The sequence below is a fragment of the Salvelinus namaycush genome, unplaced genomic scaffold (genome assembly GCF_016432855.1).
Source record: "Salvelinus namaycush isolate Seneca unplaced genomic scaffold, SaNama_1.0 Scaffold527, whole genome shotgun sequence".
In the NCBI taxonomy this organism is placed as follows: Eukaryota; Metazoa; Chordata; class Actinopteri; order Salmoniformes; family Salmonidae; genus Salvelinus; species Salvelinus namaycush.
Genome location: NW_024061228.1, coordinates 97,173 through 168,590, shown reverse-complemented (window position 1 = coordinate 168,590; position 71,418 = coordinate 97,173). Strand labels below are relative to the sequence as shown.

The 71,418-nt window shown below is 45.3% G+C and overlaps 1 protein-coding gene across 1 annotated transcript; it reads right to left on the bottom strand.

The window, feature by feature from the left end:
* Positions 1–11,001: 11,001 nt before the first annotated feature.
* On the bottom strand, positions 11,002–38,858 carry LOC120041754 (regulator of G-protein signaling 6-like; the record flags this gene model as incomplete). The annotated part of the gene is made up of 11 exons (XM_038986617.1): positions 38,772–38,858; positions 30,894–30,990; positions 30,209–30,259; positions 29,587–29,693; positions 20,916–20,967; positions 18,031–18,095; positions 16,844–16,920; positions 15,380–15,461; positions 15,193–15,267; positions 14,897–14,995; positions 11,002–11,063 (listed from the first exon to the last, which is right to left on the bottom strand). Coding segments are annotated over exons 1-11 (854 nt in total), but the record flags the coding sequence as incomplete, so codon positions are not given.
* Between the last annotated feature and the right edge of the window lie 32,560 nt (positions 38,859–71,418).

Sequence of the window (71,418 nt, the reverse complement as noted above, 5' to 3'; positions counted from 1 at the left end):
CCATAAACCACTTCAGTCCTGCCCTCCAGCCTTGCCCCTAGAAACCATAAACCACTTCAGGTACTGCCCTCCAGCCTTGCTCCTAGAAACCATAAACCACCTTCAGTCCTGCCCTCCAGCCTTGCCCCTAGAAACCATAAACCACTTCAGTACTGCCCTCCAGCCTTGCCGACCTAGAAACCAATAAACCACTTCAGTCCTGCCCTCCAGCCTTGCTCCTAGAAACCATAAACCACTTCAGATCCTGCCCTCCAGCCTTGCCCCTAGAAACCATAAACCACTTCAGTCCTGCCCTCCAGCCTTGCCCCTAGAAACCATAAACCACTTCAGTCCTGCCCTCCAGCCTTGCTCCTAGAAACCATAAACCACTTCAGTCCTGCCCTCCAGCCTTTGCTCCTAGAAACCATAAACCACTTCAGTCCTGCCCTCCAGCCTTGCTCCTAGAACCATAAACCATCTTCAGTCCTGCCCCTCCAGCCTTGCTCCTAGAACCATAAACCACTTCAGTACTGCCCTCCAGCCTTGCTCCCTAGAAACATAAACCACTTCAGTCCTGCCCTACAGCCTTGCCCTAGAAACCATAAACCCTTCAGTACTGCCCTCCAGCCTTGCTCCTAGAAACCATAAACCCACTTCAGTCCTGCCCTCCAGCCTTGCCCCTAGAAACCATAAACCACTTCAGTCCCTGCCCTCCAGCCTTGCTCCTAGAAACCATAAACCACTTCAGTCCTGCCCTACAGCCTTGCCCCTAGAAACCATAAACCACTTCAGTCCTGCCCTCAGCCTTGCTCCTAGAAACCATAAACCACTTCAGTCCTGCCCTCCAGCCTTGCTCCTAGAAACCATAAACCACTTCAGTCCTGCCCTCCAGCCTTGCCTCCTAGAAACCATAAACCACTTCAGTCCTGCCCTCCAGCCTTGCTCCTAGAAACCATAAACCACTTCAGTCCTGCCCTCCAGCCTTGCCCCTAGAAACCATAAACCACTTCAGTCCTGCCCTCCAGCCTTGCTCCTAGAAACCATAAACCACTTCAGTCCTGCCTTCCAGCCTTGCCCCTAGAAACCATAAACCACTTCAGTACTGCCCTCCAGCCTTGCTCCTAGAAACCATAAACCACTTCAGTCCTGCCCTCCAGCCTTGCTCCTAGAAACCATAAACCACTTCAGTCCTGCCCTCCAGCCTTGCCCCTAGAAACCATAAACCACTTCAGTCCTGCCCTCCAGCCTTGCCCTAGAAACCATAAACCACTTCAGTCCTGCCCTCCAGCCTTGCTCCTAGAAAACCATAAACCACTTCAGTCCTGCCCTCCAGCCTTGCTCCTAGAAACCATAAACCACTTCAGTCCTGCCCTCCAGCCTTGCTCCTAGAAACCATAAACCACTTCAGTCCTGCCTTCCAGCCTTGCCCCTAGAAACCATAAACCACTTCAGTCCTGCCCTCCAGCCTTGCCCCTGGACCTAGAAACCATAAACCACTTCAGTACTGCCCTCCAGCCTTGCCCCTAGAAACCATAAACCACTTCAGTCCTGCCCTCCAGCCTTGCCCTGACCTAGAAACCATAAACCACTTCAGTACTGCCTTCCAGCCTTGCTCCTAGAAACCATAAACCACTTCAGTCCTGCCCTCCAGCCTTGCTCCTAGAAACCATAAACCACTTCAGTCCTGCCCTCCAGCCTTGCCCTGCCTAGAAACCATAAACCACTTCAGTACTGCCCTCCAGCCTTGCCCCTAGAAACCATAAACCACTTCAGTCCTGCCCTCCAGCCTTGCCCCTAGAAACCATAAACCACTTCAGTCCTGCCCTCCAGCCTTGCTCCCTAGAAACCATAAACCACTTCAGTACTACAATCCAGCCTTGCTCCTAGAAACCATAAACCACTTCAGTCCTGCCCTCCAGCCTTGCCCCTAGAAACCATAAACCACTTCAGTCCTGCCCTCCAGCCTTGCCCCTGGACCTAGAAACCATAAACCACTTCAGTACTGCCCTCCAGCCTTGCCCCTAGAAACCATAAACCACTTCAGTCCTGCCCTCAGCCTTGTCCCTGGACCTAGAAACCATAAACCACTTCAGTCCTGCCCTCCAGCCTTGCTCCTAGAAACCATAAACCACTTCAGTCCTGCCCTCCAGCCTTGCTCCTAGAAACCATAAACCACTTCAGTCCTGCCCTCCAGCCTTGCCCCTAGAAACCATAAACCACTTCAGTACTGCCCTCCAGCCTTGCCCCTAGAAACCATAAACCACTTCAGTCCTGCCCTCCAGCCTTGCCCCTAGAAACCATAAACCACTTCAGTCCTGCCCTACAGCCTTGCCCCTAGAAACCATAAACCACTTCAGTACTGCCCTCCAGCCTTGCTCCTAGAAACCATAAACCACTTCAGTCCTGCCCTCCAGCCTTGCCCCTAGAAACCATAAACCACTTCAGTCCTGCCCTCCAGCCTTGCCCCTAGAAACCATAAACCACTTCAGTCCTGCCCTACAGCCTTGCCCCTAGAAACCATAAACCACTTCAGTCCTGCCCTCCAGCCTTGCTCCTAGAAACCATAAACCACTTCAGTCCTGCCCTCCAGCCTTGCTCCTAGAAACCATAAACCACTTCAGTCCTGCCCTCCAGCCTTGCTCCTAGAAACCATAAACCACTTCAGTCCTGCCCTCCAGCCTTGCTCCTAGAAACCATAAACCACTTCAGTCCTGCCCTCCAGCCTTGCCCCTAGAAACCATAAACCACTTCAGTCCTGCCCTCCAGCCTTGCTCCTAGAAACCATAAACCACTTCAGTCCTGCCCTCCAGCCTTGCCCTAGAAACCATAAACCACTTCAGTACTGCCCTCCAGCCTTGCTCCTAGAAACCATAAACCACTTCAGTCCTGCCCTCCAGCCTTGCTCCTAGAAACCATAAACCACTTCAGTCCTGCCCTCCAGCCTTGCCCCTAGAAACCATAAACCACTTCAGTCCTGCCCTCCAGCCTTGCTCCTAGAAACCATAAACCACTTCAGTCCTGCCCTCCAGCCTTGCTCCTAGAAACCATAAACCACTTCAGTCCTGCCCTCCAGCCTTGCCCCTAGAAACCATAAACCACTTCAGTCCTGCCCTCCAGCCTTGCTCCTAGAAACCATAAACCACTTCAGTCCTGCCCTCCAGCCTTGCTCCTAGAAACCATAAACCACTTCAGTCCTGCCCTCCAGCCTTGCTCCTAGAAACCATAAACCACTTCAGTCCTGCCCTCCAGCCTTGCTCCTAGAAACCATAAACCACTTCAGTCCTGCCCTCCAGCCTTGCTCCTAGAAACCATAAACCACTTCAGTCCTGCCCTCCAGCCTTGCTCCTAGAAACCATAAACCACTTCAGTCCTGCCCTCCAGCCTTGCTCCTAGAAACCATAAACCACTTCAGTCCTGCCCTCCAGCCTTGCTCCTAGAAACCATAAACCACTTCAGTCCTGCCCTCCAGCCTTGCCCCTAGAAACCATAAACCACTTCAGTCCTGCCCTCCAGCCTTGCTCCTAGAAACCATAAACCACTTCAGTCCTGCCCTCCAGCCTTGCCCCTAGAAACCATAAACCACTTCAGTCCTGCCCTCCAGCCTTGCTCCTAGAAACCATAAACCACTTCAGTCCTGCCCTCCAGCCTTGCCCCTAGAAACCATAAACCACTTCAGTCCTGCCCTCCAGCCTTGCCCCTAGAAACCATAAACCACTTCAGTCCTGCCCTCCAGCCTTGCTCCTAGAAACCATAAACCACTTCAGTCCTGCCCTCCAGCCTTGCCCCTAGAAACCATAAACCACTTCAGTCCTGCCCTCCAGCCTTGCCCCTAGAAACCATAAACCACTTCAGTCCTGCCCTCCAGCCTTGCTCCTAGAAACCATAAACCACTTCAGTCCTGCCCTCCAGCCTTGCCCCTAGAAACCATAAACCACTTCAGTCCTGCCCTCCAGCCTTGCCCCTAGAAACCATAAACCACTTCAGTACTGCCCTCCAGCCTTGCTCCTAGAAACCATAAACCACTTCAGTCCTGCCCTCCAGCCTTGCTCCTAGAAACCATAAACCACTTCAGTCCTGCCCTCCAGCCTTGCCCCTAGAAACCATAAACCACTTCAGTCCTGCCCTCCAGCCTTGCCCCTAGAAACCATAAACCACTTCAGTACTGCCCTCCAGCCTTGCCCCTAGAAACCATAAACCACTTCAGTACTGCCCTCCAGCCTTGCCCCTAGAAACCATAAACCACTTCAGTACTGCCCTCCAGCCTTGCCCCTAGAAACCATAAACCACTTCAGTACTGCCCTCCAGCCTTGCTCCTAGAAACCATAAACCACTTCAGTCCTGCCCTCCAGCCTTGCTCCTAGAAACCATAAACCACTTCAGTCCTGCCCTCCAGCCTTGCTCCTAGAAACCATAAACCACTTCAGTCCTGCCCTCCAGCCTTGCTCCTAGAAACCATAAACCACTTCAGTCCTGCCCTCCAGCCTTGCCCCTAGAAACCATAAACCACTTCAGTCCTGCCCTCCAGCCTTGCTCCTAGAAACCATAAACCACTTCAGTACTACAATCCAGCCTTGCTCCTAGAAACCATAAACCACTTCAGTCCTGCCCTCCAGCCTTGCCCCTAGAAACCATAAACCACTTCAGTCCTGCCCTCCAGCCTTGCCCCTGGACCTAGAAACCATAAACCACTTCAGTACTGCCCTCCAGCCTTGCCCCTAGAAACCATAAACCACTTCAGTCCTGCCCTCCAGCCTTGCCCCTGGACCTAGAAACCATAAACCACTTCAGTACTGCCTTCCAGCCTTGCTCCTAGAAACCATAAACCACTTCAGTCCTGCCCTCCAGCCTTGCTCCTAGAAACCATAAACCACTTCAGTCCTGCCCTCCAGCCTTGCCCCTGGACCTAGAAACCATAAACCACTTCAGTACTGCCCTCCAGCCTTGCCCCTAGAAACCATAAACCACTTCAGTCCTGCCCTCCAGCCTTGCCCCTAGAAACCATAAACCACTTCAGTACTGCCCTCCAGCCTTGCCCCTAGAAACCATAAACCACTTCAGTCCTGCCCTCCAGCCTTGCTCCTAGAAACCATAAACCACTTCAGTACTACAATCCAGCCTTGCTCCTAGAAACCATAAACCACTTCAGTCCTGCCCTCCAGCCTTGCCCCTAGAAACCATAAACCACTTCAGTCCTGCCCTCCAGCCTTGCCCCTGGACCTAGAAACCATAAACCACTTCAGTACTGCCCTCCAGCCTTGCCCCTAGAAACCATAAACCACTTCAGTCCTGCCCTCCAGCCTTGCCCCTGGACCTAGAAACCATAAACCACTTCAGTACTGCCTTCCAGCCTTGCTCCTAGAAACCATAAACCACTTCAGTCCTGCCCTCCAGCCTTGCCCCTGGACCTAGAAACCATAAACCACTTCAGTACTGCCCTCCAGCCTTGCCCCTAGAAACCATAAACCACTTCAGTCCTGCCCTCCAGCCTTGCCCCTAGAAACCATAAACCACTTCAGTACTGCCCTCCAGCCTTGCTCCTAGAAACCATAAACCACTTCAGTCCTGCCCTCCAGCCTTGCCCCTAGAAACCATAAACCACTTCAGTCCTGCCCTCCAGCCTTGCCCCTAGAAACCATAAACCACTTCAGTCCTGCCCTACAGCCTTGCCCCTAGAAACCATAAACCACTTCAGTCCTGCCCTCCAGCCTTGCTCCTAGAAACCATAAACCACTTCAGTCCTGCCCTCCAGCCTTGCCCCTAGAAACCATAAACCACTTCAGTACTGCCTTCCAGCCTTGCTCCTAGAAACCATAAACCACTTCAGTCCTGCCCTCCAGCCTTGCCCCTAGAAACCATAAACCACTTCAGTACTGCCCTCCAGCCTTGCCCCTGGACCTAGAAACCATAAACCACTTCAGTACTGCCCTCCAGCCTTGCCCCTAGAAACCATAAACCACTTCAGTCCTGCCCTCCAGCCTTGCCCCTAGAAACCATAAACCACTTCAGTACTGCCCTCCAGCCTTGCCCCTAGAAACCATAAACCACTTCAGTCCTGCCCTCCAGCCTTGCTCCTAGAAACCATAAACCACTTCAGTACTACAATCCAGCCTTGCTCCTAGAAACCATAAACCACTTCAGTCCTGCCCTCCAGCCTTGCCCCTAGAAACCATAAACCACTTCAGTCCTGCCCTCCAGCCTTGCCCCTGGACCTAGAAACCATAAACCACTTCAGTACTGCCCTCCAGCCTTGCCCCTAGAAACCATAAACCACTTCAGTCCTGCCCTCCAGCCTTGCCCCTGGACCTAGAAACCATAAACCACTTCAGTACTGCCTTCCAGCCTTGCTCCTAGAAACCATAAACCACTTCAGTCCTGCCCTCCAGCCTTGCCCCTGGACCTAGAAACCATAAACCACTTCAGTACTGCCCTCCAGCCTTGCCCCTAGAAACCATAAACCACTTCAGTCCTGCCCTCCAGCCTTGCCCCTAGAAACCATAAACCACTTCAGTACTGCCCTCCAGCCTTGCTCCTAGAAACCATAAACCACTTCAGTCCTGCCCTCCAGCCTTGCCCCTAGAAACCATAAAGCACTTCAGTCCTGCCCTCCAGCCTTGCCCCTAGAAACCATAAACCACTTCAGTCCTGCCCTACAGCCTTGCCCCTAGAAACCATAAACCACTTCAGTCCTGCCCTCCAGCCTTGCTCCTAGAAACCATAAACCACTTCAGTCCTGCCCTCCAGCCTTGCCCCTAGAAACCATAAACCACTTCAGTACTGCCCTCCAGCCTTGCTCCTAGAAACCATAAACCACTTCAGTACTGCCCTCCAGCCTTGCCCCTAGAAACCATAAACCACTTCAGTCCTGCCCTCCAGCCTTGCCCCTAGAAACCATAAACCACTTCAGTCCTGCCCTCCAGCCTTGCCCCTAGAAACCATAAACCACTTCAGTACTGCCCTCCAGCCTTGCCCCTAGAAACCATAAACCACTTCAGTACTGCCCTCCAGCCTTGCTCCTAGAAACCATAAACCACTTCAGTCCTGCCCTCCAGCCTTGCTCCTAGAAACCATAAACCACTTCAGTACTGCAAGGTTATAAATAATGATTTTTAATTGAAATAATAATTGTGTCCTTCAAACTTTGCTTTGGTCAAAGAATCCTCAATTTGCTACAATTACAGCCTTGCAGACCTTTGGCATTCTAGTTGTCAATTTGTTGAGGTAATCTGAAGAGATTTCACCCCATGCTTCCTGAATTGGCTCCAATTAAGTGTCATCCACAGGGAATGGCATGGTGTTGCATAATGGAGTGATAGCCTTCCTTCTTCAAGATCCCTTTTACCCTGTACAAATCTCCCACTTTACCACCACCAAAGCACCCCCATACCATCAAATTGCCTCCACCAGGCTTGACAGATGGCGTCAAGCACTCCTCCAGCATCTTTTCATTTTTTCTGCATCTCACAAATGTTTTCTTTACGATCCGAACACCTCAAACTTAGATTCGTCTGTCCATAACACTTTTTTCCAATCTTCCTCTGTCCAGTGTCTGTGTTCTTTTGCCCATCTTAATCTTCTCTTTTTATTGGCCAGTCTGATATGGCTTTTTCTTTGCAACTCTGCCTCGAAGGCCAGCATCCTGGAGTTGCCTCTTCAATGTTGACGTTGAGACTGGTGTTTTGCGGGTACTATTTAAAGAAGCTGCCAGTTGAGGACTTGTGAGGCGTCTTTCTCAAACTAGACACTCTAATGTACTTGTCCTCTTGCTCAGTTGTGCACCGGGGCCTCCCACTCCTCTTTCTATTCTGGTTAGAGCCAGTTTGCTCTGTTCTGTGAAGGGAGTAGTACACAGCGTTGTACCAGATCTTCTGTTTCTTGGCAATTTCTCGCATGGAATAGCCTTCATTTCTCAGAACAAGAATACACTGACGAGTTTCAGAAGAAAGTTCTTTGTTTCTGGCCATTTTGAGCCTGTAATCGAACCCACAAATGCTGATGCTCAAGATACTCAACTAGTCTAAAGAAGGCCAGTTTTATTTATTGCTTCTTTAATCAGAACAACAGTTTTCAGCTGTGCTAACATAATTGCAAAATGGTTTTCTAATGATCAATTAGCTTTTAAAATTATAAACTTGGATTAGCTAACACAACGTGCCATTGGAACACAGGAGTGATGGATGCTGATAATGGGCCTCTGTACGCCTATGTAGATATTCCATAAAAAATCTGCCGTTTCCAGCTACAATAGTAATTTACAACATTAACGTTGTTATTTTAATGGACAAAAAATTTGTATTCTTTCAAAAACAAGGACATTTCTAAGTGACCCCAAACTTTTGAACGGTAGTGTAAATATGAATATTGAAAATTTAATATTTTAGATTTAGCAAATTTTTCAATATATTGTTAAACACAACATATTCTATGAGCATTTCAAAGTTCCAGAGTGGGACCTCTACTAGTTGAAAAGTTATGGCCCATTTTAAAGAGAGATATTGACATTGTAGGCAATGTAACCAATTACAGACCACATTTTACATCCTGCAAATCACCAGCATAGGGCAACCATTTTGAATCCATTTTCCCATTCACTCTGATGGTAATGTTTACAATTTAGATCATAACTCTAAAAGTTGCAGAGATCCTACTCTGGAACAATGATATGCCCCGTAGACTTTTGCCCTGTTGACACATCATTTTAGATTTTCAATCATCATGTTAATATTTTTCAATATTAATAAATTAACATAAGAAAATTGTTATTGTGATCAAAATACTACTCATATTACAGAGCAAGCTTAAAACTTCTTGTCAATATGGGGGCGCTGTTTTCACTTTGTAAAAATTCGTTCCCAAATTAAACTGCCTCATACTCAATTCTTGCTCGTACAATATGCATATTATTATTACTATTGGATAGAAAACACTCTCTAGTTTCTAAAACCGTTTGAATTATATCTGTGAGTAAAACAGAACTCAAGTTGGAGCAAACTTCCTGTCAGGAAGTGAGAAATCTGAAATCGGGCACTCTGTTCTAGGGTCAGTTTATTAATTTGCATGTATTCTATTGGTCGACATGCACTGCATACGCCTTCCCCTAGATGTCAGCAAGCAGTGAGAATTGTAATGGAGTTGCTAGGCAGATCTGAGGCCATATAAAGGGTCTTGGTACGTGGGGTGCACTCTTTTCAACGTTCGCCATGACGCGAGACAGACCTCAGGATGGCGTTCTGGAAAGCTCTCGTTATAGGCCTTAGATATATCCGGCTCTGATTTTATTCGATATAGGTGTTAAAAACGTCATAATGTAGTTATTTTAAACCGAGTCATATCATTTTATATCAGTATATTGCGATTTTCGGAATTTTCTTAGTGCTGCGTTATAGTGAGTTGGGCACGTCTTCGCCACATGGCTAATGTTTACTGCTAATTCCAAAGTTGAAGGCGACAATCTACAACCGAGCAACGATTCTTCTGGACAAAGGACAACTTGCCCAAGATTCTGATGGAAGCTCATCAAAAAGTAAGAACTATTTATGATGTTAATTCGTTGTTCTGTTGAAAAATGTAAAACTATTATTCCGTCATTAATTTCGGTGCGGTCTCGCTTTAACGCACGCTGTATGTCGTAGTAACGTTAATTTTAAAAATCTAACACAGCGATTGCATTAAGAACTAATGTATCTTTCATTTGCTGTCCAACCTGTATTTTTTAGTCAAGTTTAGGATTAGTTACTGATTAGATTAGGTGCCTCTCCCAAGATTTCTCCCGACATATTGTTGGCAGCTTGGCTACTTTTCTCATTGTATAACCACGATTTGTGCCGCTAAATATGCACATTTTCGAACAAACAATATATGTATTGTGTAATATGATGTTATAGGACTGTCATCTGATGAAGTTTTGAGAAGGTTAGTGAAAAATGTAATATCTTTTGCTGGTTTATTCGCTATCGCTAACGTGCATGAATCAATGCTGCTGTGTGGTTGGCTATTGTAGTAAGCTAATATAATGCTAAATTGTGTTTTCGCTGTAAAACACTTAAAGAATCTGAAATATTGGCTGGATTCACAAGATCTTTGTCTTTCATTTGCTGTACGCTGTGTATTTTTCATAAATGTTTTATGATGAGTATTTAGGTAATTCACGTTGGTCTCTGTAGTTATTCTAGTTGCTTTGGTGAGAGTTGTGATGGTGGCTGCAATGTAAAACTATGATTTATACCTGAAATATGCACATTTTTCGAACAAAACATATGCTATACAATAAATATGTTATCAGACTGTCATCTGATGAAGTTGTTTCTTGGTTAGTGACTATTTATATCTTTATTTGGTCGAATTTGTGATAGCTACCTATGCAGGAAAAAAATGGTGGGAAAAAAAAGTTGTGTCTTTTGCTATCGTGGTTAGCTAATAGAAATACATATTGTGTCTTCCCTGTAAAACATTTTAAAAATCAGAAATGATGGCTGGATTCACAAGATGTGTATCTTTCATTTGGTGTCTTGGACTTGTGATTTCATGATATTTAGATGCTAGTATTTACTTGTGGCGCTATGCTAGGCTATGCTAGTCAGCTTTTTTACTGATGAGGGTGCTCCCGGATCCGGGATGGTGACTCGTGAGAAGTTAATATGACACCAATTTATGCTTTGTAGCTTCTACAGATGAAACATTACGGAGTCTTAACGGAGGCCTGGAAAAGGCCAAAATGACACAAATATGCCAACTTTGATCAATTATTTCTCAATTAGGCTTTTAGATATAAATATATGTCAACAAATCCCTTCTCTAAAGGAACATTTTATGGATTAAATTTCGAGGAAAATCCCCCAAAATCTTTGTATTTTTTTTTTTGGTCCTCCATGGCTATGCTCTTATAGCGGTTCAGAAAAAGAAACGACTGGGGGGGGGGGGGGTTCTTCTATTCAGAGCTCTGGAATTCCACATGATAAAATATACACGTGTTGATTTATCAAGGTCAAAGTGCTTTATGAAAGGATATGCTTTGCTCATACCTACCTCTCAGCGACTTTAGAAACCTTTATACAGTGTCGGTCCAACTGGCTGTTAAGAAACACAATCTGAGGAGGAGAAGAGTCATCATTATTCATCGATTATGATTCAAACTGGTTTCTAATTTTTGCATTCGGAAAGTATTCAGACCTCTTGACAATTTTTTCATATTTTGTTACGTTACAGCCTATTTCTAAAATGGATTTAATACATTTTATTCCCTGATCAATCTACACACAAAGACATCACAATACCCCATAATGACAAAGCAAAAAATGTTTTTTAGATTTTTTTGCAAATGTATAAAAAAAATCTAAAAACTGAAATACCTTATTTGCATAAGTATTCAGGCCCTTTGCTATGAGACTCGAAATTGAGCTCAGGTGCTTTCGTTTTCCATTGACCATCCTTGAGATGTTTCTATAACTTAGAGTCCACCTGTGGTAAATGCAATTGATTGGACATGATTTGGAAAGGCACACACCTGTCTATATAAGGTCCCACAGTTGACAGTGCATGTCAGAGAAAAAACCAAGCCATGAGGTTGAAGGAATTGTCGTAGAGCTCCGAGACAGGATTGTGTCGAGGCACATATCTGGGGAAGGGTACCAAAACATTTCTGCAGCATTGAAAGTCCCCAAGAACATAGTGGCCCCCATCAATTTTAAATGGAAGAAGTTTGGAACCACAAAGACTCTTCCAAGAGGTGGCGGCCTGGAAAAACTGAGCAATCGGGGGAGAAGAGTCTTGGTCAGAGAGGTGACCAAGAACTCGATGGTCACTCTGAAAGAGCTCCAGAGTTCCTCTGTGGAGATGGGAGAACCTTCCAGAAGGACAACCATCTCTGCAGCACTCCACCAATCAGGCCTTTATGGTAAAGTGGCCAGAAGGAAACCATTCCTCAGTAAAAGGCACATGACAACCCACTTGGAGTTTGCCAAAAGGCACCTAAAGTCTCTCAGACCATGAGAAACAAGATTCTCTGGTCTGATGAAACCAAGATTGAACTCTTTGGCCTGAATGCCAAGCGTCACGTCTGGAGGAAACCTGGCACCATCCCTACTGTGAAGCGTGGCGGTGGCAGCATCATGCTGTGGGGATGTTTTTCAGCGGCAGGGACTGGGAGACTAGTCAGGGTTGAGGGAAAGATGAACGGAGCAAAGTACAAAAAGATCCTTGGTGAAAACCTGCTCCAGAGCACTCAGGACCTCAGACTGGGGCGAAGGTTCACCTTCCAACAGGACAACGACCCTAAGCACACAGCCAAGACAATGCAGGAGTGGCTTCAGAAAAAGTCTCTGAATGTCCTCTGAATCTAATAGAACAGCTAATAGAACATCTAATAAAACATCCAAAAGAACATTCAATAGAACATCCAACATCCAATAGAAAATCCAATAGAACCTCCAATTGAGCATCCAAAAGAACCCCCAATATAAAATCCAATATCCAATAGAACATCCAATAGAACATCCAACATCCAATAGAACATCCAAAAGAACATCCAATAGAACATATAGTATAACATCTAATATAACATCCAATAGAACATCTAATAGAACATCCAAAAGAACATCTAATAGAACATCCAATACAACATCCAATACAACATCCAATGCAACATCCAATAGAATATCCAATAGAACATCCAATAGAACATCCAACATCCAATAGAACATCTAACAGAACATCCAACATCTAACAGAACATCCAATAGAACATCCAACATCCAATAGAACATCCAATAGAACATCCAATAGAACATCCAACATCTAACAGAACATCCAATAGAACATCCCACATCCAATAGAACATCCAATAGAACATCCAACATCTAATAGAACATCCAATAGAACCTCCAATAGAGCATCTAATAGAACATACAACATCCAATAGAAAATCCAATAGAACATCCACCATCCAATAGAACATTCAACATCTAATAGAACATCCAATTCAACATCCAATAGAACATCCAATAGAACATATCCAACATAACATCCAATAGAACATCCAACATCTAATAGAACATCCAATAGAATATCCAACATCCAAAAGAACATCCAATAGAACCTCCAATAAAACATCCAATAGAACATCTAATATAACCTCCAATAGAACCTCCAATAGAGCATCTAATAGAACATCCAACATCTAATTGAACCTCGAATAGAACCTTCAATATAACATACAATATCAAATAGAACATCTAATAGAACATCCAATAGAACATCTAATAGAAAATCTAACATCCAAAAGAACATCCAATAGAACATCCAACATCCAATAAAACATCTAATAGAACAGCTAATAGAACATCTAATAAAACATCCAAAAGAACATCCAATAGAACATCCAACATCCAATAGAAAATCCAATAGAACCTCCAATTGAGCATCTAATAGAACATCCAAAAGAACCTCCAATATAAAATCCAATATCCAATAGAACATCCAATAGAACATCCAACATCCAATAGAAAATCAAATAGAACATCCAAAGAACCTCCCATATAACATCCAATATCCATTGGAACATCTAATAGAATATCCAATAGAACATCTAATAGAAAATCCAACATCCAAAAGAACATTCAATAGAACATTCAACATCCAATAAAACATGTTATAGAACATATAATAGAACATCAACATCCAATAGAACATGTAAGAGAACATCCAATAGAACACCTAAGAGAAAACCCAACATCCAATAGAACATCCAATAGAACATCCAGTAGAACATCTAATAGAACATCGAACATCCAATAGAACATCCAAAATAACCTCCAATAGAGCATCTAATAGAACATCCAAAAGAACATCTAATAGAACATCCAAAATAACCTCCAATAGAGCATCTAATAGAACATCCAAAAGAACATCTAATAGAACATCCAACATCCAATAGAACCTCCAATAGAACCTCCAATATCGAATGGAACATCTAATAGAACATCCAAAAGAACATCTAATAGAAAATCCAATATCCAATAAAACATCCAACATCCAATAAAACATCCAATAGAACATCTAATAGAAAATCCAACATCCAATAGAACATCTAATAGAAAATCCAATATCCAATAAAACATCCAACATCCAATAGAACATCCAATAGAACATCTAAGAGAAAATCCAACATCCGATAGAACATCCAATAGAACATCTAATAGAACATCGAACATCCAATAGAACATCCAAAATAACCTCCAATAGAGCATCTAATAGAACATCCAAAAGAACATCTAATAGAACATCCAACATCCAATAGAACATCTAATAGAATATCCAAAAGAACATCTAATAGAACATCCAACATCCAATAGAACATCTAATAGAATATCCAAAAGAACATCTAATAGAACATCCAATACAACATCCAATACAACATCCAATAGAACATCCAACATCTAATAGAACATCCAACATAACATCCAACATTCAATACAACATCCAATAGAACCTCCAATATAACATACACTATCCAATAGAACATCTAATAGAAAATCTAACATCCAAAAGAACATCCAATAGAACATCCAACGTCCAATAAAACATCTAATAGAACATCCAATAAAACATCCAATAGAACATCCAAAATAACCTCCAATCGAGCATCTAATAGAACATCTAATAGAACATCAACATCCAATAGAACATCCAATAGAACATCCAATAGAACATCCAATAGAACATCCAACATCTAATAGAACATCCAACATTCAATAGAACATCCAATAGAACATCCAATAGAACATCCAATAGAACATCTAATAGAACATCCAACATCTAATAGAACATCCAACATCTAATAGAACATCCAATAGAACATCCAACATCTAATAGAACATCCAACATCTAATAGAACATCCAACATCTAATAGAACACACAGAAGTACCTCTTTCTCCACGTCCTCTTTGGTGCCTTTCCTGGCTAGTTGTGAGGGTGTGTGTACCGGGCTCTGTGACTGACCCTCCTCTATCAGTCCATACACTGACTGGACAGGGGGAAGGAGATAGGAATAAAGGAGAAGACAGGAGAGAGAAGAATAAGCATGTTACTATCCCATTCCTCAATAATGGGTTTCCAAACGACGTTTTTTGTAAAGTTTTTGACTTTGTCTTGGGACCCACCCACAACACCAACCTATAGTTCTGTCCACAGTCTAGTGAATCTAGTCCTTCCTGTCCGTACCTTCTTGACTCTCTGTGGGTTCTTCATACGTCTGCATTTCCTGATGTCCATCTCTGTGGTGTTCACACAACCTGGCTGTAGATTATAGAGGACCAGCAGGCATAAGGAAAGATTTTCAAAATAGAAATTGAGTGTTATTGGGCAAGTCCAGGTACAGAAATATTTCAAAACGCACACACGCACATACCACAGGTCTATGGACATCCCAGAAAGCTCTTTCTTGACTGTCTAGAATCTTCCTCTCAATTCTATCCTTTTTCGTGTCGATCCTGGAGGAGGAGAGGAAGGGAGGGAGGAAGAGAGAGAGAGAGAGAGCGAGAGAGAGAGAGAAAGAAAGAAAGAGGGAGGGGAAGAGGGAGATGGAGAAAGAAAGAGAAAAGAAAGAAAGAAAGAAAGAAAGGAGGGAGAGAGAGATGAGGGAGGGAGGGAGAGAGATAATAGGGAGGGAGGGAGAGAGAGAAGAGGGAGGGAAGGAGAGAGAGAAGAGGGAGGGAAGGAGAGAGAGAATAGGGTGGGAGGGAGAGAGAGAATATGGAGGGAAGGAGAGAGAGAAGAGGGAGGGAAGGAGAGAGAGAAGAGGGAGGGAGGGAGAGAGAGAGAATAGGGACGGAGAGAGAGAATAGGGAAGGAGGGAGGGAGAGAGAGAAGAGGGAGGGAAGGAGAGAGAGAAGAGGGAGGGAGAGAAGAAGAGTGTTAGACATAGCCTAAGGGTGTTTAATTTCTAATAGAAAAACCTCTACACAAATACAATACACTTTGAAATGTATCAAAAAGAAAACACACACACACACACACACACACACACACACACACACACACACACACACACACACACACACACAGTCGTCGTATTAAGAAGAACAGAAGAATCTCCCGAAGTTGCGGCCTGACTCCCTGCCTCAGAGCAGAGCACAGCAAATGAATTTCCATCGGTGCCACTTTCCCCTTATATAACTGGCATTTACACAGAGCTGTACACTGACGCTCTCACACGCACGCACGCACGCACGCACGCACGCACGCACGCACGCACGCACGCACGCACGCACGCACGCACGCACGCACGCACGCACGCACGCACGCACGCACGCACGCACGCACGCACGCACGCACGCACGCACGCACGCACGCACGCACGCACGCACGCACGCACGCACGCACGCACGCACGCACACACACACACACACACACACACACACACACACACACACCCCGACGCTCGCTCAGCGCTCCACACTGCACCCTGTCTCTGTACCAATTGGCATCCTATTCCCTATATGGTGCACTACTTTTCACCAGTAATGCAGTGTAGGGTGTCATTTGAGACAAATTCCTGTCTCTCCTCCCATGATTCCTGATTCTTGTTGTTCCTAATTAAGGTGTTCACAATGGAGGGTGTAAAACGGCATCTGATAGTCAGAACAGGTTTTCATGACCAGTCAAATTAGGAGGGACGTCTGGCTCATAAAGAAGAGGCGGTTGAGTCACACACACACACATGCACGCACGCGCACACACACACACACACACACACACACACACACACACACACACACACACACACACACACACACACACACACACACACACACACACACACACACACACACACACACACACACACACACACACACACGACGACTTTACTTACTTGACCTGAGCCTCGGCCTGCATGAAGACAAACTCCCACTTCCTAGTGAAGGCTCTCTGTAGTCTGGCTAGGTTCTCCTGATTAATGGAGAGAAGGAGGGGGGAGGGAGGGAGTGGGGGAGGGAGGGGGAGGGGGAGGGGGAGGGAGGGAGTAGGGGAGAGAGGTGGTGGGGGAGGGAGGGAGGGAGGGAGTGGGGGAGAGAGGTGGTGGGGGAGGGAGGGAGGGAGGGAGTGGGGGAGAGAGGTGGTGGGGGAGGGAGGGAGGGAGTGGGGGAGGGAGGGAGGGGGGTGGATGGATGGATGGATGGATGGGAAGAGGGGGGAGGGAGGGAGTGGGGGAGGGAGGGAGGGGGGTGGATGGATGGATGGGAAGAGGGGGGAGGGAGGGAGTGGGGGAGAGAGGTGGTAGGGGGGAGAGAGAGCGGGAGGGGATAGGGAGAGGGAGGGAGGGAGAGAGAGAGAGGTGGTAGGGGAGGGAGGGAGGGAGGGATAGGGAGAGGGAGGGAGGGAGGAGAGAGGGAGGTGGGAGGGATAGGGAGAGGGAGGGAGGGAGAGAGAGGATGGGGGAGAGGGAGGGAGGGAGACAGTAGGGGGGAGAGGGATAAAGGGAGAAAGAGAGAGGTGGTAGGGGGAGAGGGATAAAGGGAGGGAGAGGATGGGGAGAGGGATAAAGGGAGGGAGAGGATGGGGGAGAGGGAGGGAGGGAGAGAGAGGATGGGGGAGAGGGAGGGAGGGAGACAGTAGGGGGGAGAGGGATAAAGGGAGAAAGAGAGAGGTGTTAGGGGGGAGAGGGATAAAGGGATGGAGAGGATGGGGGAGAGCGAGGGAGAGAGAGAGAGAGGGGTGGTAGGGAGGAGCGGGATAGAGGGAGAGAGAGGATGGGGGAGATCGAGGGAGAGAGAGAGAGAGAGAGAGAGAGAGAGAGAGAGAGAGAGAGAGAGAGAGGAAGATGAGCACCACCACCCACAGCCACCTAGCAGAGTGTCAAATTGCAAATCAACTGAACCTTGAGGTTTATGTTGGCTGGTTTCACTACGTGTATCAGCCAGGGCTTATTGAAATGGAGGAAAACACATTGTGTCGTGTTTCCAGTTACAGTCAGACAGTCATATTGTCTGATACTATAATCTATAGATACTAAAGTATTGCACTGTGTAGGATACAGCGTGCCATTTGGAAAGTACTCACCGCCTCGTAATCAGCCAGCTCCAAACGAGTCTTGTTCTGCATGGTCCTCTTGCACAGATAGATAGCTGGAGGAGATGGAAAGGGGGGGGGGGGGGGGGGGGGAGAGAGAGAGAGAGGGGTGAGGGACAGAGAAAGAGGGGAGAGAAAAAGAGAGGGGAGAGAGAGAAAGAGGGGTGAGGGACAGAGAAAGAGGGGAGAGAGAAAGAGAGGGGAGAGAGAAAGAGGAGAGAGAGGGGGTGAGGGACAGAGAAAGAGGGGAGAGAGAAAGAGAGGGGAGAGAGAGAAAGAGAAGAGAGAGTGAGAGAGAGAGCAAGAAAGAGAGGGCAGGAGAGAGAGAGACCTTAGACTGAGCCTTATTAGTGGTTCTGTAAATCCCTTCAATCCAACCATCCCTATCGCTCTCCCTCTCCATCCATCCCTCACAATCTCTCCCTCTCCACCCATCCCTCACTATCTCTCCCTCTCCATCCATCCCTCACTATCTCTCCCTCTCCATCCATCCCTCACAATCTCTCCCTCTCCACCCATCCCTCACTATCTCTCCCTCTCCACCCATCCCTCACTATCTCTCCCTCTCCATCCATCCCTCACTATCTCTCCCTCTCCACCCACCCATCCATCCCTCCATCACTATCTCTCCCTCTCCATCCATCCCTCACTATCTCTCCCTCTCCATACCTCCATCACTATCTCTCCCTCTCCATCCATCCCTCACTATCTCTCCCTCTCCATCCATCCCTCACTATCTCTCCCTCTCCACCCATCCCTCACTATCTCTCCCTCTCCATCCATCCCTCACTATCTCTTCCTCTCCACCCATCCATCCATCCATCACTCCCTCTCCATCCATCCATCACTATCCCTCCCTCTCCACCCATCCATCCCTCCATCATTATCTCTCCCTCTCCATCCATCCATCACTATCTCTCCCTCTCCATCCATCACTATCTCTCCCTCTCCATCCATCCATCACTATCTCTCCCTCTCCACCATCCCATCCCTTCCTCGCCAGCTACCTTCATCGCTCTTACCTTCTCTTCTCTCTCTCCCTCTCCCCACATCCATCCATCCCACTGTCCCCCCATCTCCCCTCATCTCCCATCCCTCCAACACCCCCCCCCCCCCCCCCCACTCTCTCCTCATCTCCCATCCCTCCAACACCCCCCATCTCCCATCCCTCCAACCCCCCCCCCCCACTCATCTCCCATCCCTCCAACACCCCCCCACATCTCCCATCCCTCCAACACCCCCCCACTCTCCCCCCATCTCCCATCCCTCCAACACCCCCCCATCTCCCATCCCTCCAACACCCCCCCCCCACTCATCTCCCATCCCTCCAACACCCCCCACTCTCCCCCCATCTCCCATCCCTCCAACACCCCCCCACTCATCTCCCATCCCCCAACACCCCCCCCCCATCTCCCATCCCTCCAACACCCCCCCCATCTCCCATCCCTCCAACACCCCCCCACTCATCTCCCATCCCTCCAACACCCCCCCACTCATATCCCATCCCTCCAACACCCCCCCCACTCATCTCCCATCCTTCCAACACCCCCCCCACTCATCTCCCATCCCTCCAACACCCCCCCCCCCACTCATCTCCCATCCCTCCAACACCCCCCCACTCATCTCCCATCCCCCCAACACCCCCCCATCTCCCATCCCTCCAACACCCCCCCCCACTCATCTCCCATCCCTCCAACACCCCCCCCATCTCCCATCCCTCCAACACCCCCCATCTCCCATCCCTCCAACACCCCCCCATCTCCCATCCCTCCAACACCCCCCCCCCCACACTCATCTCCCATCCCTCCAACACCCCCCCCCCCATCTCCCATCCCTCCAACACCCCCCCCCCCCCCCCCCCCCCCACACTCATCTCCCATCCCTCCAACACCCCCCTACTCATCTCTTACATTTCGAATGCTTAGCAGGACAGGAAAATGGTCTAATTCACACACTTATCAAGAGAACATCCCTGGTCATCCCTACTGCCTCTGATCTGGCAGACTCACTGAACACAAATGCTTCATTTGTGAATGATGTCTGACTGTTGAAGTGTGCCCCTGTGTAACGGATGTGAAATGGCTAGCTAGTTAGCGGGTACGCGCTAATAGCGTTTCTATCAGTTATGTCACTTGCTCTGAAACCTAGAAGTAGTGTTTCCCCTTGCTCTGCAAGGGCCGCGGCTTTTGTGGAGCGATGGGTAACGACGCTTCGTGGGCGACTGTTGTTGATGTGTGCAGAGGGTCCCTGGTTCGCGCCCGTGTTGGGGCGAGGGGACGGTTTAAAGTTATACTGTTACATTGATGCTGTTGACCCGGATCACTGGTTGCTGCGGAAAAGGAGGAGGTTGAAAGGGGGGTGAGTGTAACGGATGTGAAATGGCTAGCTAGTTAGCGGGTACGCGCTAATAGCGTTTCAATCAGTTACGTCACTTGCTCTGAAACCTAGAAGTAGTGTTTCCCCTTGCTCTGCAAGGGCCGCGGCTTTTGTGGAGCGATGGGTAACGACGCTTCGTGGGCGACTGTTGTTGATGTGTGCAGAAGGTCCCTGGTTCGCGCCCGTGTCGGGGCGAGGGGACGGTCTAAAGTTATACTGTTACACCTGGCTATCCATAAATGTTTTTAAAAAACAAGACGATTGTGCCGTCTGGGTCTCTTACTACAAGGAATTTGAAATCATTTATACTTTTAATTTTGATACTTAAGTATATTTTAGAGACTTTCCACTTTTACTTGAGTCATTTTCTTTTAGGGTATTTTTTCCCCACCACTACCTATAGTGAATGACTTACTATAGACATAGAATTTCCATCCGTCACAGAGCATTGATTTGAAAGGGGAATTTCTGTTCTAGTAATTCCATTTCTATGAACTTACCATAGTCTGTGTTCTCTGGCTCCCAACAGTTAGAAGGCCAGAAATATGGAGCCTGAGGAGTCAGAGGGATGGAGAACGGAGAGACGTTTGGACAGAGGAGTGAGGATGACGGGAGGAATAGTTAGGAGAGGAATAGAAAGAAGAGAGGTGTGCAGAGAAGCACGGGGACAATATTAGTCAATAACTTAACAGTAAAAAATCTGTCCATTTGTAAAGATATATAGTTGATTCAACAGAAAGATATATATACAGTAGACTGCTTTCCAAGAGACGTGTGTCATGCTGTGAAAACTTCAGACAGATAAAAAGGGGCTGGCATGAATTCATTTATTGCTATCATGTAATCTGCACAGCGAGTGGAGTAGGCAGGAGTTGAAATTGCATTTGGAGTGCATCCCAAATTGGCGCACTATTCCCTATGTAGTGCACTACTTTTGACCAGGGCCCATAGACCTCTGGTCAAATGTAGTGCACTACACAGTATAGGGAATAGATTGCCATTTAGAACATATTCAAGTGTTCTGTTTTCCCTCTGTGAAGGTCTCTGAGCCTTCTGGGAGTAACATTATATGGATTATATGGCACCTGATCCTAGATCAAATCAAATCACATTGTATTAGTCACATGCGCCGAATACAACAGGTGTCGACCTTACCGTGAAATGCTGAATACAACAGGTGTCGACCTTACCGTGAAATGCTGAATACAACAGGTGTCGACCTTACCGTGAAATGCTGAATACAACAGGTGTCGACCTTACCGTGAAATGCTGAATACAACAGGTGTCGACCTTACCGTGAAATGCTGAATACAACAGGTGTCGACCTTACCGTGAAATGCTGAATACAACAGGTGTCGACCTTACCGTGAAACGCCGAATACAACAGGTGTCGACCTTACCGTGAAATGCTGAATACAACAGGTGTCGACCTTACCGTGAAATGCTGAATACAACAGGTGTCGACCTTACAGTGAAATGCTGAATACAACAGGTGTCGACCTTACCGTGAAATGCTGAATACAACAGGTGTCGACCTTACCGTGAAATGCTGAATACAACAGGTGTCGACCTTACCGTGAAATGCTGAATACAACAGGTGTAAACCTTACCGTGAAATGCTGAATACAACAGGTGTAAACCTTACCGTGAAATGCTGAATACAACAGGTGTAAACCTTACCGTGAAATGCTGAATACAACAGGTGTAAACCTTACAGTGAAATGCTGAATACAACAGGTGTCGACCTTACCGTGAAATGCTGAATACAACAGGTGTAAACCTTACAGTGAAATGCTGAATACAACAGGTGTCGACCTTACCGTGAAATGCTGAATACAACAGGTGTAAACCTTACCGTGAAATGCTGAATACAACAGGTGTAAACCTTACCGTGAAATGCCGAATACAACAGGTGTAAACCTTACAGTGAAATGCTGAATACAACAGGTGTCGACCTTACCGTGAAATGCTGAATACAACAGGTGTAAACCTTACAGTGAAATGCTGAATACAACAGGTGTCGACCTTACCGTGAAATGCTGAATACAACAGGTGTAGTAGACCTTACCGTGAAATGCTGAATACAACAGGTGTAAACCTTACAGTGAAATGCTGAATACAACAGGTGTAAACCTTACAGTGAAATGCTGAATACAACAGGTGTAAACCTTACAGTGAAATGCTGAATACAACAGGTGTAAACCTTACAGTGAAATGCTGAATACAACAGGTGTCGACCTTACCGTGAAATGCTGAATACAACAGGTGTCGACCTTACCGTGAAATGCTGAATACAACAGGTGTCGACCTTACCGTGAAATGCTGAATACAACAGGTGTCGACCTTACCGTGAAATGCTGAATACAACAGGTGTCGACCTTACCGTGAAATGCTGAATACAACAGGTGTCGACCTTACCGTGAAATGCTGAATACAACAGGTGTCGACCTTACCGTGAAATGCTGAATACAACAGGTGTCGACCTTACCGTGAAATGCTGAATACAACAGGTGTCGACCTTACCGTGAAATGCTGAATACAACAGGTGTCGACCTTACCGTGAAATGCTGAATACAACAGGTGTAGACCTTACCGTGAAATGCTGAATACAACAGGTGTCGACCTTACCGTGAAATGCTGAATACAACAGGTGTCGACCTTACCGTGAAATGCTGAATACAACAGGTGTCGACCTTACCGTGAAATGCTGAATACAACAGGTGTCGACCTTACCGTGAAATGCTGAATACAACAGGTGTCGACCTTACCGTGAAATGCTGAATACAACAGGTGTCGACCTTACCGTGAAATGCTGAATACAACAGGTGTCGACCTTACCGTGAAATGCTGAATACAACAGGTGTCGACCTTACCGTGAAATGCTGAATACAACAGGTGTCGACCTTACCGTGAAATGCTGAATACAACAGGTGTCGACCTTACCGTGAAATGCTGAATACAACAGGTGTCGACCTTACCGTGAAATGCTGAATACAACAGGTGTCGACCTTACCGTGAAATGCTGAATACAACAGGTGTCGACCTTACCGTGAAATGCTGAATACAACAGGTGTCGACCTTACCGTGAAATGCTGAATACAACAGGTGTCGACCTTACCGTGAAATGCTGAATACAACAGGTGTCGACCTTACCGTGAAATGCTGAATACAACAGGTGTCGACCTTACCGTGAAATGCTGAATACAACAGGTGTAAACCTTACCGTGAAATGCTGAATACAACAGGTGTCGACCTTACCGTGAAATGCTGAATACAACAGGTGTCGACCTTACCGTGAAATGCTGAATACAACAGGTGTAAACCTTACCGTGAAATGCTGAATACAACAGGTGTCGACCTTACCGTGAAATGCTGAATACAACAGGTGTCGACCTTACCGTGAAATGCTGAATACAACAGGTGTCGACCTTACCGTGAAATGCTGAATACAACAGGTGTCGACCTTACCGTGAAATGCTGAATACAACAGGTGTAAACCTTACCGTGAAATGCTGAATACAACAGGTGTCGACCTTACCGTGAAATGCTGAATACAACAGGTGTCGACCTTACCGTGAAATGCTGAATACAACAGGTGTCGACCTTACCGTGAAATGCTGAATACAACAGGTGTCGACCTTACCGTGAAATGCTGAATACAACAGGTGTCGACCTTACCGTGAAATGCTGAATACAACAGGTGTCGACCTTACCGTGAAATGCTGAATACAACAGGTGTCGACCTTACCGTGAAATGCTGAATACAACAGGTGTCGACCTTACCGTGAAATGCTGAATACAACAGGTGTCGACCTTACCGTGAAATGCTGAATACAACAGGTGTCGACCTTACCGTGAAATGCTGAATACAACAGGTGTCGACCTTACCGTGAAATGCTGAATACAACAGGTGTCGACCTTACCGTGAAATGCTGAATACAACAGGTGTCGACCTTACCGTGAAATGCTGAATACAACAGGTGTCGACCTTACCGTGAAATGCTGAATACAACAGGTGTCGACCTCACCGTGAAATGCTGAATACAACAGGTGTCGACCTTACCGTGAAATGCTGAATACAACAGGTGTCGACCTTACCGTGAAATGCTGAATACAACAGCTGTAGACCTGCTGAATACAACAGGTGTCGACCTTACCGTGAAATGCTGAATACAACAGGTGTCGACCTTACCGTGAAATGCTGAATACAACAGCTGTAGACCTGCTGAATACAACAGGTGTCGACCTTACCGTGAAATGCTGAATACAACAGCTGTAGACCTGCTGAATACAACAGGTGTCGACCTTACCGTGAAATGCTGAATACAACAGGTGTCGACCTTACCGTGAAATGCTGAATACAACAGGTGTCGACCTTACCGTGAAATGCTGAATACAACAGGTGTCGACCTTACCGTGAAATGCTGAATACAACAGGTGTCGACCTTACCGTGAAATGCTGAATACAACAGGTGTCGACCTTACCGTGAAATGCTGAATACAACAGGTGTCGACCTTACCGTGAAATGCTGAATACAACAGGTGTCGACCTTACCGTGAAATGCTGAATACAACAGGTGTCGACCTTACCGTGAAATGCTGAATACAACAGGTGTCGACCTTACCGTGAAATGCTGAATACAACAGGTGTCGACCTTACCGTGAAATGCTGAATACAACAGGTGTCGACCTTACCGTGAAATGCTGAATACAACAGGTGTCGACCTTACCGTGAAATGCTGAATACAACAGGTGTCGACCTCACCGTGAAATGCTGAATACAACAGGTGTCGACCTTACCGTGAAATGCTGAATACAACAGGTGTCGACCTTACCGTGAAATGCTGAATACAACAGCTGTAGACCTGCTGAATACAACAGGTGTCGACCTTACCGTGAAATGCTGAATACAACAGGTGTCGACCTGCTGAATACAACAGGTGTCGACCTTACCGTGAAATGCTGAATACAACAGCTGTAGACCTGCTGAATACAACAGGTGTAGACCTTACCGTGAAATGCTTCCTGACAAGCCCTTAACCAACAATGCAAAAAAGAAAACAGAGTTAAGAAAATATTTACTAACTAAACCAAAGTAATATATATATATTTTTAAGTAACACAATAAAATAACAATAATGAGGCTATATACAGGGGGTACTGGTACCGAGTCAGTGTGCGGGGGTACAGGTTAGTCGAGGTAATTTGTACATGTAGGTGGGGGTAAGGTGACTATGTATAGATAATAAACAGCGAATAGCAGCAGTGTAAAAATAAAGGGGAGGGGGGGTCAAGGGAAATAGTCCGGGTGGCCATTTGATTCATTGTTCAGCAGTCTTATAGCTTGGTGTTAGAAGTTGTTAAGGAGCCTTTTGGACCTAGACTTGGTGCTCCGGTACCGCTTGCAGTGCGGTAGCAGAGAGAACAGTCTATGACTTGGGTGACTGTAGTCTGACAATTTTTTGGGCCTTCCTCTGACACTGCCTGGTATATAGTTCCTGGATGGCAGGAAACTTGGCCCCAGCGATGTACTGGGCTGTACGCACTACCCTCTGTAGCGCCTTATGGTCGGATGCCAAGCAGTTGCCATACCAGGAGGTGATGCAACCGGTCCGAATGTTCTGGGGACCCATGCCAAATCTTTTTAGTCTCCTGAGGAGGAAAGGCATTGTTGTGCACTCTTCACAACGTTCTTAGTGTGTTTGGACCATGATAGTTTGTTGGTGATGTGGATACCAAGGAACTTTAAACTCTCGACCCGCTCCACTACAGCCCTGTCGATGTGAATGAACCCCTGTACATGGCCCCGCTATTGTTATTTACTGCTGCTCCTTAATTATTTCACATCGTAAAACTGCATTGTTGGTTATGGGCTTGTAAGTAAGCATTTCACTGTAAGGTCTACACCTATTGTATTCGGCGCATGTGACTAATAAAGTTTGATTTGAATGGGAGAGTGTTCGGCCCTCCATTTCCTGTAGTCCATGATCATCTCCTTTATCTTGCTCATGTTGAGGGAGAGGTTGTTGTCCTGGCACCACACTGCCAGGTCTCTGACCTCCTCCCTATAGGCTGTCTCATTGTTGTCGGTGATCAGGCCTACCACCACTGTGGTGTCAGCAAACTTAATTATGGTGTTGGAGTTGTGTTTGGCCACACAGTCGTAAGTGAACAGGGAGTACAGCAGGGGACTAAGCACACACCCCTGAGGGGCCCCCGTGTTGAGGATCAGCGCGGCAGATGTGTTGTTGCCTACCCTTACCACCTGGGGGCGGCCCGTCAGGAAGTTCAGGATCCAGTTGCAGAGGGAGGTGTTTAGTCCCAGGGTCCTTAGCCTTGTGATGAGCTTTGAGGGCACTATGGTGTTGAACGCTGAGCTGTAGTCAATGAATAGAATTCTCACATAGGTGTTCCTTTTGTCCAGGTGGGAAAGGGCAGTGTGGAGTGCATTAGAGATAGCATCATCTGTGGATCTGTTGGGGCGGTATGCAAATTGGAGTGGGTCTTGGGTTTCTGGGATAACGGTGTTGATGTGAGCCATGACCAGCCTTTCAAAGCACTTCATGGCTACCGACGTGAGTGCTAATCATTTAGGCAGGTTACCTTCCCTTCCTTGGGCACAGGGACTATGGTGGTCTGCTTGAAACATGAAGGTATTACAGACTCAGTCAGGGAGAGGTTGAAAATGTCAGTGATGACACTTGCCAGTTGTCCGCGCATGCTTTGAGTACACGTCCTGGTAATCCATCTGGCCTTGTGAATGTTGACCTGTTTAAAGATCTTGCTCACATCGGCTATGGAGAGCATGATCACACAGTCGTCCGGAACAGCTGGTGCTCTCATACATGCTTAAGTGTTGCTTGCCTCGAAGCGAGCATAAAAGGCATTTAGCTCGTCTGGTAGGCTTGCGTTACTGGGCAGCTCGCGGATGGGTTTTCCTTTGTATCCATAATAATATGAAAGTCCTGCCACATCCGATGAGCGTCAGAGCCGGTGTAGTAGGATTTAGTCTTAGTCCTGTACTGACGCTTTGCCTGTTTGATGGTTCGTCTGAGGGCATAGCGGGATTTCTTATAAGCGTCCGGATTGGTGTCACGCTCCTTGAAAGCGACAGCTCTAGCCTTTAGCTCGGTGCGGATGTTGCCTGTAATCCGGTTGGGATATGTACGTACGGTCACTGTGGGGAAGACGTCGTCGATGCACTTATTGATGAAGCCGGTGACTGAGGTGGTATACTCCTCCATGCCATTGGATGAATCCAGTCTGTCTAGCAAAACAGTCTGTCTAGCAAAACATCTGACCACTTCCTTATTGAGCCGGTACTTCCTGCTTTAGTTTTTCGCTTGTAAGCAGGAATCAGGAGAATAGAATTATGGTCAGATTTTCCAAATGGAGGGTGAGGGAGAGCTTTGTATGCGTCTCTGTGTGTGGAGTAAAGGTGGTCTAGAGTTTTTTTTCCTCTGGTTGATCATGTGACATGCTGGTAGAAATTAAGTAAAATGGATTTAAGTTTTCCTGCATTAAGTTCCCCGGCCCCTAGTAGCGTCACTTCTGGATTAGCATTTTCTTATGGCCTTATCCAGTTGGTTGATGTCGGTCTTAGTGCCAGTGTCAGTTTGTGGTGGTAAATAGACAGCTACGAAAAATATAGATGAAAACTCTCTTGGTAGATAGTGTGGTCTACAGCTTATCATGAGGTACTCTACCTCAGGCGAGCAATACCTCGAGACTACCTTAATAGTTGTTATTGACAAATAGACACACACCGTTACCCCTCGTTTTACCAGAATTAGCTGCTCTGTCCTGCCGATGCACGGAAAACACAGCCAACTGTATATTATCCGTGTCGTCGTTCAGCCACGACTCAGTGAAACATAGGATTCAGATTTTTATGTGCCGTTGGTAGGATAATCTCAAATGGAGCTCATCCAGTTTATTCTCCAGTGATTGCACGTTGGCTGATAGAACAGATGGTAGAGGCGGGTTACCCACTCGCCAACGAATTCTCAGAAGGCACCCTGATCTGCGCCTCCTGTATTTCCGTCTTTTCTTCATGTGAATGACAGGGATTTGGGCCTTGTCTGGTAGAGACACTTTATCCTTCCTGTCAGACTCATTAAAGAAACATCTTTGTCCAGTTTGAGGTGAGTAATCGCTGTTCTGATATCCAGAAGCTCTTTTTGGTCATAAGAGATGGAAGCATCAACATTATAATCAAAGTAAGTTACAAACACTGTGAAAAAAACAAACAAAATAGCACAATTGGTAAAACGGCAGCCAGCCTCTCCGGCGCCCTCCTGAGAGGCTTTGTGTATACAGACCCCTAAATGTTCTCTCTTTGGGTTCAGTTGAGGTAAATATTTCACAGGATATTCCACCGTTCATTTTTAATGGGGTCATGGATCCTCTGTGTAGAAACAGAGGAAGTACCTTAGCGGATGTGGTATTGTGTGGTACGGTTCAGGGATCAGGGGAGTTTTGACTCGCTTCCAGGACTGAGCTGGAAAGTGTCTGATACTTATCATTCAGATTAACACAAGACAGCGCTTGTCCATGTCTGTCTTGCTCTCTCATTTTTTTTCTCTCATGAGGAAGAGAGTAGGAAGTGGCCTACACGTGCATGGGAGAACAACTGGTCACATTGGTGCAGTTTCACTCACTGGCAGTGCAGAGATGTATGAAATGTTGTGTTTTTAGCTGTTAACGGGAGAAGGTTCCTACACTTTTCCCACAACATAATGCAATGTTCTGGGAACATTCACAGAACCAAATGTAATCCCTCTTTGTCTCATTTTTGCTTCCTTATCAAATTAAATGTCTTTAGCCTATGGTGATGGTCACCTGGAAGCTGCCTTATATGGTCCTACTGCTCATCTGGAAGCTGCCTTATATGGTCCTACTGCTCACCTGGAAGCTGCCTTATGTGGTCCTACTGCTCACCTGGAAGCTGCCTTATGTGGTCTTACTGCTCACCTGGAAGCTGCCTTATGTGGTCCTACTGCTCACCTGGAAGCTGCCTTATGTGGTCCTACTGCTCACCTGGAAGCTGCCTTATGTGGTCCTACTGCTCACCTGGAAGCTGCCTTATATGGTCCTACTACTCACCTGGAAGCTGCCTTATATGGTCCTACTACTCACCTGGAAGCGGCCTTATATGGTCCTACTGCTCACCTGGAAGCGATAGAAGGTTCCGTCGTCTTTGAGTGACAGAACGTGATCAGAGATGGGGAAGAGATATCCCTGAGCAGCAATCAGACTCCCGATGTGTATGGCCTCAGCTACGTGGGGCAAGGTAAAGAATGGGACACAGTCAGCGATTTACTTACATGTAAACACCCGTGGTAGTAATAGTTTATAAAGGGTCTATCACGTCTTTACTGCCTGCTTATTAAGATGTTTCAGTATTTAAACACAAAGCTCATTATCTTCAACTATATCCATGTACAGTAACCAGGAAGAGACAATTACAAACATGCAATACATGTTCTATTAAGAGTTTATTTAACTAGGCAAGTCAGTGAAGAACAAATTCTTATTTACAATGACGGCCTACCCCGGCCAAACCCGGACGACGCTGGGCCAATTGTGCGCCGCCCTATATGGACTCCCAATCACGGCCGGATGTGATACAGCCTGGATTCGAACCAGGGACTGTAGTGACGCCTCTAGCACTGTGCCTTAGACCACTGCGCCACTCGGGAGCCCTAGCAGGGTCTATCACACATGTAATACATTCTTTAAACAAAACTTTAATTGCCATTGAATACAAAGCTTCAAAAAAGCATTTACCCACCTGGATCCTCAATGGCTAGGTTCTTCATCAGCCACTGCACTATGTCTGCACCTGGTAGAGACAAGAGACAGAGGACTGTTATGGAAGATGAACAACACACACACACACACACACGTAGGTGTAAGCTTTTCTTTACTTTGGCAGAGGTAGACCACAGAGCGAATAAACTGTAGTTACTATTTACTCAATATTAACCTCCCCCTGTAAAAAAAAAACCTTGAACTGTCTGCATCGGAAAATGCAATTGGGATAGAGAGATAGAGAGAGAGAGAGAATGAGAACGAAAACAATGACTACAGAAGCGCTGCCTTCCACATCATTTATTCGATTTCTGGCCTGTGGTTCTGCGCTGTGTCCGTGTATGTATGTGTGTGTGTGTGTGTGTGTATCTATGTGTGTGTGTGCGTGTCTGTGGAGTAATAGTGTTTATTGATAGGCCTCTCTGCTCATGGCCCACTAAGGTAATAGATCCTGAGACGGGATGAATCATAAGAGTGGCCATCAATTATTTGGTGGTGCCGTGGCTAGACACACACACACACACACACACACACACACACACACACACACACACACACACACACACACACACACACACACACACACACACACACACACACACACACACACACAGACACACACACACACACACACACACACACGCCGGCCGCAGCTGCACTCTCACCTGTGACGACGCTGGGTATCTTGGTCAGGAAGCTCTTGACAGTTCTGATGGGAACGCCCTCGGTCTCATCCTGGATACGGGTCACTATCTCCTCAATCTGCAGGGAGAGGAGAGATTGAGGAGCGCACCATGCTTCACACATTGACAACCTTTAGAAATACAGGTTATTCTCATCCAGATCAAATCTATTTCACAAGACACACCTGAGATACTTTCGCCAGTTGTTGGAATGAAAGTGTCGCTCCTTGTTTTGGGGAATTCACTTTTCTAATCTTAATTAATATCACTAATTATACTGTTAGCTGAATCACGGTCACAACGGATTACATGATCTCTGTAGGCCTATCACATATTACGGAACACTTAGCTAAAGCCCATTTAGTTCCAGACCAGGCTTAAGTCTATCAACTGTCATGTCATCTTACAGAGACTAATGTGTAGATGATGGGCTGGAGTCCAGACAGTTGAGATTTGAATTCCAGTCACACAAACCCCTCAGGCATATTAATATCCCCGTAGCCAATAATGAAGCACGTTGCCCACCTTTTGGTCCCAGTTTCAAACGGTTCACCCGATATGGATGAAAACCTCTTCAAATTAAAGCTGACAGTCTGACCTTTCACCTCATAGTCATCGTGTCATTTCAAATCCAAAGTTTTGGAGTACAGAGTCAAAAACAACAACAAATGTGTCACTGTCCCAATGCTGTTAGAGCTCACTGTATATAACCCACGTGAGAGAGAGCAGGGTAGAGAGAGAGAGAGAGAGAGAAGGGTAGAGAGAGAGCGAGAGGTCAGAGTGAGAGAGAAGGGTAGAGAGAGAGAGAGAGAGAAGGGTAGAGAGAGAGAGAGAGAGAGAGAGAGAGAGAGAGAGAGAGAGAGAGAGAGAGAGAGAGAGAGAGAGAGAGAGAGAGAGAGACATCATGAACCAATCAAAGGACTCATATATACAACATTGGAAAAACGAAACAAAATCCCAAAGCCGGCTAAATTGCTATCTGACCCTAAACAGAGAATATGAATTGGCTGAATATCTCTACTCTGTCAGAGATACGAAGCAGAGACAGATCATTACCAAGTACAGGCTGAGTGACCACCGATTGGCAATAGAAACCGGCAGACATAAAAAGACATGGCTACCCAAAGAGGAGCGTGTATGTGGTCACTGCACGACAGGGGAGGTAGAAACAGAGATGCACTTTCTCCTTTACTGTGATAAATATTCCTCACCAAGAGATTCATTATTCACAGAAATGACTACATTTATTCCAAATTTTAACTTATTAAACCCAGAGGAAAAACTAAAAATACTCATGGGCGAAGGAGCAATGGCTCCTTTTGCAGCCAAATATGTATTTGCCTGCCATAGCCTGAGGGACACTGAATAATAACATCTGCATAGTAAGCAGTAACTTACTTATTATGACTGTTATTGTTATTACTGTTATTGTTATTACTATTATTATTGTTGTTTATCATTCCAAATAGTAGTGGTATGGGTGGTAATGGTAATGATAGCAGTTTAATGATGGTGGTGGTGGTAGTGGTGGTAATGATGATAGTAGTTGTAGTACCGATGTAATGGTGAAGATGACCGTTATTTAGTTATAAGTTAGTTATAGTTAAAAAAAAAAAAAATTTAGAGAGAGAGAGAGAAGGGTAGAGAGAGAGAGGGAGAGAGAGAGAGAAAGAGAGAGAGAGAAGGGTAGAGAGAGAGAGGTCAGAGTGAGAGAGAGAGAGAAGGGTAGAGCGAGAGAGAGAGAGAGAGAGAGAGAAAGAGAGAGAGAGAAGGGTAGAGAGAGAGAGGTCAGAGTGAGAGAGAGAGAGAGAGAGAGAGAGAGAGAGAGAGAGAGAGAGAGAGAGACTTTTGACTGTGTCTGTCTTTAATGATACATCCTTATTTAATTTCATGAAAGCATCACCACCTCTCCCCCCGTTAAAACCAAATATTCCTTGTGCTATATACTCACCTTGCCCTCTACCCCACGATACAAACCAACACGATAACCAAAACCTCACCACTTCTACAACCATATATCCTACCCATCTTCCCCAGCTGTACAGACATGACCCCCCCCCACCAAACACACACACCATATCTCCACCCTATCTTCCACCCAAAGGCACGCAGAGACCATCCCATTAAATAATAGTAAAGAGTCTGTTATCCCCCAACCTTTGACCCTGTTCCTCCTTGTTAGTCAAATAACCAACTGAGCAAACAGAAAATTCATCAACATACATTTGGCCTTTTCCTTATTCGAATACCTGTGTCCCATTTTAAACATCCCGACAGTAAACTCCACCCCCAATCTCACTCACAGACATTCCAACAGAGACATTAATGACATTAACCTGGCGTATACAGACATTACAACAGAGACTTTAATGACATTAACCCGGCGTATACAGACATTACAACAGAAACATTAATGACATTAACCTGGCGTATACAGACATTACAATAGAGACATTAATGACATTAACCTGGCGTATACAGACATTACAACAGAGACATTAATGACATTAACCCGGCGTATACAGACATTACAACAGAGACATTAATGACATTAACCCGGCGTATACAGACATTACAACAGAGACATTAATGACATTAACCTGGCGTATACAGACATTACAACAGAGACATTAATGACATTAACCCGGCGTATACAGACATTACAACAGAGACATTAATGACATTAACCTGGCGTATACAGACATTAAAACAGAGACATTAATGACATTAACCCGGCGTATACAGACATTACAATAGAGACATTAATGACATTAACCTGGCGTATACAGACATTACAACAGAGACATTAATGACATTAACCCGGCGTATACAGACATTACAACAGAGACATTAATGACATTAACCTGGCGTATACAGACATTACAACAGAGACATTAATGACATTAACCCGGCGTATACAGACATTACAACAGAGACATTAATGACATTAACCTGGCGTATACAGACATTAAAACAGAGACATTAATGACATTAACCCGGCGTATACAGACATTACAATAGAGACATTAATGACATTAACCTGGCGTATACAGACATTACAACAGAGACATTAATGACATTAACCTGGCGTATACAGACATTACAATAGAGACATTAATGACATTAACCCGGCGTATACAGACATTACAACAGAGACATTAATGACATTAACCTGGCGTATACAGACATTACAATAGAGACATTAATGACATTAACCTGGCGTATACAGACATTAAAACAGAGACATTAATGACATTAACCTGGCGTATACAGACATTACAATAGAGACATTAATGACATTAACCCGGCGTATACAGACATTACAATAGAGACATTAATGACATTAACCTGGCGTATACAGACATTACAATAGAGACATTAATGACATTAACCTGGCGTATACAGACATTACAATAGAGACATTAATGACATTAACCCGGCGTATACAGACATTAAAACAGAGACATTAATGACATTAACCTGGCGTATACAGACATTACAATAGAGACATTAATGACATTAACCTGGCGTATACAGACATTACAATAGAGACATTAATGACATTAACCTGGCGTATACAGACATTAAAACAGAGACATTAATGACATTAACCTGGCGTATACAGACATTACAATAGAGACATTAATGACATTAACCCGGCGTATACAGACATTACAACAGAGACATTAATGACATTAACCTGGCGTATACAGACATTACAACAGAGACATTAATGACATTAACCTGGCGTATACAGACATTACAATAGAGACATTAATGACATTAACCCGGCGTATACAGACATTAAAACAGAGACATTAATGACATTAACCTGGCGTATACAGACATTACAACAGAGACATTAATGACATTAACCTGGCGTATACAGACATTACAATAGAGACATTAATGACATTAACCTGGCGTATACAGACATTAAAACAGAGACATTAATGACATTAACCTGGCGTATACAGACATTACAATAGAGACATTAATGACATTAACCCGGCGTATACAGACATTACAATAGAGACATTAATGACATTAACCTGGCGTATACAGACATTAAAACAGAGACATTAATGACATTAACCTGGCGTATACAGACATTACAACAGAGACATTAATGACATTAACCTGGCGTATACAGACATTACAATAGAGACATTAATGACATTAACCTGGCGTATACAGACATTAAAACAGAGACATTAATGACATTAACCTGGCGTATACAGACATTACAATAGAGACATTAATGACATTAACCTGGCGTATACAGACATTACAACAGAGACATTAATGACATTAACCTGGCGTATACAGACATTACAATAGAGACATTAATGACATTAACCTGGCGTATACAGACATTACAACAGAGACATTAACCCGGCGTATACAGACATTACAACAGAGACATTAATGACATTAACCTGGCGTATACAGACATTACAACAGAGACATTAATGACATTAACCTGGCGTATACAGACATTACAATAGAGACATTAACCCGGCGTATACAGACATTACAACAGAGACATTAATGACATTAACCTGGCGTATACAGACATTACAACAGAGACATTAATGACATTAACCTGGCGTATACAGACATTACAACAGAGACATTAATGACATTAACCTGGCGTATACAGACATTACAATAGAGACATTAATGACATTAACCTGGCGTATACAGACATTACAATAGAGACATTAACCCGGCGTATACAGACATTACAACAGAGACATTAATGACATTAACCTGGCGTATACAGACATTACAATAGAGACATTAATGACATTAACCTGGCGTATACAGACATTACAATAGAGACATTAACCTGGCGTATACAGACATTACAACAGAGACATTAATGACATTAACCTGGCGTATACAGACATTACAATAGAGACATTAATGACATTAACCTGGCGTATACAGACATTACAATAGAGACATTAATGACATTAACCTGGCGTATACAGACATTACAATAGAGACATTAACCCGGCGTATACAGACATTACAACAGAGACATTAATGACATTAACCTGGCGTATACAGACATTACAATAGAGACATTAATGACATTAACCTGGCGTATACAGACATTACAATAGAGACATTAATGACATTAACCTGGCGTATACAGACATTACAACAGAGACATTAATGACATTAACCTGGCGTATACAGACATTACAATAGAGACATTAATGACATTAACCTGGCGTATACAGACATTACAACAGAGACATTAATGACATTAACCTGGCGTATACAGACATTAAAACAGAGACATTAATGACATTAACCTGGCGTATACAGACATTACAATAGAGACATTAACCCGGCGTATACAGACATTACAATAGAGACATTAATGACATTAACCTGGCGTATACAGACATTACAATAGAGACATTAATGACATTAACCCGGCGTATACAGACATTACAATAGAGACATTAATGACATTAACCTGGCGTATACAGACATTACAATAGAGACATTAATGACATTAACCTGGCGTATACAGACATTACAACAGAGACATTAATGACATTAACCTGGCGTATACAGACATTACAATAGAGACATTAATGACATTAACCTGGCGTATACAGACATTACAACAGAGACATTAATGACATTAACCCGGCGTATACAGACATTACAACAGAGACATTAATGACATTAACCTGGCGTATACAGACATTACAACAGAGACATTAATGACATTAACCCGGCGTATACAGACATTACAATAGAGACATTAATGACATTAACCTGGCGTATACAGACATTACAATAGAGACATTAATGACATTAACCCGGCGTATACAGACATTACAATAGAGACATTAATGACATTAACCTGGCGTATACAGACATTACAATAGAGACATTAATGACATTAACCTGGCGTATACAGACATTACAATAGAGACATTAATGACATTAACCTGGCGTATACAGACATTACAACAGAGACATTAATGACATTAACCCGGCGTATACAGACATTACAATAGAGACATTAATGACATTAACCTGGCGTATACAGACATTACAATAGAGACATTAATGACATTAACCTGGCGTATACAGACATTACAACAGAGACATTAATGACATTAACCCGGCGTATACAGACATTAAAACAGAGACATTAATGACATTAACCTGGCGTATACAGACATTACAATAGAGACATTAATGACATTAACCTGGCGTATACAGACATTACAATAGAGACATTAATGACATTAACCTGGCGTATACAGACATTACAACAGAGACATTAATGACATTAACCTGGCGTATACAGACATTACAATAGAGACATTAATGACATTAACCTGGCGTATACAGACATTACAACAGAGACATTAATGACATTAACCTGGCGTATACAGACATTACAATAGAGACATTAATGACATTAACCTGGCGTATACAGACATTACAACAGAGACATTAATGACATTAACCTGGCGTATACAGACATTACAATAGAGACATTAATGACATTAACCTGGCGTATACAGACATTACAATAGAGACATTAATGACATTAACCTGGCGTATACAGACATTACAACAGAGACATTAATGACATTAACCTGGCGTATACAGACATTACAATAGAGACATTAATGACATTAACCCGGCGTATACAGACATTAAAACAGAGACATTAATGACATTAACCTGGCGTATACAGACATTACAATAGAGACATTAATGACATTAACCTGGCGTATACAGACATTACAATAGAGACATTAACCCGGCGTATACAGACATTACAACAGAGACATTAATGACATTAACCCGGCGTATACAGACATTACAACAGAAACATTAATGACATTAACCTGGCGTATACAGACATTACAACAGAGACATTAATGACATTAACCTGGCGTATACAGACATTACAATAGAGACATTAATGACATTAACCTGGCGTATACAGACATTACAACAGAGACATTAATGACATTAACCTGGCGTATACAGACATTACAATAGAGACATTAACCCGGCGTATACAGACATTACAACAGAGACATTAATGACATTAACCTGGCGTATACAGACATTACAATAGAGACATTAATGACATTAACCTGGCGTATACAGACATTACAACAGAGACATTAATGACATTAACCTGGCGTATACAGACATTACAATAGAGACATTAATGACATTAACCTGGCGTATACAGACATTACAACAGAGACATTAATGACATTAACCTGGCGTATACAGACATTACAATAGAGACATTAATGACATTAACCTGGCGTATACAGACATTACAATAGAGACATTAATGACATTAACCCGGCGTATACAGACATTACAATAGAGACATTAATGACATTAACCTGGCGTATACAGACATTACAACAGAGACATTAATGACATTAACCCGGCGTATACAGACATTAAAACAGAGACATTAATGACATTAACCTGGCGTACACAGAAAACACATGATGCACAGTTTCACTCATGACACAGAAAGGACACCTCTGTCTGACTCCTGGGTCGACCCGTGCCAACCAGCTGTTAGTGGCCAGGGCTCCTTGTAGAACCCTCCACTGGAGGTCCCCTGACCTCTTTGGTACTGGGGGTTTGTAGAGCCCCCTCCATCTAAAACCCACCATACTCTCCTCCCCACATACCCCCTGCCACTGATGTGCCTTCACTCCTGTTAGGACCCTAATGTTCCTAACCTTAATGCAGAGGTTGTAGAGGGCTTTACCTCCCACCCCCTCAAACTCCCCCAGGCTCGGAGTGTTAAAATCTAACAAGTCCTCCAGACCCCCTTGCCAGTCCAAAGTCTCTGTCGTCGTCTGCACTAGCGGAAAAATTGGTGCTGGTCGGGGCCTCCTCCACAGCACCAGGAAAAGGTTCCATGGCATCATTGACCACATCAGCCTCTCCCCTCCCACCTCCCCTTTCCTCTTCTGCATGACACCCTCCTCTCCCCTCCCACCTCCCCTTTCCTCTTCTGCATGACACCCTCCTCCTCCCCTCTTAGTCTCTTACAATTCCCCACTATACTCTCCTCATCCACTAGCATAACCTAGCCTCATCTACACCACCATCCATAGCATGACTAGACCCAGCCTTATCTACACCACCATCTATAACCTGACTAGACCCAGCCTCATCTACACCACCATCTATAGCATGACTAGACCCAGCCTCATCTACACCACCATCTATAGCACGACTAGACCCAGCCTCATCTACACCACCATCCATAGCATGACTAGACCCAGCCTCATCTACACCACCATCTATAGCATGACTAGACCCAGCCTCATCTACACCACCATCCATAGCATGACTAGACCCAGCCTTATCTACACCACCATCTATAGCATGACTAGACCCAGCCTCATCTACACTACCATCCATAGCATGACTAGACCCAGCCTTATCTACACCACCATCTATAGCATGACTAGACCCAGCCTCATCTACACCACCATCTATAACATGACTAGACCCAGCCTTATCTACACCACCATCTATAGCATGACTAGACCCAGCCTCATCTACACCACCATCCATAGCATGACTAGACCCAGCCTCATCTACACTACCATCCATAGCATGACTAGACCCAGCCTCATCTACACCACCATCTATAACCTGACTAGACCCAGCCTCATCTACACCACCATCCATAGCATGACTAGACCCAGCCTTATCTACACCACCATCTATAGCATGACTAGACCCAGCCTTATCTACACCACCATCTATAACATGACTAGACCCAGCCTCATCTACACCACCATCCATAGCATGACTAGACCCAGCCTTATCTACACCACCATCTATAACCTGACTAGACCCAGCCTCATCTACACCACCATCCATAGCACGACTAGACCCAGCCTTATCTACACCACCATCTATAACCTGACTAGACCCAGCCTCATCTACACCACCATCTATAACCTGACTAGACCCAGCCTCATCTACACCACCATCTATAGCATGACTAGACCCAGCCTCATCTACACCACCATCTATAACATGACTAGACCCAGCCTCATCTACACCACCATCTATAGCCTGACTAGACCCAGCCTCATCTACACCATCTATAACATGACTAGACCCAGCCTCATCTACACCACCAAATATAACATGACTAGTCCCAGACTCTGCTGCCTGTGTCTCCTGGCCCCCTCCACGTTGAACTCAATTTCCCCCACTGGCGCTTGTACCCTCACCCTGTCGAAGGCCTTTATGTATGCTCTAAATCCCCAACACTCAAAACACTAAAGATCAAATCTGTTCTGGCAAACCCTTTATAGAGCCCCTCCCCATGCCTCACTTTAAAATGCACATTTAACTGTTGCTCATTGCTATTCAGAAACATGAACACTTACCTCCGGAACTAACAACATGCTAAACGGCATCTGCCTGAAAACCTGCCGACAGTACACAAAAAACGCTAGCAAACGTACCAAAACGACTCAGCTTTTTCCAGATTTGATCATCCGTAATAAACGGAGGCAGAGTCACAACTACCACCCTTGTCAAAGGAGTCGAAAGAGGAGAAATGGGCACCATCACATCCCTTACAAATATCCATTAGCAATCAGCCTGCTCACTAAATGTACTCTTTTCATGAACACAACCACAGCTCTGTTCATTCTGGAAGCAGAATGTATAAATTCAGCTCCTACCTGTTCACCGACCGCGAGCAGAACCTCCTCCACCTTAACTCCGTTCTCAGGAACACACCTGAATCCATGCCGTATCGACAGCGTCTCCTCCGCGCTAGGCTGCGAAGCCATCGTACACACCACGCCGTTTAAACCCCAGGAAACTAAACTAACAGTCCTCATTTTTTTACTTCAAAGAAAAGGAAACCATGGGTGAGGAAAGTTTCCTCAGAAGAACAGCACTGTACTACAGTCAGTAAACAGCCAGAGACTCTGGGTTGTTTTGAGGACACAGCTAGAGACTCAGGGCTGTTGTGAGGACACAACCAGAGACTCAAGGCTGTATTGAGGACACAGACAGAGACTCAGGGCTGTACTGAGGACACAGCGTGTTTCACAGCCAAGGACACCACCAGCCTCTGGCTAAACATCACAATCAATAGTGATAAAATGTTATCAGGAGCCTGACGGTGCAGGGAGATAGCAGACTGAACAGTCCAGGGTTGGAGGTCAGTCAATTCAGGAAGTAAACTGACATTCCAATTCAGGAAGTAAACTGACATTCCAATTCAGGAAGTAAACTGACATTCCAATTCAGGAAGTAAACTCACATTCCAATTCAGGAAGTAAACTGACATTTCAATTCAGTAAAACAGGGCATATTTTCAATGACTTCTAAATTAACTGAAAAGTAGAAGATATTTACTTCAAAAGTTATTTAATTTTTCAACGTTCAATTTAAATCACTTCCTAAATTGACTGCCTTCAATTATTCCTGCCGCCCTCTGGCTGGGGTGGCAGGTAGCCTAGTGGTTAGAGTGTTGGGCAAGTAATCGAAAGGTTGCGAGCTCTAATCGCCGAGCTGACAAGGTACAAATCTGTCGTTCTGCCCCCTGAACAAGGCAGTTAACCCACTGTTCCTTGGCCATCATTGTAAATAACAATTTGTTCTTAACTGACTTGCCTAGTTAAATAAAATGATTGGTCCCAACCCTGGAGCAGACAGAGTAATAGCCTCGTGTGATAAATCACATCATATCCCATCAGGCTTACAGCCAATCAAAATGGGCTATGCTAAAAGGTGCAATATGCAAACATTTCCTGGTTGCTAAAATTCTAATAGTTTGCATAATAACCTGACTAGACCCAGCCTCATCTACACCACCATCTATAACCTGACTAGACCCAGCCTCATCTACACCATCTATAGCCAAAACAAGCAGTCCTTGTGTAGAGAATCATGGTACCATTTAAACAGCTGTGAAATATATTTTTCATAAGCAAAAATGTTGGATTTTCAGCTGTTTGAAGCTGGTGTACAAAACAGGAAGTAAATGAGTAAAAACAAACCATTAGAACGGGAAGCATAGAACAGATCTACCATTTCTTAGACCTGCTTGCAATGAGAATGACAGGTCTATAACTCTTATGTCTATGAGAATTTGGTCGGGTCACCCAAGAAGTTGCATATTGCAGCTTTAAGTAGGTTTTCGAGTATCTGTACAGGCATATTCATTGTTTGCTTAATATCAGGAATTTGATGTATAGCGTTTACCTTTACTTTTTTACTTCACTCAAGTATGACAATTGAGTACATTTACTACCACTGTACTTAAGTACATTTAAAACCAGATACTTTAAGACTTTTACTCAAGTAGTATTTTACTGGGTGACTTTCCTTTTTACTTGAGTCGTTTTCTATTAACGTTAGCTTTACCCTCACTCATGTATGACAGTTGAGTACTTTTTCCACCACTGTTAACATTACATCCTCTGTGTCTCTGAACCTCTACCAAGGTAAGACTTTCTCCCTCTCTCTCTTTCTCGCTTTCTCTCTCTCTCTCTCTCTCTCTCTCCCTCACTTTTTCTCTCTCCCTCTCTCTTGTTTCTTTCTCCCTCCCCTTCTCTCTCCCTCCCCTTCTCTCTCCCTCCCCTTCTCTCCCTCTCCTTTTCTCTCTCCGCCTCCCTCGCCTTTTCTCTGTCCGCCTCCCTCTCTCTCTCCCTCTCTCTTGTTTCTTTCTCCCTCCCCTTCCCTCTCCCCTTCTCTCTCCGCCTCCCTCGCCTTTTGTCTCTCCGCCTCCCTCTCCTTTTCTCTCTCCGCCTCCCTCTCCTTTTCTCTCTCCGCCTCCCTCCCTCTCTCTCTCTCTCTCTCGTTTCTTTCTCCCTCCCCTTCTCTCTCCACCTCCCTCTCCCCTTCTCTCTCCGCCTCCCTCTCTCTCTCTCTCGTTTCTTTCTCCCTCCCCTTCTCTCTCCGCCTCCCTCTCCCCTTCTCTCTCCACCTCCCTCTCCTTTTGTCTCTCTGCCTCCCTCTCTTTTTCTCTCTACGCCTCCCTCTCCTTTTCTCTCTCCGCCTCCCTCTCTCTCTCTCTCGCGCTCTCTCTCCCTTTCTTTCTCCCTCCCCTTCTCTCTCCCTCCCTTTCCCCTTCTCTCTCCCTCCCTTTCCCCTTCTCTCTCCCTCCCTTTCCCCTTCTCTCTCCGTCTCCCCTTCTCTCTCCGTCTCCCCTTCTCCCTCCGTCTCCCTTTCTCTCTCTCTCCCTCTCCCTTTCTAACACGTTCTTCCAATCGATGGCTGACTGAATGGCTAAAGGACATTTTAACACTGCAGCCTGATGAATGAATGGGATTTGGATGCATGGTAATTTTGGAGAGGGATTTATGTGTACGACTCTAACAATAAACTCTGACTTAATTTTGTAACAAGCCATTGACAGAGGAGTTAACACTAAAGACCAGGCATAAAACAAGACAGGATATAACTAAACCGATCTTGGAGTAAAGCATCCACATTTATGTTAACTAACTCTCCAACCATCTCATTGCCATAACAAGAAGTCACTAAATTATGTCTACGGTGATAGAACAAGCTGTATTTCTGGCGTAAAGGTCAAGCGGATGACGTGGTATATAAAAATCACCCATTGTTTTCTGTCTCACATCTGTGGTATCTATAGTCTTTGTAAAGCCTCTCCCTCTTCTTTTCAGAGCTCCTTGTGTGTCTAGCAGCAAACTGGTTACAGCACGTTCCTATACAGGCTGAAACCACCACTTGCCGATAGAGATACAGCCCTCACACTGCATGTCAAGTAAGGACAAGAAAAAGGTGGGATGGAGAGGACATTTTGAAGAGTCGTGGTTGAATAACAGAATGATGATAACAGTAATATATTTTATGTTGGCTGAGAGACCTCACGGGTGGCGCAGTGGTCTAGGGCACTGCATCGCAGTGCTAGCTACGCCACCAGAGTCTCTGGGTTCGCGCCCAGGCTCTGTCGCAGCCGGCCGCGACCGGGAGGTCCGTGGGGCGACGCATAATTGGCATAGCGTCGTCCGGGTTAGGGAGGGTTTGGCCGGTAGGGATATCCTTGTCTCAGTATGTAAATGTAATAAAATGTATGCACTCTACTGTAAGTCGCTCTGGATAAGAGCGTCTGCTAAATGACTAAAATGTAAATGTAAATTAGTGTCACGTTCCTGACCTGTGTTTTCCTTTTTCTTGTGTTTATTTAGTTGGTCAGGGCGTGAGTTGGGGTGGGTTGTCGATGTGTTATTTCTATTTTGGGATGTTTGTGTTCGGCCGGGTATGATTCTCAATCAGAGACAGCTGTCAATCGTTGTCCCTGATTGAGAGTCATACTTAGGCAGCCGGGGATTCACGTGTGTTTTGTGGGTGTTTGTATCTCGTGTCTGTATTCGTGCCACACGGGACTGTTTGTCGGTTCGTTTCTCTTTTGTCATTTTGTTTCGTTAGTGTTCCGGTTATTTTGTTAATAAATAATCATGGACACAAACCACTCCGCATATTGGTCTGATCCTTCTCGCCTCTCCTCCTCGTCCGAGGAGGAGGATTACGACGACCGTTACAATTAGTGGACAATATGTTTCAACACTATGATTGTATTATGGTATTTGTATTCCAAGCCAAGCCCCTCTCTCCTGTGTGGACAATGAACACACACACACACACACACACACACACACACACACACACACACACACACACACACACACACACACACACACACACACACACACACACACACATTTGGACACACACACACACACACACACACACACACACACACACACACACACATTTGGATAACACCACCTGGGGATTGCAGCTGGGAGATAACAGGAGTGTGTGTGTGTTGGTGTGTGTGTGTGTGTTGGTGTGTGTGTGTTGGTGTGTGTTTGTGTTGGTGTGTGTTGGTGTGTGTGTTGGTGTGTGGGGTGGGAGTCTATGTGTCTGTGTCTGTCTGTCTGAATGTGTACCCCTGCACGCACGTCCATCTGTGCCTGTGTGCCTACAGTATGCATACATGTTGGTGTGGGCTAAGAGAAGACTCAATTTATTTCTGAGCCCAGGTGGTTTAACATCAAAGACCACCTTTACTCCACAGCCAGCCAGTCAGCCAGACAGCCAGACAGCCAGACAGCCAGACAGACAGACAGCCAGACAGACAGACAGACAGACAGACAGACAGACAGACAGACAGACAGACAGACAGACAGACAGACAGACAGACAGACAGACAGACAGACACAGATCCAGACAGTTCTATGACCTCCACAGCTGCTGTCCCAATCAGGACATGGTAGTGGAAATCCAGCTGGGTTCTACAGGTCTCAGAGGACCAACAGTCTATGTCGGTTGCTTCCCAAACGGGCCTCTTATTCCCTATATAGTGTACCACTTTTGACCAGGACCCATAGTGCACGATATAGGGAATAGAAAGCCATTTTGGGACTCAGCGGTAGCCTCTCTGTACACCTGCCCTGGGGAGTCATACCAGTCCAGAATCATACAACAATCATACGGCCATTTAAGGGGCAATCTGCAATTGATACATCCATTTTTTTTTTTTTTTACTTATAATATAAAATAATTATATATTTCCATTGATTCTTGAAGAATATAACTTCTAAATGCCACATGAGTTCAACTGTCGTACACGATCAGAACCCACAATATAAGCTTGTTTTCCTCCACTGTTTGCACACACTATAATTGTAAACAAACACTGTATAGCCTCAAACGTGGTTAAAACTATACTTTTATATAATGGATGGTCAGTCATTGCATCCATCGCTCTGTCTGTGAATTTGACATCTCTCCTGCCCCATCCCTCAGCTTTTTACTAAAAACAGTGGCAGGGTGTTGGCTTTGTTGATGTTTAAAGTGAAGATTGCCCCTTTAAGCAGATTATTTTAAATTTAGCAACTGAGAGTTCAATGCAGCTTCAGGAACCAGACGCATCGGAAGTATAATAATCACATGGTCATTTAGCAAACCATTTTAACACAGAGTTCAATTTATTCAGCGTGTGATCAAACCTGCAACTCTGATGCTCCAAGCTGCCCAGCAAAAAAAACATTCAGGCAACCAATAAAGACAGAGAAGTTACAGATGATGTCATAATAAACTCAGCAAAAAAAGAAACGTCCTCTCACTGTCAACTGCCCTCCCATTTGATCAATGCTAAATGCATTTGGTTTACAACTAAGAGCTATGCTAACTTTGGATAACAGTTGTCCAAGTTCAGCATAGCTAGCTAGCGAAGTGATATAAACTCAGCAAAAAAAGAAACGTCCTCTCACTGTCAACTGCGTTTATTTTCAGCAAACTTAACATGTGTAGATATTTGTATGAACATAAGATTCAACAACTGAGACATAGACTGAACAAGTTTCACAGACATGTGACTAACAGAAATTGAATAATGTGTCCCTGAACAAAAGGGGGGGGGGGGGGGGGGGGGGGTCAAAATCAAAAGTAACAGTCAGTATCTGGTGTGGCCACCAGCTGCATTAAGTACTGCAGTGCATCTCCTCCTCATGGACTGTACTAGATTTGCCAGTTCTTGCGTGAGATTCTTCTGTGAGATGTTACTCCACTCTTCCACCAAGGCATCTGCAAGTTCTCTGACATTTCTGGGGGAGAATGGCCCTAGCCCTCACCCTCCGATCCAACAGGTTCCAGACAAGCACAATGGGATTGAGATCCGGGCTCTTTGCTTGCCATGGCAGAACACTGACATTCCTGTCTTGCAGGAAATCACGCACAGAGCGAGCAGTATGGCTGGTGGCATTGTCATGCTGGAGCGTCATGTCAGGATGAGCCTGCAGGAAAGGAACCACATGAGGGAGGAGCATGTCTTCCCTGTAATACACAGCGCTGAAATTGCCTGCAATGACAACAAGCGACAATAAACGCGAAACCGACCATCACCCCTGGTGAGACAAAACCGTGACTCGTCAGTGAAGAGCACTTTTTGCCAGTCCTGTCTGGTCCAGCAACGGTAGGTTCATGCCCATAGGCGACGTTGTTGCCGGTGATGTCTGGTGAGGACCTGCCTTACAACAGGCCTACAAGCCCTCAGTCCAGCATCTCAGTCTATTGCGGACAGTCTGAGCACTGATGGAGGGATTGTGCGTTCCTGTTGTAACTCGGGCAGTTGTTGTTGCCATCTTGTACCTGTCCCGCAGGTGTGATGTTCGGATATACCGATCCTGTGCAGGTGTTGTTACACGTGGTCTGCCACTGTGAGGATGATCAGCTGTCCGTCCTGTCTCCCTGTAGCGCTGTCTTAGGCGTCTCACAGTACGGACATTGGAATTTATTTCGCTGGCCACATCTGCAGTCCTCATGCCTCCTTGCAGCATGTCTAAGGCACTTTCACGCAGATGAGCAGGGACCCTGGGCATCTTTCTTTTGGTGTTTTTCAGAGTCAGTAGAAAGGCCTCTTTAGTGTCCTACGTTTTCATAACTGTGACCTTAATTGCCTACCGTCTGTAAGCTGTTAGTGTCTTAACGACCGTTCCACAGGTGCATGTTCATTAATTATTTATGGGTCATTGAACAAACATGGGAAACAGAGTTTAAACCCTTTACAATGAAGATCTGTGAAGTTATTTGGATTTTTATGAATTATCTTTGAAAGACAGGGTCCTGAAAAAGTTTCTTTAGTTTCTGACTAATGATCAAAGTGTACATGAAACATACCCCCAGAGGACAGGCAGTGTGGTATATATATATATATATATATATATATATATATATATATATATATATATATATATATATATACACTGACACACTGTGACATATTGGTTGGAATTGCTGTTGCTAACGGTAACGGCCCACTCTACAGCAGGGATCAACTCAAGTGTTCTGTTCCAATTTGTCTTGAAATTACACTCAGTCAGGTGTGCTGTGATGCAGCCACATATAGTTTCAGTGTTCTTTTCATTTTCGTGTCAAAGTTCCTGTACAGACATAGTGTGCATTCCAAATGACACCCTGCCTGTGTTACCTATATAGTGCACTACTTTTGACCAGAGCCCCTATGGGGCCTGATCTAAAGTAGTGCACTATATAAAGAGAGTAGGGTGCTATTTTGGATCCATACCAGTTGCAATCAGAGTATGTGGGCAAAGCGGCTCCGGAGCGTAACAGTATGTCCAATTTCACCGGAGTGCAGGGCGACTTTCCCAAAAGCTGGAGCATTGGCCTTATCACCCTCTCCAGTAGCGCTCACTTCACGAGCTCAAGGCATGCCCGCCCCAGCATGCATCTGTAGGCTACTTGTGTGCTGCTATAGCCCCTTTGCTTTAGCTACTGTCACGGAGTTTGCTAAATATTTTTCATAAAGAAACTGATCAAAACACACAGGTGCAAAAGATGAGGAGGATCAAGAGCAAGAGAGGGAGTATAGGTGATGTAGAATCATTGTGGAATCTGAAAAGACACGTATCCTGAAAGCATGATGGTGTACTACGCAACAAATTCTCACAGTCTCACCACAGATTTAGACGTTCCTCCATGTTTTTCAAACGTACATTTCGAAAGTTGTTCCAAATGTCTATGTGTTTAAGGTTAAGTTTAGGCTTTAACTCCGAATGGTTAAGGTTTGGGATAGGCTTAAAACAAAAATATCAAACACAACTTTCTATTGCTGGATTCAAACATGCAACGTTTGGCACCATCCCTAGCAAAACCGAAACCTACTTGAAGGTAACACTGCTGCACCCTCGCTCTCCAACCAAGGTGCTGGGAACACTGCTGCTACCTCGCTCTCCAACCAAGGTGCTGGGAACACTGCTGCTACCTCGCTCTCCAACCAAGGTGCTGGGAACACTGCTGCACCCTCGCTCTCCAACCAAGGTGCTGGGAACACTACTGCACCCTCGCTCTCCAACCAAGGTGCTGGGAACACTGCTGCTACCTCGCTCTCCAACCAAGGTGCTGGGAACACTGCTGCACCCTCGCTCTCCAACCAAGGTGCTGGGAACACTGCTGCTACCTCGCTCTCCAACCAAGGTGCTGGGAACACTGCTGCTACCTCGCTCTCCAACCAAGGTGTTGGGAACACTGCTGCACCCTCGCTCTCCAACCAAGGTGCTGGGAACACTGCTGCACCCTCGCTCTCCAACCAAGGTGCTGGGAACACTGCTGCTACCTCGCTCTCCAACCAAGGTGCTGGGAACACTGCTGCTACCTCGCTCTCCAACCAAGGTGCTGGGAACACTGCTGCACCCTCGCTCTCCAACCAAGGTGTTGGGAACACTGCTGCTACCTCGCTCTCCAACCAAGGTGCTGGGAACACTGCTGCTACCTCGCTCTCCAACCAAGGTGCTGGGAACACTGCTGCTACCTCGCTCTCCAACCAAGGTGCTGGGAACACTGCTGCTACCTTGCTCTCCAACCAAGGTGCTGGGAACACTGCTGCACCCTCGCTCTCCAACCAAGGTGCTGGGAACACTGCTGCTACCTCGCTCTCCAACCAAGGTGCTGGGAACACTGCTGCTACCTCGCTCTCCAACCAAGGTGTTGGGAACACTGCTGCACCCTCGCTCTCCAACCAAGGTGCTGGGAACACTGCTGCACCCTCGCTCTCCAACCAAGGTGTATGAATTGAAGAGCAAACTGAAGTAGTGAGGAGATTCAGCAACTATTGGAGGACAATGGAAGTAAATAAAAAAGGCTTCTTTATTGTTACAAGTAAAAGCAAAGCATTCCAGCTTTCCGCTTTTGGTCAAAAACTCTGAAGAAGGCCTAAAGCAGAAACGGATTGGTGTTTAACTTGTAACATTAAAAAAAACGGTTTTATTTATTCCATTGTCCTCCAAGAGTTGCTGACACTCCTCTCTACTTCAAAATGAAAATAGCAAACACCTACAGTAGTATTGAATGGGAAGCTCATTCTGGCAAGTTCATGAACAGTATTTGCAGGGAATGAAAAAGTTCTTACGAAATAAATATATTCATTGTCCGTGAGCATAATACTGTGGGAAGAACAATGACTCATTCCATATGAAACCAATCCCACCTTCTGTAGAATACATGTCTTCCTCAACCCCTCATAATATGGACGTTTTCTGTATTATAGCTATCATACCAACCTTCGTCTCTTAGCTTCATCAATATTATCAAACCTATTGTATCATAACAAAGTACCATTTCTTCCTTAACCCACATAACAGTTAGGATTACTGTATTACAGGGTCATTCCACTTCAAAAGCACAAGAAAGAGGATTTCAAAACCTACCCTCTCAGATTGTTCTGAAATCGTTTCGGTAGTTAGTAACAGATACAATTAGCATTCCTGAAACATTATTTGGTTGAAATATAATTTAATCTCTGAGAAATTAAGCAAATGTATTGCACCCAAATTGGAGTTGTCAGAAGATGAGTGGAGCTGGTGCATGAAGTCAGGCGCAGGAGAACCAAATGAGTGATCAACGTACTTTACTCAACATAAAGGCACAAGGTCAACAAATACACTTGACCAATAACCAACGGTGAATATTACGCATGGGTGAACACAGCACCCGTCGAAAAACCAGCCATCATGAACCGAACATAGAAATAATCACACACAACAAACATGGGGGAAACAGAGGGTTAAATACATGAACATGTAATTGGATAATGAAAACCAGATGTGTAGAAAATAAAGACAAAACCAATGGAAAATGAAAGATGGATCAGCGATGGCTAGAAGACAGGTGACGTCGACCGCCGAACGCCGCCCGTACAAAGAGAGGGACCGACCTCGGCGGAAGTCGTGACAGGAATATTGTTTCTCCAAACCATGTCATGTATTCCCTATGAATCTGGTAATGATTGGCTTTCATGGAGGACTGGCTTGAATTGTGAGGATGATCACAAAATGATCACATAATGATCACATAATGGATGACCACATTAGTGTTCTACCCAAGGTTGCCAAGGAAATGTTGTGATCTATTTAATAAACACCAGAGACCAGCAACATTTATTTTTAAAAAGTGTGGTGATATAGCAAGAACAGCGGCATCTAGTGGTCAGAACCTGGTGCATTTTATAGTAAATACTGCAAGCAACTTGAAAAGGAGGAGAAGAAAATATCACTAGATTCACAAGGAATACATTGCATAGTATGGAGAAGCAATACTCCAAGCCACAGCTTCATAATACTTGTCAAATAGAACTGATACTATATACTGGTTGTTGGAGTAGGTTTGGCATGGGATGTGGGGGGGTCCGTGGGGGGGGGGGGGGCTTTTGACCATTGGGTGGATTCCTCATGTCTTACTTATTAGTAGGAAGAAATTTGGTCCAAATCGGATGTTGGGTACTATATTTATTGAGTTTTATCTGAATTCTATAAATTAAAATGGTCAATTTGGGTGCAATCAATTAGCTTAATTACTAATTGATCAAATTTTTATTTCTACAAAATGTTTCAGGAATTCCAATCTTACCTTTTTCTAACCACAGAAACAATTTCAGAACAATCTGAGATGGTGGGTGTCACGGCTTGCTGAAATGACATGAAACAACGCTACAGCTACAAAACCAACCTTCTAAAGATCAAATCGCTCAGCTCAATCATCGTCATTATCAAATGTATGGAATTATAAACAAAGTAATTAACACCCTCACACCCGTTAACACCCTCACCCCTGACCCCTGTGATGTCATGCTATGCACTAAGCATCAGGGTAATGATTAATAATTAACCACATGGAGACGTCTTCTACCTTTCAGGTTTCTGAAGGGTCATGAGGGTTAGATGTTTTCAGACACTGATAGGGATTTACTTGTAGAAAAACCGACACAGTCATGGGAAGGATCCAGAAAAAGCAACACGTTGAACGTTCTCTTTGATTCATTCAAAGAACAAGGAGCAGCAAGAAACTCAATGCAAAATACAATGCCTTTATTTTGCGTCCATGTTCAATAGAAACCAAATCTTGAAAACGTTGACACTGCTGTGTTCAGTGGCAGGACTGCTGTGTGTTTGGGCCTCATCTCACATCAACAGTACAACATTCAAGCAGCAGCACAGTGGTAGAAGAAAAAGAAACCTCAAGAGGAACCAGACTCTACCTTGGAGACTTTATAAAAACCTCAAGAGGAACCAGACTCTACCTTGGAGACATTATGAAACCTCAAGAGGAACCGGACTCTACCTTGGAGACATTATGAAACCTCAAGAGGAACCAGACTCTACCTTGGAGACTTTATAAAAACCTCAAGAGGAACCAGACTCTACCTTGGAGACATTATGAAACCTCAAGAGGAACCAGACTCTACCTTGGAGACATTATGAAACCTCAAGAGGAACCAGACTCTACCTTGGATACATTATGAAACCTCAAGAGGAACCAGACTCTACCTTGGAGCCATTATGAAACCTCAAGAGGAACCAGACTCTACCTTGGAGACATTATGAAACCTCAAGAGGAACCAGACTCTACCTTGGAGACATTATGAAACCTCAAGAGGAACCAGACTCTACCTTGGAGACATTATGAAACCTCAAGAGGAACCAGACTCTACCTTGGAGACATTATGAAACCTCAAGAGGAACCAGACTCTACCTTGGAGACATTATGAAACCTCAAGAGGAACCAGACTCTACCTTGGAGACATTATGAAACCTCAAGAGGAACCAGACTCTACCTTGGAGACATTATAAAAACCTCAAGAGGAACCAGACTCTACCTTGGAGACATTATGAAACCTCAAGAGGAACCAGACTCTACCTTGGAGACATTATGAAACCTCAAGAGGAACCAGACTCTACCTTGGAGACATTATGAAACCTCAAGAGGAACCAGACTCTACCTTGGAGACATTATGAAACCTCAAGAGGAACCAGACTCTACCTTGGAGACATTCTTTCTCCTCTAAACAATTATTCCCCTGTTATCTCAGTGTTCCTCAATGACAGCCCTGTGGAGCCTAACAGACTAACAGCTGTACACCGACATACACAACATGCCACTGCCGTTATACTACCACTATAATCATTTGGTGGGTGCTTATATAGTATTTGTCCTGTTTCACACATTTATTACACACATGTACGAATTGGAAATGTATTTGTTTTGCATATCCCAACTCCCCCTGAGACATCCTCGGAGAGATGGGATATCTGGCGCTCTCGCTCTTCACTTTGGCAGGCTTCAGGACAGGGCATAAAGGTCACTGCCCCGTTCTAACAACTTTCACATATATATATATATATATTACTTGCTTTTGCAATGTAAATATATGTTTCCCATGCCAAAAAGGCCCCTTGAATTGAGAGAGAGAGAGAGAGAGAGCGAGCTATATTATATATACAGTATATATATATATATAATACAGCTCTCTCTCTCTCAATTCAAGGGGCCTTATTGGATGGGAAACATATGTTTACATTGCCAAAGCAAGTGAAATGGATAAACAAAATAAACAGAAAATGAACAGTAAACATTACACTCACAGAAGTTCCATGAGAATAAAGACATTTCAAATGTCATATTTTGTCAATATACAGTGTTGTAATGATGTGCAAATAGTTAATGTAAAAAAGTTAAAATAAATAAACATAAATATAGGTTGTATTTACAAAGGTGTTTGTTCTTCACTGGTTGACCTTTTCTTGTGGCAACAGGTCACAAGTCTTGCTGCTGTGATGTCACACTGTGGTATTTCACACAGTAGATATGGGAGTTTATCAAAATTGGATCTGTGTGGGTATGTGTAATCTGAGGGAAATATGTGTCTCTAATATGGTCATACATTTGGCAGGAGGTTAGGAAGTGCAGCTCAGTTTCCACTTCATTTTGTGGGCAGTGTACACATTGCCAACAACATTTCTCTCTCTCCACTTTTGCAGGCTTCAGGACAGGGCATAAAGGCCCTTTCAAACACCTCTCCTCTCCCTCCTTCCCTCCTCTCTCCTCTCCCTTCTTCCCTCGTCTCTCCTCTCTCTCTCTCTCCTCTCTCCTTTCCTCCTCTCTCCCTCCTGCCTTCCTCTCTCCTCTCTCTCTCTCTCCTTCCCTCTTCTCTCTCCTCTCCCTCCTTCCCTCGTCTCTCTCCTCTCTCCCTCCTTTTCTCCTCCCTCTCTCCTCTCTCTCTCTCCTTCCCTCCTCTCTCCTCTCTCCCTCCTTCCTTCCTTCCTCTCTCTCTCTCTCTCCTTCCCTCCGCTCTCTCTCTCCCTCATTTTTCTGGCTCAGAGGTCTCAGCTTCTCCAACAGACTCTGACAGCAACTATCAGCTGCCCCAGTAGTGTTGGCAGGCCTCTCATTGACTGTGCTCCAAATGGCACCCTGTTCCCTATATAGTGCACTACTTTTGACCAGGGTCCATACAGCTCTAGTCGAAAGTAGCGCACTATTTTGGGAATAAGGTGCCATTTTGGACACACCAAGTAGTATTGGCAGGACCAGTGGTTATTCTCTGAAACACAGCCAGCCTATCTGTTTACATGGAACTGTTGGAACCTGAACAAAGGATAGCAGCAACAACACAGCCAACAACACAGCCAACAGCGCAGCCAACAACACAGCCAACAACACAGCCAACAACACAGAAAACAACACAGCCAACAGCACAGCCAACAGGACAGCCAACAACACAGCCAACAACACAGCCAACAACACAGCCAACAACACAGCCAACAACACAACCAACAACACAGCCAACAACACAGCCAACAACACAGCCAACAACACAGATAACAACACAGCCAACAGCACAGCCAACAGCACAGCCAACAACACAGCCAACAACACAGCCAACAACACAGCCAACAACACAGCCAACAGCACAGCCAACAGCGCAGCCAACAACACAGCCAACAACACAGCTAACAACACAGCCACCAACACAGCCAACAGCACAGCCAACAGCACAGCCAACAACACAGCCAACAGCACAGCCAACAGCGCAGCCAACAACGCAGCCAACAACGCAGCCAACAACACAGCCAACAACACAGCCAACAACACAGCCAACAACACAGCCAACAACACAGCTAACAACACAGCCAACAACACAGCCAACAACACAGCTAACAACACAACCAACAACACAGCCAACAACACAGCCAACAACACAGCCAACAACACAGCCAACAGCACAGCCAACAGCGCAGCCAACAACACAGCCAACAGCACAGCCAACAACACAGCTAACAACGCAGCCAACAACACAGCCAACAACGCAGCCAACAACACAGCCATCAGAAACATTGCTAATACCAAAAAACGATCTGATAATGGAGAATCACAGTCCCTTTATTAATAATACATTTTGGGATTTCCTTATTGGATTTATACCTTTTACATAGTAAGGGGGGGAAACGCAACTCATCCACTGCCAATGTGAAGAACAATGTTCCCATTGTTAAACCCCAAACTTCAGTATGTTCTCATTGTTAAGCCCCAAACGTCAGAATGTTCCCATTGTTAAACCCCAAACTTCAGTATGTTCTCATTGTTAAACCTCAAACGTCAGAATGTTCCCATTGTTAAACCCTAAACTTCAGTATGTTCCCATTGTTAAGCCCCAAACTTCAGTATGTTCCCATTGTTAAACCCTAAACTTCAGTATGTTCTCATTGTTAAGCCCCAAACTTCAGTATGTTCCCATTGTTAAACCCTAAACTTCAGAATGTTCCCATTGTTAAGCCCCAAACTTCAGTATGTTCCCATTGTTAAGCCCCAAACTTCAGTATGTTCCCATTGTTAAGCCCCAAACTTCAGAATGTTCCCATTGTTAAGCCCCAAACTTCAGTATGTTCCCATTGTTAAGCCCCAAACTTCAGTATGTTCCCATTTTTAAGCCCCAAACTTCAGAATGTTCCCATTGTTAAGCCCCAAACTTCAGTATGTTCCCATTGTTAAGCCCCAAACTTCAGAATGTTCCCATTGTTAAGCCCCAAACTTCAGTATGTTCCCATTGTTAAGCCCCAAACTTCAGTATGTTCCCATTTTTAAGCCCCAAACTTCAGAATGTTCCCATTGTTAAGCCCCAAACTTCAGTATGTTCCCATTGTTAAGCCCCAAACTTCAGTATGTTCCCATTGTTAAGCCCCAAACTTCAGTATGTTCCCATTGTTAAGCCCCAAACTTCAGAATGTTCCCATTGTTAAGCCCCAAACTTCAGTATGTTCCCATTGTTAAGCCCCAAACTTCAGTATGTTCCCATTTTTAAGCCCCAAACTTCAGAATGTTCCCATTGTTAAGCCCCAAACTTCAGTATGTTCCCATTGTTAAGCCCCAAACTTCAGTATGTTCCCATTTTTAAGCCCTAAACTTCAGAATGTTCCCATTGTTAAGCCCCAAACTTCAGTATGTTCCCATTGTTAAACCCAAACTTCTGAATGTTCCCATTGTTAAACCCCAAACTTTAGTATGTTCCCATTGTTAAGCCCCAAACTTCAGTATGTTCCCATTGTTAAACCCAAACTTCTGAATGTTCCCATTGTTAAACCCCAAACTTTAGTATGTTCCCATTGTTAAGCCCCAAACGTCAGAATGTTCCCATTGTTAAGCCCCAAACATCAGTATGTTCCCATTGTTAAACCCTAAACTTCAGTATGTTCCCATTGTTAAACCCCAAACTTCAGTATGTTCCCATTGTTAAACCCAAACTTCTGAATGTTCCCATTGTTAAACCCCAAACTTTAGTATGTTCCCATTGTTAAGCCCCAAACGTCAGAATGTTCCCATTGTTAAGCCCCAAACATCAGTATGTTCCCATTGTTAAACCCTAAACTTCAGTATGTTCCCATTGTTAAACCCTAAACTTCAGTATGTTCCCATTGTTAAACCCCAAACTTCTGAATGTTCCCATTGTTAAGCCCCAAACTTCAGTATGTTCCCATTGTTAAGCCCCAAACTTCAGTATGTTCTCATTTTTAAGCCCCAAACTTCAGTATGTTCCCATTGTTAAACCCCAAAATTCAGTATGTTCCCATTGTTAAACCCCAAACTTCAGAAAAGCAATAGACTTACCAACTCCTTGTAGACCTTTAGTTTGACTTCTTCTGCTCTAGTGTCGTCTCTCAACCTCAGTACTACCATGGAATATAACGCATCTCAGTCTGATTCAGAGGATTTCTTGTTCACCACCACACGAAGAATAAGAGAGAGATTAACCAAGACTACATCCCAAAATGGCACGCTGTTCCATTTGTAGTGCACTACTTTAGACCAGGGCACATAGCTTCATAAGCTGAGGATTCTGGGATAATGGCCTACAGATAGGGAAGCTCATGGGGAGATGGGGGGCCCGGAAGAGAAGAAGAGGAGCGGGAGGAACAGGAGAGTGAGAGAGGAGGAGGTGGACGAGAGAGGAAGAGAGAAGAGGAGGAGGAGGAATAAGACAAACCCTTCTCCCAGACAAAACTAAGAGCAAGATCCAGAGATTTGGCCAGGCTTAGAATCCTACCTTCCTTTGGACCACTGCTTTACCACCCTGCCAGAGTCGAAGGTGAGGGGAGAGAGAGGGAGGGAGAGAGAGAGAGGTGGGGGAGGGAAGGGGAGAGAGAGGGAGGAGACAGAAAGAGGGATGAAGAAAAGGGAGGTGGAGGCCACGGCTTAACAAAGTAATGTGTTTCCATGGTGACCAAGAAGGGAATAGAGTTCTCTGAGTTTGATGAGTTTCTTCCTCCTTGTTAGTTGGCAGAGGAACAAGGTCTCACAGTCTCATTGCAGAATTAGACCTTCATCCATGTTCTCCAAACGTCACATTTAGAAGTGTTTTTGGTTGCACCTGTTTGCTCTGTATCGTTCCATTTCTCCAAATGTCAAATTTGGAATTAAGGGTTAAGATTTAGGGACCAACAATTTTTTAAAAAACTGTGTCCACGATGGGGATCAAACACGCAACTTTCTTATCCAGACTCATGGGATTACACCCGTCCACCGCCCCATCCACCGCCCAGTCCACCGCCCCGTCCCATCCACCGCCCCGTCCCATCCACCGCCCCGTCCCATCCACCGCCCCGTCCCATCCACCGCCCCGTCCACCGTCCCATCCACCGCCCCGTCCACCGCCCCATCCACCGCCCCGTCCACCACCCATCCACCGCCCCATCCACCGCCCCGTCCACCGCCCCGTCTACCGCCCCGTCCACCGCCCCATCCACCGCCCCGTCCACACCCCGTCCACCGCCCCATCCACCGCCCCATCCACCGCCCCGTCCACACCCCGTCCACCGCCCCGTCCACCGCCCCGTCCACCACCCATCCACCGCCCCATCCACCGCCCCATCCACCGCCCCGTCCACCGCCCCGTCTACCGCCCCGTCCACCGCCCCATCCACCGCCCCGTCCACCACCCATCCACCGCCCCATCCACCGTCCCGTCCCATCCACCGCCCCGCCCCGTCCACCGCCCCGTCCCGTCCACCGCCCCGTCCACCGCTCCGTCCACCGCCCCATCCACCGCCCCATCCACCGCCCCGTCCACCACCCATCCACCGCCCCGTCCACCGCCCCGTCCACCGCCCCGTCCACCGCCCCATCCACCGCCCCGTCCACCGCCCCGTCCACACCCCGTCCACCGTCCCATCCACCGCCCCGTCCCATCCACCGCCCCGTCCACCGCCCCGTCCACCGCCCCATCCACCGCCCCATCCACCACCCCGTCCACCGCCCCGTCTACCGCCCCGTCTACCGCCCCGTCCACCGCCCCATCCACCGCCCCGTCCACCACCCATCCACCGCCCCCTCCACCGTCCCGCCCCATCCACCGCCCCGTCCCGTCCACCGCCCCGTCCACCGCCCCGTCCACCGCTCCGTCCACCACCCATCCACCGCCCCATCCACCGCCCCGTCCACCACCCATCCACCGCCCCATCCACCGCCCCGTCCACCGCCCCGTCCACCGCCCCGTCCACCGCCCCATCCACCGCCCCATCCACCGCCCCGTCCACACCCCGTCCACCGCCCCATCCACCGCCCCGTCCACACCCCTTCCACCACCCAGTCCTCCACCCCGTCCACACCCCGTCCACCACCCGTCCACACCCCGTCCACCACCCCGTCCACAACTTCCAAGCCTGATTGACGGTAATAGTGCCCACTGTTTCTCCCTAGTGGCAGGTTTTCAAGGCATTTCCCGACGTCTTCAGGACATGGATTGACGTCCAATTTCAACCTCAATCTTGCACGACCTCGCTGGGCAGAGAGCTAGTGAGAGGAAGACCGAAAGAGAGGAGAGAGGACAGAGGAAGACAGAGGAAGACAGGAAGAGAAGAGAGAGGAAAACAGAGGAAGACAGGAGTAGAGAGGAAGACAGAGGAAGACAGGAAGAGAAGAGAGAGGAAAACAGAGGAAGACAGGAGTAGAGAGGAAAACAGAGGAAGACAGGAGTAGAGAGGAAGACAGAGGAAAAGAGAGGAAGAGAAAGGAAGACGGGAAGAGAGAGGAAGACGGGAAGAGAGAGGAAGACAGGAAGACAGAGAAAGACAGGAAGAGAGAGGAAGACAGGAAGAGAGAGGGAGACAGGAAGAGAGAGGAAGACAGAGGAATACAGATGAAGAGAGAGGAAGAGAGGAAGACAGGAAGAGAGAGGGAGACAGGAAGAGAGAGGGAGACAGAGGAAGAGAGGGAGACAGAGGAAGATAGAGAGGAAGACAGAGAAAGAGAAAGAAAGAAAGAGAGAGGGAGACAGAGGAAGACAGAGGAAGACAGAGCAGTGTGAACACAGGGCCAATGGCTCCCTGGGTAATAATCAATCCGGCACATCTTTTTTGCAAACGATGAGAGAGACAAACAAATCGTGTGCATCCCGAATGGTCCCCTACTCCCTTCATAGTTCACTACTATTGATCAGAGCCTTATTCCCTATATAGTGCACTACCTTAGACTAGAGCCCTATTCCCTATATAGTGCACTACAGGACTAGAGGAAGACAGAGGAAAGCAGGGAGAGAGAGGAAGACAGGAGGAGAGAGGAAGACAGGAGGAGAGAGGAAGACAGAGGAAGATAGGAGGACAGAGGAAGATAGGAGGACAGAGGAAGAGAGGAAGACAGAGGAAGACAGAGGAAGATAGGAAGACAGAGGAAGATAGGAAGACAGAGGAAGATAGAGGGAGAGGAAGACAGAGGGAGATAGAGGGAGAGGAAGACAGAGGAAGAGAGAGGGAGAGGAAGACAGAGGAAGAGAGAGGGAGAGGAAGACAGAGGAAGACAGAGGAAGAGAGAGGGAGAGGAAGACAGAGGAAGAGAGAGGGAGAGGAAGACAGAGGAAGATAGGAAGACAGAGGAAGAGAGAGGGAGAGGAAGACAGAGGAAGACAGAGGAAGAGAGAGGGAGAGGAAGACGGAGGAAGATAGGAAGACAGAGGAAGAGAGAGGGAGAGGAAGACAGAGGAAGACAGAGGAAGACAGGAAGAGAGAGCAACACAGAGGAAGAGAGACAAAGACAGGAAGAGAGAGCAAGACAGACGAAGATAGGAAGACATAGGAAGAGAGGAAGAGAGAGGAAGACAAAGGAAGACAAAGGAAGAGAGAGGAAGACAGAGGAAGACAGAGCAGTGTGAACACAGGGCCAATGGCTCCCTGGGTAATAATCAATCCGGCTCATCTTTATTGCAAACGATGAGAGAGACAAACAAATCGTGTGCATCCCGAATGGACCCCTACTCCCTTCATAGTTCACTACTATTGACTAGAGCCCTATTCCCTATATAGTCCACTACTATTGACCAGAGCCTTATTCCCTACATAGTCCACTACTATTGACCAGAGCCCTATTCCCTACATAGTCCACTACTATTGACCAGAGCCTTATTCCCTACATAGTCCACTACTATTGACCAGAGCCCTATTCCCTACATAGACCAACGGGACAAACCATTACACAGTGTACCAATATTACGGGGGAGTCAGTCAGCGTCGAGCCAGGTCATTGGCCCATAATGATATTTTGAGTATCGGCATCTTCCCCCTCTGGCCCTGGGCCAGTAGTATGGTCTGACACTATCTCATTATCTCATTATATCCCAGTTAAAGCCAGAGAACGATAGAGAGGGGAATTACATTAGGCCAGGATGAGTACAGACACTAGCTGTTTCCCAATACCAAACGGCACCCTATTCCCTATATAGTGCACCACTATAGACCAGAGCCCTATTCCCTACATAGTGCACTACTATAGACCAGAGCCCTATTCCCTATATAGTGCACTACTATAGACCAGAGCCCTATTCCCTACATAGTACACTACTTTAAAATATATATATATATTTGACCCCCTTTTCTCCCCAATTTCGTGGTATCCAATTGCTAGTAGTTACTATCTTGTCTCATCGCTACAACTCCCGTACGGGCTCAAAGGTCGTACGGGAGAGATGAAGGTCGAAAGCCATGCGTCCTCCGAAAAACAACCCAACCAAGCCGCACTGCTTCTTAACACAGCGCGCATCCAACCTGGAAGCCAGCCGCACCAATGTGTCGGAGGAAACACCATACACCTAGCGAGCCTGGGCGCGAACCCAGAGTGTCTGGTGGCAGAGCTAGCACTACGAAGCACTGCGCCACCCAGGAGGCCCACACTACTTTTGACAAGAGCCCTATGGTCTCACTATTGGGCTCTGATCAAAAGTAGTGTACTATGTAGGGAATAGGGTGGCATTTGGGATACATGTTTAACTGTTACAGTAGGAGACTTCTAAAGGATCAAAGACTGCACAGGTATGTTGTCAGACCTCATCACAATTCATCTCCATGTAATTGTAGGAAATGGGGGTTCCAATCGTAAAAGTACTGTGTGTGGCATCATTTACAGTTACGATTCTCAATCTAGCTCAAATCCAGTCGCATCTTGGCCGTGGTATTCCCCAGGGATAAGCAATAGAATGGAGAGTCCAGCCTTGTAGGGAAACAGCTATTGTACATCTCTCAGCCATATTGTTTGTGTCGTTCCGTCGTTTTTAAGATGTAAAAAGTTTTCAAGGACCCTCATCTCTGAGTAGATCCTACAGTGTATTACACGGAGTTTGGACAACTTGTGCCGATAGCTGAATAGACTGTGAGAGTTTGTGGGCGTACTGAGGGGGCTCCTCAATGTTACGACTGAGCCTTGTACTGAGAACACTGTGTGCTGCTTGCATTGAGTTATTGTTGCCCTGCTCCTACAGACCAGAGAAATCCCATGTCACCGGGCTATAAACTATAGACTCAATCTCCACAGTCCTGCATTAAGCAGATATCCTACACCACAGATGTAGGTATGATCACAACAGTGGAGGCTGCTGATGGGAAAACAGGCTCATAATGAAAGACCCGGAACGGAGCGTATGGAATGGCATCAAACATCTAGAAGCCATGGAAACCATGTGTTTGATACCATTTCACCGATTCCACTCCTGTCATTACCACGAGCCCGTTCTTCTCAATTAAGGTGCCATCAACCTCCTGTTGATCACAGCCTATATACAGGATCACAGATCAGACAGAGATCAGTTCCACCACACTGTGAGGTCTCAGACCGTTGTAATGGAGCTCAGAGTTCAGAGGGAGGAAGATCTAAGGGTAGCAGAGAGACTTTGAGGAGTTGAAGCTGTTTGAACAAAGGCCTGGCACTCTGTGCTGAACCACACTGCAGCAGAGGAGTCATACCAGGTCTGGGCTCACTAAAGTAGTGATCACAGGGATAGAGAGGACGGGAAGAGGGGAAGCAGAGACAGAGAGACAGAGAGAGAGAGAGAGAGAGAGAGAGAGAGAGAGACAGAGAGACAGAGAGACAGAGAGAGAGAGAGAGAGAGAGAGAGAGAGAGAGAGAGAGAGAGAGAGAGAGAGAGAGAGAGATAAATAAATAAATAAATAAATAAATAAATGGAGGGAGGGAGGGAGAGAGAAATGATATGACAGGTGCAAACATTGGGCTTCTGACAGTAGTAGAGATGAAGTCCTTTGAACAAAAGCTGACCCTCACAGTTGAACCACACTGTCAGGGCTGGACTGACTAAAGCATTGATCAGAAGCAGAGACAGACAGGTTGGATTGTCTCACAGACAGACAGGGTAGAATGTGGAGTCTTTGAAATCCGAGGACAACTTAATGGAGGGTAAAGGGAGAGAGACTTTGGCTACGGTCCAAACACTTAAAAGACACACCCTATCCCCTCAGCCCTCAAATTAAGTGGACACTTCTGATGACGTATCATGACATCTGACGAGTGTACACTTGCAGGGCGAGGGGGCAAGGGAGGAAGGAATTATTTTTAAACGGACCGCCGTTGGCCGTAAATTCCTCACTCGTTCATCCAGTGAAGGTTGTGGGTGCTTTTATATGCGGTCAAGTATGAGTGCATGTCTACTTATATTAAATATAGAATTATTAATATACACCTACTGTATGATAGCTAGCAAATGAATTAGCTAACTAACGTTAGCCTGCCTACTGTATGATAGCTAGCAAATGAATTAGCTAACTAACATTAGCCTGCCTACTGTATGATAGCTGCAAATTAATTAGCTAACTAACGTTAGCCTGCCTACTGTATGATAGCTAGCAAATGAATTAGCTAACTAACGTTAGCCTGCCTACTGTATGATAGCTAGCAAATTAATTAGCTAACTAACGTTAGCCTGCCTACTGTATGATAGCTGCAAATTAATTAGCTAACTAACGTTAGCCTGCCTACTGTATGATAGCTAGCAAATGAATTAGCTAACTAACGTTAGCCTGCCTACTGTATGATAGCTAGCAAATGAATTAGCTAACTAACATTAGCCTGCAATCGTCGCAAATTAAATTATGGGGAGTTTCAGGCCCCGGATGGGAACATAATTGCACACTCGCAAACGATGGCTGAGGGGCTTACTTTGCAAACTTCCCTTGTTTGGCTAATCATTTGGACCGCCCTACAAGATGGCGACGGGGGATTCCCCCAAGGGCATAAGGCGAGGGTAAGTGGATAAGGGTGTGTCTTTTATGAGTTTGAACTGCAGCCATTGAGAGAAAAGAGAGAGAGTGAGAGAGGGTGAAGGGAGAGAGAGAGAGATGGAGGGTGAAAGGAGAGAGAGAGATTGAGGGTTAAGGGAGAGAGAGAGATTGAGGGTTAAGGGAGAGAGAGATTGAGGGTTAAGGGAGAGAGAGATTGAGGGTTAAAAGAGAGAGAGATAGAGGGTTAAGGGAGAGAGAGAGATTGAGGGTTAAGGGAACAGACTGATCCAATGAGGCCAGAGAGGGTAGATGGTTACACAGACTTTTGGCCTCCCATCCTATTCCAACCACCTCTGGTCGGCTTTGTATTCATGTTACCTGATGAAATTGCTGTACAATATGATCTTGTTGCCATCTAATGCACATTCAAATGTCATAAATCAACACTGCAGAGCTCTCCCTGTCCTCTGCCGTGCCCTGATTGTATTATTGCTGATGATATCTGGAAATGTACACCCTGACCCATCTACTATTGCTAGCCCCAATTCTAACTTGTGCTCTGATATCTGCTTCACTGATTTCTGCTTTCGTAAAAGCCTGGGTTTTCTGCACGTTAACACTAGAAGCTTATTACCTAAAATGGATAAATTGAAAGTGTGGGTTCACAGCTCCAATCCAGATGTGTTGGTCATTACTGCGACGTCATAAAGTCAGAACATCTGCTGTCTCAGCCACTGCCTGTCACCAAGGGAGTACCCCAAGACTCGATCCTAGGCCCCACACTCTTCTCAATTTACCTCAACAACATAGCTCAGGGAGTAGGAAGCTCTCTCATCCATTTATATGCAGATGATACAGTCTTATACTCAGCTGACCCCTCCCCGGATTTTGTGTTAAACGCTCTACAACAAAGCTTTCTTAGTGTTCAACAAGCTTTCTCTGCCCTTAACCTTGTTCTGAACACCTCCAAAACAAAGGTCATGTGGTTTGATAAGAATAATGTCCCTCTCCCCACAGGTTTGATTATTACCTCTGAGTGTTCAGAGCTTGAGGTAGTCACCTCAAACAAGTACTTGGGAGAATGGCTAGAAGGTACACTGTCCTTCTCTCAGCACATATCAAAGCAGCAGGCTAAAGGTAAATCTAGACTTGGTTTCCTCTATCGTAATCGCTCCTCTTTCACCCCTGCTGCCAAACTAACCCTGATTCAGAAGATCATCCTACCCATGCTAGATTACGGAGACGTAATTTATAGATTGGCAGGTAAGGGTGCTCGGCGAGATGTTCTTTACCATTCGGCCATCAGATTTGCCACCAATGCTCCTTATAGGACACATCACTGCACTCTATACTCTGTAAACTGGTCCTCTCTGTATACCCGTCGCAAGACCCACTGGTTGATGCTTATTTATAAAACCCTCTTAGGCCTGACTCCCCCCTATCTGAGATATCTACTGCAGCCCTCATCCTCTACATACAACATCCTTTCTGCCAGTCGCATTCTGTTAAAGGTCCCCAAAGCACACACATCCCTGGGTCACTCGTCTTTTCAGTTCGCTGCAGCTAGCGACTGGAACGAGCTGCAACAAACACTCAAACTGGACAGTTTTATCTCAATCTCTTCATTCAAAGACTCAATCATGGACACTCTTACTGACAGTTGTGGCTGCTTTGCGTGATTTATTGTTGTCTCTACCTTCTTGCCCTTTGTGCGGTTGTCTGTGCCCAATAATGTTTAAACCATGTTTTGTGCTGCTACCATGTCGTGCTGATGCCGTGTTGTGTTGCTGCCATGCTGTGTTGTTGTCTTAGGTCTCTCTTTATGTAGTGTTGTCTCTCTTGTGTGTTATCTTCTTATGGCTGCAGGGGCAGTATTGAGTAGCTTGGATGAAAGGTTCACAGAGGTGCCCAGAGTAAACGGCCTGCTCCTCAGTCATAGTTGCTAATATATGCATATTATTATTAGTATTGGATAGAAAACACTCTGAAGTTTCTAAAACTGTTTGAATTATGTCTGTGAGTATAACAGAACTCATACGGCAGGCAAAAACCTGAGAAAAAATCCAAACAGGAAGTGGAAATTCTGAGGCTGGTCGATTTTCAACCAAGATCCTATTGAAATCACAGCGAGATATGGATGAGTTTGCACTTCCTACGGCTTCCACTAGATGTCAATAGTCTGTAGAACCTTGTCTGATGCCTCTACTGTGAAGGGGGGGGGGGGGGGGGCGAATGAGAGGGGAATTAGTCAGGTCTGCCATGACCTGACCATTCTTTGACCATGCCCGTTCACATGAGAGGGAGCTCTGTTCCATCGCTCATCTGAAGTCAATGTAATTCTCCGGTTGGAACGTTATTCAAGATTTATGTTAAAAACATTCTAAAGATTGATTCAATACATCGTTTGACATGTTTCTACTGACTGTTATGGAACTTTTGGACATTTCGTCAGCTTTTAGTGAACGCGCTTTCTGACGTTGGATTTGTTTACCAAACACACTACAAAAATAGCTATTTGGACATAAATGATGGACATTACCGAACAAAACTAACATTTCTTGTGGAAGTGGGAGTCCTGGGAGTGCATTCCGACGAAGATCAGCAAAGGTAAGTGAAGATTTATAATGCTTTTTATGAGTTTTGTTGACTGCACAATTTGGCGGGTAACTGTATGGCTTGCTTTTGTGGCTGAATGCTGTTTTCAGATTTTTGAATATTGTGTTTTGCCGTAAAGCTTTTTGAAATCTGACACAGCAGTTGCATTAAGAACAAGTGTATCTTTAATTCTATGGAAAACATGTATCTTTCATCAAAGTTTATGAGGAGTATTTCTGTTATTTGATGTGGCTCTCTGCAATTTCTCAGGATATTTTGGAGGCATTTCTGAACATGGTCGCCAATGTAAACTGAGGTTTTTGGATATAAATATGAACTTAATCGAACAAGACATATATGTATTGTGTAACATGAAGTCCTATGAGTGTCATCTGATGAAGATCATCAAAGGTTAGTGATTCCTTTTATCTCTATTTGTGCTTTTTGTGACTCCTCTCTTTGGCTGGAAAAATGTATCGTTTGTGGTGCTTTCGCTGAAAAGCCTATTTGAAATCGGACACTTTGGTGGGATTAACAACAAGATTACCTTTAAAATGGTATAAGATACATGTATGTTTGAGGAATTTTAATTATGAGATTTCTGTTGTTTGAATTTGGCGCCCTGCACTTTCACTGGCTGTTGGCATATCGATCCCGTTAACGGGATTGCAGCCATAAGAAGTTTTAAGTCCTATATTTTTATTTTATTATTTTTTATTTTTAATCCCAGGCCCCGTCCCCGCAGGAGGCCTTTTGCCTTTTGGTAGGCCGTCATTATAAATAAGAATTTGTTATTTCTGACTTGCCTAGTTAAATACAGGTTAAATAAAATTTAAATAACATTTTAAAAAGATGGATAGTAGATACAGGATACAGAAAAACACAACTAAAAAAAGTATGTGGACATCTGCTCATCGAACATCTCATTCCAAAATCATGGGCATTAATATGGAGTTGGTCCCCCCTTTGCTGCTACTACAGCCTCCACTCTTCTGGGAAGGCTTTACACTAGATGTTGGAACATTGCTGTGGGGACTTCCATTCAGCCACAAGAGCATTCATGAGGACGGGCACTGATGTTGGGAGCGATAGGCCTGGCTCGCAGTCGGCGTTCCAATTCATTCCAAAGGTTTTCGATAGGGTTGAGGTCAGGGCTCTGTGCAGGCTAGTCAAGTTATTCCACACCGATCAAGACAAACCTTTTCTGTATGGACCTCGCTTTGTGCAGGGGGGTGTTGTCATGCTGAACAGGAAATGGCCTTCCCCAAACTGTTGCCACAAAGTTAGAAGCACAAAATCGTCTAGAATGCCATTGTATGCTGTAGAATTAAGATTTCCCTTCACTGGAACTATGGGGCCCAAACCATGAAAAACAGCCCCAGACCATTGTCCCTCCTCCACCAAACTTTACAGTTGGCACTATTCATTGGGGCAGGTAGCGTTCTCCTGGCATCCACCAAACCCAGAATCGACCGTTGGACTGCCAGATGGTAAAACGTGATTCATCAATCATTTCCACTGCTCCAGAGTCCAAGGCCATTCTACTGCCAATGTTTGTCTATGGAGATTGCATGGCTGTGGGCTCGATTCTATACACCTGTCAGCAATGAGTGTGACTGAAATAGCCAAATCCACTCATTTGAAGGGGGGTCTACATACTTTTGTTTATATAGTGTAGGTTTGGACTGTAACCTGGATTTCAGCAAGACACAGGTAATCAAAGCTAGGTTACCAGGACTGTCAAAAAGGCTTTGGTGTGATGTGAATGACCTTTTCTTGTTTCTCTGAAAGAATTTTCATTTTGGCCAACTGGATAAGGTTAAAACCTTAAGTGTTGAGACAATATATTTCAACCCCAATTATACAAAAATGGAAAGCACAGCATATCACATGTTCTTGTGAGTTAAGTATCTTTAAGATTTGCCCATTGGTTTTCCCTAGTGGAGGTAATGATGATATATTTGTATTTGCATTTATTAAGGATCCCAATTAGCTGTTGCCAAGGCAGCAAATACTCTTCCTGGGGTCCAAACAAATTAAGGCTAAAACTAAAATATACCAACATTACTTGTTCTCTGCCCTGTATGTAACTCATCCACATGTCTCAAACTAGGGACAGGACACATCCATTTAGAAGCCATGGTAGAGAAATTGCCCAGCTTCACTATAGCATTTCACTGTTTTTCCCTTGGGGATATGCCATCCACAATCCTTGGGCTTAGGGATTGAGACAGCACAAATACGTCTTGTTAAGATATGGTGGACAAATCACCCAGTCCTCACTTGGAGATATGGCCATTGATTTTCCCTAGTGGAGGCAATTATAATATCCATGCTACCATAACTTATAGGCCATCCATGGCCCTTAGCCTTGAGCTTGAAAGTGTATAAAAGTGCATTCGGAAAGTATTCAGACCCCTTGACTTTTTCCACATTTTGTTACGTTTACAGCCTTATTCTAAAATGGATTCAATTGTTTTTTTTCTCTCATCAATCTACACACAATACCCCATAATGACAAAGCAGAAAAAGCTTTTTAGACATTTTGGCAAATGTATTAAAAGTTAAAAACTGAAATATTCCATTTACATAAGTATTCAGACCCTTTACTCAGTACTTTGTTGAAGCACCTTTGGCAGTGATTACAAGCTTGGCACACCTGTATTTGGGGAGTTTCTCCTGTTATTCTCCGCAGATCCACTCAAGCTCTGTCAGGTTGGATGGGGAGCGTTGCTGCACAGCTATTTTCAGGTCTCTCCAGAGATGTTTGATCGGGTTCAAGTCCAGGCTCTGGCAGGGCCACTCAAGGACATTCAGTCACTCCTGCGTTGTCTTGGCTGTGTGCTTAGGGTCGTTGTCCTGTTGGAAGGTAAACCTTTGCCCCAGTCTGAGGTCCTGAGCGCTCTGGAGCAGGTTTTCATCAAGGATTTCGCTGTACTTTGCTCCATTCATCTTTCCCTCGATCCTGACTAGTCTCCCAGTCCCTGCAGCTGAAAAACATCCCCACAGCATGATGCTGCCACCACCATGCTTCACCGTAGGGATGGTGCCAGGTTTCCTCCAGACGTGACGCTTGGCATTCAGGCCAAAGAGTTCAATCTTGGTTTAATCAGACCAGAGAATCTTCTTTCTCATGCTCAGAGTCCTTTAAGTGTCTTTTGACAAACTCCAAAGAGGCTGTCATGTGCCTTTTACTGAGGAGTGGCTTCCGTCTGGCCATTCTACCATAAAGGCCTGATTGGTGGAGTGCTGCAGAGATGGGTGTCCTTCTGGAAGGTTCCCCCATCGCCACAGAGGAACTCTGGAGCTCTATCAGAATGACCATCGGGTTCTTGGTCACCTCCCTGATCAAGGCCCTTCTCCCCTGATTGCTCAGTTTGGTCGGGCAGCCAGCTCTAGGAAGAGTCTTGGTGGTTCCAAACTTCTTCCATTTAAGAATGATGGAGGCCACTGTGTTCTTGGGGACCTTCAATGCTGCAGAAATGTTTTGATACCCTTCCCCAGATCTGTGCCTCGACACAATCCTGTCTCGGAGCTCTACGGACAATTCCTTCGACCTCATGGCTTAGTTTTGCTCTGACATGCACTGTCAACTTTGGGACCTTATATAGACAGGTGTATACTTTTCCAAATCATGTCCAATCAATTGAATTTACCACAGGTGGACTCCAACCAAGTTGTAGAAACATCAAGGATGATCAATGGAAACAGGATGCATCTAAGCTCTACTTCGAGTTTCATAGCAAAGGGTCTGAATACTTATGTAAATAAGGTATTCGTTTAAAAAAATATATATAATAATACATTTGCTAAAATGTCTAAAAACCTGTTTTCGCTTTGTCATTATGCGGTATTGTGTGTAGATTGATGAGAAATTGTTCTTATTTAATCCGTTTAAGAATAAGGCTGTAGTGTAAAAAAAAATAATAATAATGTAGAAAAAGGGTAAATTGGGTCTGAATACTTTTGTATATACTTGTATAGCAATATTGGAGCACCCTCCTTCTCTGTGAACGTGGATCCCTATGAGATGCTGTGATAGAGGAAAACAGTCTGAAACAAATGCACTGTTCCAGGAGAAGAGAGCCCTTATCTCCATGGACCACTCAGACACTGGGTTGAGTGTGTGGACTCAGAGCACCAGAGTATTCTGGCAGGCACTGAGCTTTTCTAACTTTCCACTAAGGCTAAAGGTCCAACAGCAATAGCACAGTGTAGCCTACTGTAAGTATTTATGACAATTGTGTTGAGATGATAAAAAATAAAAAAACTTCTGATATAGTGCAACCATAGGATTTACCAACAACACAGGTACAATCCCTCCTGAAAAGGAGAAAATACAGGAGAGAGAGACAGAGAGAGAGAGAGGGAGATACAGACAGAGAGAGAGGGAGATACAGACAGAGAGAGATAGAGAGACAGAGAGACAGAGAGAGAGAGACAGAGGGTGAGACAGAGGGTGAGACAGAGAGAGACAGAGACAGAGACAGAGAGAGAGACAGAGGGTGAGACAGAGGGTGAGACAGAGACAGAGAGAGCGACAGAGGGTGAGACAGAGAGAGACAGAGACAGAGAGAGAGAGACAGAGAGAGAGACAGAGAGAGAGACAGAGGGTGAGACAGAGAGAGACAGAGACAGAGACAGAGAGAGAGACAGAGGGTGAGACAGAGGGTGAGACAGAGACAGAGAGAGCGACAGAGGGTGAGACAGAGAGAGACAGAGACAGAGAGAGAGACAGAGGGTGAGACAGAGAGAGAGAGAGAGAGAGAGAGAGAGAGACAGAGACAGAGAGAGAGACAGAGGGAGAGACAGAGACAGAGAGAGAGAGAGACAGAGGGAGAGAGAGAGACAGAGGGAGAGACAGAGACAGAGAGACAGAGACAGAGACAGAGAGAGAGAGAGAGAGAGAGAGAGAGAGAGAGAGAGAGAGAGAGAGAGAGAGAGAGAGAGAGAGAGAGAGAGAGAGAGAGAGAGCGAGAGATATGGAGGAAATAGTAGGATTCTTGGTCTTGTATGTACATCATGGACAT